Below are 72,089 nucleotides of genomic sequence, written 5' to 3' on the forward strand. Positions count from 1 at the left end.
TTTGACCCAATCGAAGGAATATAAGCTTTGCTCTTCAAAGTATAATAGATAAAAATAAAATGGCCTTGCATGCATTATAGTGGAGAGTTGAAAAAAGTATATATATTCTAGTTGGGTTGAATACCGTACCGAATATTTGTGGTGGAATTATTCAATACATTAATATATCATCACATTGATTTTATAATAAGAATATAATTCATCAAATGTAGAATTTTTTAAAAATCTAATTCCAAAAATTGTCATCATCATTTATGGAGTTATAAAAATAGTATAGGGTGGGAGGTGCATTAATCAATTCCACCAATAATTAGACTAGCTTAAGATGTAATTTTAGGAAACCTACAATACTAGTTGCGGTTTTCAATGTTGGTAAAATTAGCATTAATCAATTCCTTCCATTAAAAGGGTTGAGATAATTCAAGGGAACCTATGCTTCTAGTCATTGTAGATAGGGTTCCCAATCTTGGATCGTTAAAAATAAGAGGAAATAGATATTTTATTTGTTTTTATTCTTCAAAAAATTATTACATACTTATATAAAACAATATCATATTTCTTTTGCTTTCGAAAAAAAAAAATCATCTTTCTCAATTTTCCTTCTTTTTATTTCACGTTTCATTTGTTATCCACATCTCTTTTCCTCTACAAATATAATCGTTTTTTAAAACTTTTCCTTTTCATTTGGGCCGATCCGATCCCTCATATGACAATAGTTATGGGCAAATTATGCTGTGCATCCGTATGCACCATGCATGGTGCATACGGATGCAAAAACGAAGTCGTTTTATTAAAAACGCGCGTCTCCACTTAAAAAAAAAAAGAAAAAATTCAGGTTCGATTCCCAGCAATAACATATGAACTAAAATTCCAGAATCGATGAACTAAAATTCCAGAATCGATGAACTATAATTCAAGAATCGATGAACTATAATTCCAGAATCTATGAACTAAAATTCCAGAATCTAATCTATGAACTAAAAATTCCAGAATGAACGAACTAAAATTCCATAATCTATGAACTAAAATTTCAGAATCGATGAACTACAATTCCAGAATCGATGAACTACAATTCCAGAATCGATGAACTAAAATTATACAATAGTAAAAAATAAGAAAAATTACACTTTTAATCACTAAGTTATAGGGTAATTGAAGAATTCATAATTATTAATCGTGCTTACTTTTCATCCCTAAAATATACTCCGTAATTGATGTTGCAAATTTCGTCCCAAACATTAGGAACGAAGTGTAGTTTAGAAAGGAAGAGTGACCACAACCTGTTATTAAAATGATGAAATTTGCAACATCAATTATAGCTTAGGGACGAAAAGTGAACACGAACAACAATTATGAACGAATTCTACAATTATCCCATAACTTAGGGACGAAAAGTGTAACTTTCGCAAGTTCATTTAATATATACATAATAGATTATTTAAAAAATAAAAATTAAGAAGGGGGCTAAAAGTGTAATTTTCCCATATTATAATAATATATACGTATATATCTACTAAGTACTAACTATGGAACTTAGGTACTATAATTCTCAAAATTGATTCACCAACAAAATAGTCAAACTTTGTTGTAATACACCGTTAGGATAGTCTATTCTTAATTCTCAATCAGACATCACAATATGGGAGCCAATTATGCATTGCTTTTATCTTTGTAATATTACTTTTATAGTATTACGTGATAACATAGCACATGAGATAACAATATTTTTTTTTACCTAAGAGAAAAATAAATAAGGTGGGATTGCTTTTATAGTATTATATGAAAACATAGCACATGGTTGTTAACTTTTTTCTTTTATCTAAGAGAATAATAACTAGTCTTTGGTCCACATTAATTTTATTTTAATTTTTCTAACCAAAAAAAGGCAACTTTTTTTTTTTTTTGAGTATATTGACTCTATTACATTGTAGTATATATTCATCGCCTCCACTGAGGCTTGATATCATGACTTCTCATAGAAAAGAGACACTACATATCATCTGAGCACAAGGTGCTTGGCAATCAATTTTTATTATCGATTTGAAAATATAAGGAACGAGAGAGGGCATAACCAAACCCTTAGCTTGAAAAATTGGGAACAAATTTGTCAATACATATCAATCAAAATGAAAAGGAATAGAGACCTTACGGTTGAAACTTTTGTCCCTTATCCGACTACATGTTAGCACTATTATCCTTAAGAGGTCATACAATCCTAAGTCCCATGATGACTAGGACTGTATGTGAAACTAATATCGTTTTAAGAATGCCGTCTAACTCTTGTGAGTTTATAGAATGATTATGAATCATATGCTATAAAGCTCTCTCGAAAGTCGACCACATCTTACTCAATGTGATATATGTGTTAAACACCTCCCAAAAGTACTACGTAATATATAACTTCACTCTTAGTCTTATTATTTGACCCAATCGAAGGAATATAAGCTTTGCTCTTCAAAGTATAATAGATAAAAATAAAATGGCCTTGCATGCATTATAGTGGAGAGTTGAAAAAAGTATATATATTCTAGTTGGGTTGAATACCGTACCGAATATTTGTGTTGGAATTATTCAATACATTAATATATCATCACATTGATTTTGTAATAAGAATATAATTCATCAAATGTAGAATTTTTTTAAAAATCTAATTCCAAAAATTGTCATCATCATTTATGGAGTTATAAATAGTATAGGGTGGGAGGTGCATTAATCAATTCCACCAATAATTAGACTAGCTTAAGAAGTAATTTTAGGAAACCTACAATACTAGTTGCGTTTTTCAATGTTGGTAAAATCAGCATTAATCAATTCCTTCCATTAAAAGGGTTGAGGTAATTCAAGGGAACCTATGCTTCTAGTCATTATAGATAGGGTTCCCAATCTTGGATCGTTAAAAATAAGAGGAAATAGATATCTTATTTGTTTTTATTCTTCAAAAAATTATTACATACTTATATAAAACAATATCATATTTCTTTTGCTTTCAAAAAAAAAAAAAATCATCTTTCTCAATTTTCCTTCTTTTTATTTCACGTTTCATTTATTATCCACATCTCTTTTCCTCTACTCATAATCTTTTTTAAAAACTTTTCCTTTTCATTTGGGCCGATCCGATCCCTCATATGACAATAGTTATGGGCAAATTATGTTGTGCATCCGTATGCACCATGCATGGTGCATACGGATGCAAAAACGACGTCGTTTTATTAAAAACACGCGTCTCCCCTTTAAAAAACAAAATTCAGGTTCGATTCCCAGCAATAACATATGAACTAAAATTCCAGAATCGATGAACTATAATTCCAGAATCGATGAACTAAAATTCCAGAATCTAATCTATGAACTAAAAATTCCAGAATGAATGAACTAAAATTCCAGAATCTATGAACTAAAATTTCAGAATCGATGAACTACAATTCCAAAATCGATGAACTATAATTCCAGAATCAATGAACTAAAATTTCATAATCTATGAACTAAAATTCCAGAATCAATGAACAACATAATGTTGTTGCTGGAAAGCGAACCTGATTTTTTTTTTAAGGGGAGACGCGCGTTTTTAATAAAACGACGTCGTGTTTGCATCTGTATGTACCATGCATGGTGCATACGGATGCACAACATAACTATCCATAGTTATGCTGTGGAAACGTGTTCACCATGCGCAAGGTGAACACTTGGGTAGATCCATAATTTCTATACTGTAGATTCATAATTTTATTTTATTTTTTTGAAAACGTAGATTCATAATTTTGTTTTTCATTTGTTGTTAACGGGATAGATCCATAATTTCTAAGCTGTAGATTCATAATTTCTATATTGTAGATTAATAACATCTATACTGTAGATTCATAATTTCTATACTGTAGATTCATAATTTATATACTGTAGATTCATAATTTCTATACTGTAGATTCATAATTTCTGTACTGTAGATTCATAATTTTTATATTGTAGATTCATAATTTCTGTACTGTAGATTCATAATTTTTATATTGTAGATTCATAATTTCTGTACTGTAGATTCTAATATTTGTAACAACAAATGAAAAACAAAATTAAGAATTTACGTTTTAAAAAAAAAATATGAGTCTACAGTATAGAAATTATGGATCTACCCATGTGTTCACCATGCATATAATGAACACGTTTTCACAACATAATTTGCCCCTCATATGATCTTCTACTTCATCAACTTTTTTTTTTTTAAATGCTCTCTTTTCATTTGCTTGGATCCCTCATCTTCTACTTTTTTTTTTTTGAATGCTACTAGCTCTATTAAAATGTAGTATCTGTTCATATACTTTCTTAACCTACTGAAACACAAAGAGCTAATAACACCTCCACTGAGGCTCGAACTCACAATCTTCCAAAGGGAAGTCCAACCCGGGTACCTCATTTCTACTTAATAATGATATTATTAAAAAATCAATATATTTTACAAAAGAGTTAATTTCACCAAAGGTCCATTATTTTTTGTGACAATTTCAAATTTAGTCCTAGATTATTATTTTTGTCATTTAACATCCTATACTATTATTTTTTTTTGGACATTTTTAGTCATTCTCATGATTTTTTGTATTTTTAGTAAGGGCATTTTTATCTTTTTATATTTTTATGTTATTTTTCTAGTTTCAACTGATTTAATTGGTTTAGAACTTTAGGTGATCTCTGATTTTTAGTAACCATATTTTTCAATTGATTTTTAGTAAAGTCTCAAATACAAATTTTTAATTTTTTTAACTAAATCGAAAAAATATTTTCTAACTTTTATCTAACCACTAAGAATATATATATATATATATATATATATATATATATATATATATATATATATTAGAGATCAAATGCTCAAAAGGTCTCCATGTAAAATATGTGGATTAATCATAGTCATTAATCTTGCCAAAATTAACCGCCCAAAATGAACATAAATTTAAAAAAAAAAAAAAAAAAAAAAAAAAAAAAAACAATGTGTCATTATGGTAATTTTGCGTATTGTTGAAAGCTTAAGGTGTGTCATTTTAACACATAAGGTGCGTCATTAGTTCTACACTTGAAAACTTCAGGTGCGTCTTTTCAAAGTTTAAGGTGTGTTATTTAAACACTTAAGGTGCGTCATTTTAACACTTAAGGTACGTCATCAGTTATACACTTTAAGGTGCATAAGTTCTACACTTAAGGTGCGTCATTTTAATACTTAAGATGCGTCATTGTAACACTTAAGGTGCGTCATTTTAACACTTAGTTTTTGTATTTCTATGAAGAGCGTTTTTTTTTTTTTTTAAATTTCATTGATTTGAGCCGTTCATCTAGATTTGATCATCAACTCAGATCTCACCATATATATATATATATATATATATATATATATATATATATATATATCAAATTAGATGCGGCGATCTTCTTTCATGCAGACGTGCGATCAGTTTGAATCATTGGATGAACTCAGATCTACGATTTGAAATCAATAAAAAAGAGAAAATATGGTGATATTTTTATAATTTTTTGCACCATGTATATTTATGTGGTGCACAAAGTGTTGGTCTATGGTGCACTAAGCGTTAGTTTGTGGTACATTAAGCGATAGTTTGTGGTGCACCACCAAGTGGCTGAAAACATTGACGGAGCCAGGAAGTCGGGGTTGGAGGGGGGGGGGGGGGGGGGGGGGGTAAATTTATAGAGAAAATTTATCATCTTAGTCGATATTAGTACCAACCACACAATATTATTATATATATATACCATATATGATTGTGCCAATTATTATTGATAATTATTTTTAATTATACTATGTGCAATAATATATGAAATATATAATTATATGAGTGCGATCGTTAAGATTATCAAACATTTCTTTTGAATTTTTTACATAACACTTAAATTATACAATAGTAAAAAATAAGAAAAATTACACTTTTAATCACTAAGTTATAGGGTAATTGAAGAATTCATAATTATTAGTCGTGCTTACTTTTCATCACTAAAATATACTCCGTAATTGATGTTGCAAATTTCGTCCCAAACATTAGGAACGAAGTATAGTTTAGAATGGAAGAGTGACCACAACCTGTTATTAAAAGGATGAAATTTGCAACGTCAATTATAGCTTAGGGACGAAAAGTGAACACGGCCAACAATTATGAACGAATTCTATAATTATCCCATAACTTAGGGACGAAAAGTGTAACTTTCGAGTTCATTTAATATATACATAATAGATTATTTTAAAAAAAAAAAATTAAGAAGGGGGCTAAAAGTGTAATTTATTCATATTATAATAATAGAGTAAAAGACATTTTTGGTCCTAGACTTATAGTGGCTTGGACAATTTTAGTCCTTTATAAAAAAAATTTGTCATTTTAAGGACAGAGTTATTGTGGCGAGGACATTTTTAGTCCTCCGTCTATATTTCTGTTAGATAATCGTATGAGAGAGGGGCAATTACGTCAATTTAGGCTATCTCCTTCTATCTATTATATCTATGTGTGTTTGGCGGCTTCGATTCTCCTTCTATCTATTTGATTAGTAACCTGTTTGGCGGCTTCGATTCTCCGGCAATTTCTTCGTACAACTGCAACTTGGACTCTCCGACTCCTTCGAATTATGACCGAGAAGAAAACAAAACACACATAGATATAATAGATAGAAGGAGATAGCCTAAATTGACGTAATTACCCCTCTCTCTGACGGTTATCTAACAGAAATATAGACGGGGGACCAAAAATGTCCTCGCCACAATAACTCTATCCATAAAATGTCAAATTTTTTTTTATAAAGGATTAAAATTGTCCAAGCCACTATAAATTTAGGACTAAAAATATCTTTTACTCTATAATAATATATACCTATATATCTACTAACTATGGAACTTAGGTACTATAATTCTCAAAATTGATTCACCAACAAAATAGTCAAACTTTGTTGTAATACACCGTTAGGATAGTCTATTCTTAATTCTCAATCAGACATCACAATATGGGAGCCAATTATGCATTGCTTTTATCTTTGTAATATTACTTTTATAGTATTACGTGATAACATAGCACATGAGGTAACAATATTTTTTTTTACCTAAGAGAAAAATAAATAAGGTGGGATTGCTTTTATAGTATTATATGAAAACATAGCACATGGTTGTTAACTTTTTTCTTTTATCTAAGAGAATAATAACTAGTCTTTGGTCCACATTAATTTTATTTTAATTTTTCTAACCAAAAAAAGGCAACTTTTTTTTTTTTGAGTATACTGACTCTATTACATTGTAGTATATGTTCATCGCCTCCACTGAGGCTTGATATCATGACTTCTTATAGAAAAGAGACAGTACATATCATCTGAGCACAAGGTGCTTGGCAATCAATTTTTATTATCGATTTGAAAATATAAGGAACGAGAGAGGGCATAACCAAACCCTTAGCTTGAAAAATTGGGAACAAATTTGTCAATACATATCAATCAAAATGAAAAGGAGTAGAGACCTTACGGTTGAAACTTTTGTCCCTTATCCGACTACATGTTAGCGCTATTATCCTTAAGAGGTCATACAATCCTAAGTCCCATGATGACTAGGACTGTATGTGAAACTAATATCGTTTTAAGAATGCCGTCTAACTCTTGTGAGTTTATAGAATGATTATGAGTCATATGCTATAAAGCTCTCTCGAAAGTCGACCACATCTTACTCAATGTGATATATGTGTTAATCACCTCCCAAAAGTACTACGTAATATATAACTTCACTCTTAGTCTTATTATTTGACCCAATCGAAGGAATATAAGCTTTGCTCTTCAAAGTATAATAGATAAAAATAAAATGGCCTTGCATGCATTATAGTGGAGAGTTGAAAAAGTATATATATTCTAGTTGGGTTGAATACCGTACCGAATATTTGTGTTGGAATTATTCAATACATTAATATATCATCACATTGATTTTGTAATAAGAATATAATTCATCAAATGTAGAATTTTTTAAAAATCTAATTCCAAAAATTGTCATCATCATTTATGGAGTTATAAATAGTATAGGGTGGGAGGTGCATTAATCAATTCCACCAATAATTAGACTAGCTTAAGAAGTAATTTTAGGAAACCTACAATACTAGTTGCGTTTTTCAATGTTGGTAAAATCAGCATTAATCAATTCCTTCCATTAAAAGGGTTGAGGTAATTCAAGGGAACCTATGCTTCTAGTCATTGTAGATAGGGTTCCCAATCTTGGATCGTTAAAAATAAGAGGAAATAGATATTTTATTTGTTTTTATTCTTCAAAAAATTATTACATACTTATATAAAACAATATCATATTTATTTTGCTTTCAAAAAAAAAAATCATCTTTCTCAATTTTCCTTCTTTTTATTTCACGTTTCATTTATTATCCATATCTCTTTTCCTATACTCATATAATCTTTTTTTAAAACTTTTCCTTTTCATTTGGGCCGATCCGATCCCTCATAAGACAATAGTTATGGGCAAATTATGCTGTGCATGCATCCGTATGCATGGTGCATACGGATGCAAAAACGACGTCATTTTATTAAAAATGCGCGTCTCCTCTTTAAAAAAAAATCCAGGTTAGAACTTTAGGTGATCTCTGATTTTTAGTAACCATGTTTTTCAATCAATTTTTAGTAAAGTCTCAAATCAATCAAATCGGTTGAAAGCGAAAAAATAACAAAAGAAAAATATGAAGAGATAAAAATGCCCTTACTAAAAATAGGAAATGTCATGAGAAGGACTAAACGTGTTCAAAAAATAATAATCTAGAATGTTAAATGACAAAAACGATAGTGTGAGACTAAATTTAGAATTCCACCAAAGACAAGAGACCTCGAGTAGAATTAACCCTTTTACAAAAATAATCTAGTAATAAATTTATGTTCATGTTTTAAAAATAAACAAACATAAAAAAATATATAAATTTTTAATTTTTTTAACTAAAACGAAAAAATATTTTCTAACTTTTATCTAACCACTAAGATATATATATATATATATATATATATATATATATATATATATATATATTAGAGATCAAATGCGAAAAAGGTCTCCAGGTAAAATATGTGGATTAATCATAGTCATTCATCTTGCCAAAATTAACCGCCCAGAATGAACATAAATTATATAAAAAAAAAAACAAAAAAAAAGTGCCATTATGGTAATTTTACGTATTGTTGAAAGCTTAAGGTGTGTCATTTTTACACATAAGGTGCGTCATTAGTTCTACACTTGAAAACTTCAGTTGCGTATTTTCAAAGTTTAAGGTGTGTCATTTTAACACTTAAGGTGCGTCATTTTAACACTTAAAATACGTCATCAGTTATACACTTTAAGGTGCATAAGTTCTACACTTACAGGGCGTTTGGTTGGAGGGGGGGAATTATGTGGGAAAGGAATTGTAATTCCATGGGAGTTGAATTACTGGGAATAAAGTGGGAATTTAAATTCCAGTGTTTGGTTGACAGGAATAGAATTACTGGGAATTTCAATTCCAATGTTTGATATACATGGGAATTGAAAGGGAATAAGTAGTATAAAGTCAAAAATGTCCATTATTGTTGTTAGACATTAATTTTAAGTTAAAAAAGGAAGGGGTAATGTTGACTCATCACTATCTTTTTTTCCCAGGAATTAAAATACCAGGGGGGGACATGGGATTTTAATTCCATGAAAATGGGGGAATTGCAATTCCCTCCAACCAAACTACGGAATTTAATGGTCTTTGGAATTAGGTGGGAATTAAGTGGGAAGGGAATTTAAAATCCCTCCAACCAAACACCCTGTTAAGGTGCGTCATTTTAATACTTAAGATACGTCATTGTAACACTTAAGGTGCGTCATTTTAACACTTAGGTTTTGTATTTCTATGAAGCGCGTTTCTTTTTTTATTTTTTATTTTTTTTTAATTTTCATTGATTTGAGCCGTTCATCTAGATTTGATCAACAACTCAGATCTCACTATATATATATATATATATATATATATATATATATATATATATATATATATATATATATATATATATATATATAGAGAGAGAGAGAGGCGGGTTCAGGTGCGGCAGTGTCTTACGGTGCGGTTATTTCTTACGGGTGCGGCAACACCAATAGTTCACCAAATATGCACCATCAACGTTAGGAAATACACCACACAAAACAGAGTAAACAGAGCCCTGCATCACCAAACACACACAATTAGGTGTGAGTAAAAACATCATACACTGTTCGGAAATACACCATTGGGGGTGGTGAGTTATATGGTGTGTTTTTTTGAGTCTGTGGTGTATTTTGTGATGTTTTATTACATTTCATTGGGGTGTATTTTTATTACACTGTTGGTGCATATTGTTAACACTGTTGGTGTATTCTGGAATTTGACCGCACCGCCGCACCGTAAGACCCCGCCGCATATGAGCGCTCTTCTATATATATATATATATATATATATATATATATATATATATATATATATATATATATATATATATATATATATATATATATATATATATATATATATATATATATATATAGGGATGCACTCAAGTGCGAATAAGTGCTCAGGAGGGAAATGCGAACGAATCAGCGCGCGACACGTGTCCAGATCTAATAACTTAAAAAAAAACGCGGTGACATTTTCGTAAATAATTGAACATCGAAGTGCAAGTAAAATCACTTACAAGTGCATCTACTTTCACCTATAAGTGCATGTAATTTTGCCTTGTTAGCATTCACTTTTCGCAAACATTCATGCACCTGGGTGTGCTTATAACTATATGTGCAACTATTTATAACTATAGGTGCAACTACTTATAACTATAGGTGCGCCTACTTTCACCTATAAGTGCATGTAATTTTGTCTTGTTAGCATTCACTTTCCGCAAACATTTATGCACCTGGGTGTGCTTATAACTATCTGTGCAACTATTTATAACTATAGGTGCAACTACTTATAACTATAGGTGCACCTACTTTCACTTATAAGTGCATGTAATTTTGCTTTGTTAACATTCATTGATCTGAGTTCAGCGGGTAGTAATACCCCTGAAAACCACTCGCAAACATTCATACACCTAGGTGCAACTACTTATAACTATTTGTGCAACTACTTAGAACTATAGGTGCAACTACTTAGAACTATAGGTGCAACTAAGTATTGATGCTCAGTGTAAATTTTTACTTGCACTTGTAATACATTTTACTTGCACTTCGATGTTCAATTATTTACGAAAATGCCACCGCATTTTTTTAAAAAATTAGTGTTTCTCATCCATTAGATCTGTACACGTGGACGAACAGAATTCATTCCTATTTCGCGCCTGGGCGAAGCATTCGCACCTGAATGCGATTATATATATATATATATATATATATATATATATATATATATATATATATATATATATATATATATATATATCGAATTAGATGCGACGATCTTCTTCCATGCAGACGTGCGATAGTTTTGAATCATTGGATGAACTCAAATCTACAATTGGAAATCAATAAAATAGAGAAAATATGATGATATTTTTGTTATTTTGTGCACCATGTATATTTATGTGGTGCACAAAGTGTTGGTCTATGGTGCACTAAGCGTTAGTTTGTGATACATTAAGCGATAGTTTGTGGTGCGCACCACCAAGTGGCTGAAAACAGTGGCGGAGACAGAAAGTCGGGGTTGGGGGGGAGGGGGCAAAGTTATAGAGGAAATTTATTATCTTAGTCGATATTAGTACCAACCACACAATATTATTATATATATACCATATATGATTGTGCCAATTATTATTGATAATTATTTTTAATTATACTATGTGCAATAATATATGAAATATATAATTATATGAGTACGATCGTTAAGATTGTCAAACATTACTTTTGAATTTTTTACATAACACAAAAATTATACAATAATAAAAAATAGGAAAAATTACACTTTTAATCACTAAGTTATAGGGTAATTGAAGAAATTCATAATTATTAGTTGTGCTTACTTTTCATCCCTAAATATACTCCGTACTCCGTAATTAATGTTGCAAATTTTGTCCCTTTACTAACAAAACATTAGGAATGAAGTATAGCTTAGAATTGAAGAGTGACCACAACCTGTTATTAAAAGGATGAAATTTGCAACGTCAATTATAGCTTAGGGATGAAAAGTGATCACAGCCAACAATTATGAACAAATTTTACAATTATCCCATAACTTAGGGACGAAAAGTGTAACTTTCGAGTTCATTTAATATATACATAATAGATTATTTATATAAAAAAATTAGGAGGGGAGCCAAAAGTGTAATTTATCCATATTATAATAATATATACCTATATATCTACTAAAAATGAGTGTGGGGTAGGGGGGCAGGGCCCCGTACCCCAAGGGGTGGCTCCGCCCCTGGCTGAAAATTAATGATAAGGTTTTTTAATTTTGTACATCATGTATATTTATGTGGTGCATTAAGTGCTAGTATGTGGTGTGCTAAGTCATTATTTGTGGTGCACCACCAAGTGGCTGAGAAAAGAAAAAAATGCCATAGGTCCAATAAACCCGTTGAGTAGTACCGTTAGACCAATGAAACTATTGAACTCATCAATATATCCCGTGACCAACGGGTATCCAAATGCACCAACATATCGTTGAAATTATTAAAATGCCATAATATTTTCTCATTTTTATTGATTTCTCGTCTTTGATCTGAACTTTTCCAACGATCGCGACACACACACACACATATAGGTTCATATGAAAACTTATATTAACATATGAACTTGAGAACTAATCTAGGCCCTTTATCTAGATTAGTGGATGGTGCATGTCATCTATAACACAAGGCACACATGTAGTGCAATGCAAACATAATACACACATATTTTGCACTGCGTCTTGGGTTAACTTTTTTCGCGCACCATGTTTTGGGCCGTTGGATGATGCAACGTCATGGGTATGCATAAGTTCTCAAGTTCACACAATAAGGTAGGTTCTCACCTGAAAACACATACACACACAAAATATATATATATATATATATATATATATATATATATATATATATATATATATATATATATATATTCTGCATCTTATAACCATGCTAAAAAATTTTAATGATATATATTCTGCATCTTATAACCATGCTAAAAAAATTTAATGCCAAACATATCCACTTTTTTTTTTTTTTTTTTTTTTTTGAGAAAATGCCAAACATATCCACTTAAGCACAAGTAAATAGCTTTACCAATAACCTACTGCACACAACTTCTATAGAAGTTGTTTTGGTAACAATTAGCTTATCAGTCAATTTGGATTTGTTTAACTACTATTAGCTGTTTGATTTGGTTAAACAGTCAATATGAGTATTTAGTTATTAACTTTTTGTAACAACTTATTGCTCAAAAATATTAAAATTTAAAAACCTACCCAAAGTAGCTTTTTTGATAAGCTTTTTGAGAAAATAAATTATACTCTTAAATGTCATTTTGCATGTAATTAGCTACCTGCTAACAACTAATTTATCAAAAATCTTTCTACAACCAAGTAATACTATCAACTAGTCAAACTCGATAACCCAATCCGCAAACCGCTATTGCCTGCTGTCAAACACTCCCCATAGACTATTTACCAATAACAAAAAAATACAAAATTGAAACAAAACAATCTAAAAAAAAACTCAAATTCAAAAACTAATTGTAATCAGCTTTTAATGGTTTATGGTTGCAATCAAGTAAGATACTGCAAAATTTGGACCAGGAAAGGCATAAATCTGCATATTTTACAGTTTTAGTTCGATAAATCAAACTCAACTTCTACAAGTGTATAAAATGCAAGACTTGCGAACAAATATCACAAAACCAGACAAATAAATCTGCATATTTTACAGCATCTGAAGTGAAATGATGAGATAGATCACAACTAGTAAAAAGCCAGCTAAAGCAACAAGCGAAAGTAGATGAATAGCCCGAAGTGATACTTTGAATCATCTGGTCAATTTCAAAGATGACTATGGTAAACTATACTGGTCATTCGTTTATAAAACTAGTAAATCCCGACAAAAAGCTCAAAATGAAAGTAAATGCACATGTCGAATTCAGTGGTAGCGCACCTTTACTAAGTTTATATATGAGTACATTGGTAAGCAGTGTTGTACATCAATCCCTGATGCCAAGCTCAACCTCGAGATCGTCATCTTCTTCGAAAAGCTTTAGCAGACGGGCATGCTGCTCCTCTCTCCTCTTCCTCTGCCATATCTTGAAGAGAGCAAAAGCAAACCCAACGAGAGCCAACATCCCGAGACACAAACCAAGAACGACTATTCTGGTAGAGCTACTGGATGAATGACTCGCAGCTTTCGTTCCAGAATTTGAAGATGATGAGTCATCTGCCAATCCTATAGAGACCAGACAGACAAACACAAAAATAGTCAATACACTATCCCGAAACAGAAACTAAAGAAGATTCACTTACAATGATGTGTAACATAATGTTATATAGGAAAGCAATAGTTTACAAGAACTCTAAAATCTTGATTTTCACGAAAGCCATTAACCAACCTAAGATTTTCAACTCTTCATGGAAGCACTAGGCGGGTTCTTGAGGCAAGATTTTAAATAGGTCTTTAAGTATAATTCTTTCTCATTGAATTTGTGAGAAATATAATGTAACTTAGCATAACTAGACATGCACTGTAAACCAAGACAAATGGTTATCTGACCACTTTTGGGCTAATAATTTACCCCCTCTTATCATAGAGCCTACAGCCACTGCCACCACTCCAAGAACTAATATACAAATATTAATTGAGAAAAAATGCAATAAGTTTGCCCATCCAACCTTCCCCCAATCACTCCCACCCCCCACCAATACCATCAGAAGGAGTTCAACTGCCCACATGGGCAACTCAACTGGTCGTATAAGTGAAATTTGTCACAAGAGACCAAGAATCGAGTGTCACCAGCGGCAGTGTGAGAGCAACCTCTCAAAATGAGATGGGCTCCTTGTGCGTAGTGAGTAAAAGTCTAGCTTTTGTTGGTCAGTTAAGTCACCGTGATTTACCCCTCCACAAACTGTGGTGGCGCCTGGGTGGGCAATTACACCTTTTTGTCACAAGGAGTTCAACTCCAAGTAGTCACGTAACTGAAATAAAAAATAGAACCCAAAATCCTCTCATTTCCCTTCATTTTGGGTTGAAATCTTCACAGTAGTAAATCCAAGAAAGATTCAAATGCTATAGCCACAAGCCCACAATAGTCCTGAAATTAACCTAACTTCAACCTAAGATTTTCAACTCTTCATGGAAGCACTAGGCGGGTTCTTGGGGCAAGATTTTCAACAGGTCTCTAAGTATAATTCTTTCTCATTAAACTTATGAGAAAAATAATGTAACTTAGCATAACTAGACATGCACTGTAAACCAAGACAAATGGTTATCTGACCACTTTTGGGCTAATAATTTACCTCCTCTTATCATAGAGCCTACAGTCACTGCCACCACTCCATGAACTAATATACAAATATTAATTGAGAAAAAATGCAATAAGTTCGACCCATCCAACCTTCCCCCAAAATCTTCTCATTTTCCTTCATTTTGAGGGTTGAAATCGAGAATGAAATCTTCATAGTAACAAATCCAAGAAAGGTTGAAACTCTATAGCCACAATAGTCCTAAAATTAACCTAACTTCAACCATAACTCAATCTAGATGGATACAGAATCAACTAGAATTTCAAATCCGCAAACCCATGAAAAGCAAATCAAACTTGAACTACCAAATCTGAAATTTAAAGCTCAAGCAAAAAAGAAAGCATTACATAACAAGAAAATGCAGCTTGGGTATCAACAGAAACAGTAAATTCGAACTGGGTATTCAAGAATTGGGAAGAAGAGGCCAAACCCGGAATCAGTCGAAGAAACACCGACAAAATAACGAGTACCCATGGTTGCATAGAGCTCAGAGAAGAGGTTCTGGCCATCTTTTTGTTACTCTAATTTCTTGAAAATAACAGAGAGAAAACTTGTGATATAAGCAGAGAAATAGTAGTTGTGATGTCGAACTTGAGGAGTGGCAGCAGCAGATTCGGCACCTGGTAGTTTGATTTCACGTGGAATTCAAGCTGAAAAGCCTTGAAATTATGAAAATTTTTTCTATTTCTCCCCTAAAAATGAAAATAGATTTGAGTTAAAGTGTGATGAGCCAGTTGATTTTAGTGCGGACCACTAAAAATCTAAAATATAATGCGCTAATTTTACTTGTACCCCTGAGGTTTCAGTCATTTACACTTGGATCTCCTATTGTCACATTAATTACACCAAAGCCCCTATAGTTTAGTTAGGATGATGTGAAATGATGTAATTTGATTTATGAATTATATGATTATTTGCATCTTTTAATTTTTATTATTTTTTATTTTGGATGCTACTAGCTCTATTACATTGTAATATGTGTTCATATACACTCGAACTCACAATCTTCCAAATGAAAGTCCAACCCGGATACCATTAGACCACATAGTCCTGGTTTTGCATCTTTTAAATAGTTCTTCTTCTATCTTATTATTATTATTATTATTATTATTATTATTAGGGAAAATGGCACTTTTTTCCCCTGAGTTATATACTTATAGCACTTTTCCCCCCTCAACTATTCAAGTGGCTGTTTTTCCCCCTAAAATGTTAAATGGACATATTTACCCTTAAAATAAATATTTTATTTATTTTTCTTCTCCAACAAATTATGACCATAATTTGGTTCAAACCAAATAAACACTATAGCAACCAAACCGAAATATTCCAATTACAATTTAGAATCGAAACTCGATATTTGGAGTTTATTAAAATCCCGGAATGGACGGTTCATGTTCCGAACTGAAAAAATAAAATACATTTATTGTTGAATTTAGACTATTTTTAAAATAAAAATAAAATTTTAAAATAAAAACGGTTCAAAATCGCGAATCGGGTCCGGAACCGCCAGTTCATGGTTCAGGATCCAATTTTTTTGATTCATAATTTTAATAAATTGAAATCCAAATATTGGGTTCTAGATCTGAATCATAACCGAAAACTTTTAATTCGATTGCTATAGTGTCCGATTCAATTCGAACCGAATCGTAGTCATCCCTACGTATACGCAATAATTTGTTGGAGAAGTAAAATAAATAAAATGTTTATTTTAAGGGTATAAATGTCAATTTAATATATTAGGGGAGGAAACAACCACTTTTAGAATAATTGAAGGGGCTAATGTGCTTACCTAAATAATTGAGGGAAAAAAGTGCTATAAGTATATAACTCAGGGGAAAAAGTGTCATTTTCCCTTATTATTATTATTATTATTGAATTGTGTAATTACTATTACGTTGTTAATAATATTAATTAAATTGTAATTAATTTTATTTTTTCATAAATAAAATACCACGATGCACGATAGAGTATTCTCTGTGATCCATTGTGCAAATAATGCATGTCAAATCATATTATTCACTTCTATTATTGCTGGAGTGTGGATAACCCAACTAAATATGACAATTCACATTATTTGTTTTGTGGATACTTATTCTTATTTATTTATGTGGGTCAAATTTAGATGTAAAATTATGGTGTGGGTTGTAGATCGTAAATTATGCTGTGGAAACGTGTTCATTATGCGCATGGTGAACACATGGTAGATCCATAATTTCTATGCTGTATATTCATAATTTTATTGTATAAAAATTATAAATCTACAGTACGATATAAAAATTTATGAATCAACAATATAGAAATTATGAATCTACAACTTAAAAATTGTGCATCTATCCCGTGCATGGTGAACACGGTTTTCCAGCATAATTATTGGGTTGTAGATACTTCTTGTTATGTCATATATCTAGTCGCACCATGTTATATGGCATGGCAGAAATTAATGCTAATGGTAAGAAAAAAAGAAGAGAAAAATTCCCATACATAGTTCTGAATCATCATCAAATCAAAATCACAGGTTTTATTAGCAAATACAGTCACAACAACTCACACCCCTTTTCTTTAATCCGCCTTCCTAACATGAAAACATATCATTACAGAAACACCGTTGCAAAAAAGAAACAATCTTGATTATTCCAGGGCAAGCTACAAATGTCATTTCCTAGGAAGAATTGAAGCTTTATGATTTCTTTTTTGTTGTGTTTTGGTTGCAAACTAAAGTTAAAACTTTGATGCGCAGTGGGAGGATCGGAGAAGAGTTAAGGTGAGTATAATGGGACAGAAAAGGTGGAGACTAGTGAAGCTGCATTATCGATCATATCGTCCCCATGAGAAGGAGAAAAGGGCTTGATGAGCCGCCGGCGTTCTTTCTTAGCTTCCTTTATGGAAGAAGGGGTGTTTTGATGTGGTGGTGAGTTAATGGTTTTGGATCCCAGGAGAGAGAGGCGTCTGTTGAAATTGGCAGAAGCAGAAGAATTGGAATCTCCATTTATGCTTCTGTCTAACACTGATAGGCGTCTGTTGCTGGTGCTTGGCCTTGGTACGTAGAAATTTTCTTGCCCAACCACTGTCTGAGCCTGACCCTGAACCTGGAGTTTCTTCTGCTCCTGCAACACCATAATTGCTTTTGTTAAGATTAAAAACTTATGATACCACTTGTTAGATCAAGCCCTTATGGCAAAAAGGTATTGCTGATCGCCAAGGGGTAATTTTATTTCTTTATAATTGCATAGCAGCCAGCCAGCGTTACATTTCGAATGGTCGAGGTTGGAATTAGCTATTCTAGCCTCTGCCCAACAATTCCTAGTCACCAGGTGTTGGACTCGTCCTTTCAAGCCTCCGCGGCTCCACCCAACAATCCCTTACCACTGGGTGGTGGACTTGGCCCTTTAGGCCCCCGCTCAACAATCCCCAGCCACTAAGTGCTGGACTTGGTCCTTCAAGTCTCCGCCCAACAATCCTCAGCCACCGAGTTGAACTTTACCCTTCAAGCCTCCGCCCAACAATCCCTAGCCACAGGGTTTTGGACTTGGCCATTCAGGCCTCCGCTCAACAATCCCCAACCACTGGGTGCTAGATTTGTCCTTCAAGCCTCCGCCCAACAATCCCCAGTCACCTGGTTTTAGACTTGGCCCTTCAGGCCTCCGCCCAACAATCTCCAGTCACCAAGTGCAAGACTTGGCCCTTCAAGCCTCCACCCATCAATGCCCAACTACCGGTGTTAGACTTGGCCCTTCAGGCCTCCGCTCAACAATCCCCAGCCACCGGGTGCTGGACTTGGCCCTTCAAGCTCTGCCAAGAGCTTTAGTTCTTACTTGTAACATTTTTTATCCTCTTTTCTATTGTGTTTCCATGTATGTATTATTAAGGAAGATGATGATATGCATTTTGTTTTGACTAACCCTTTGTCTTTGTATCTCTTCTTCTTTTTCCTTCCTCAGCAGGTTGTACTCCTCCAACATTGCCAGCAGAGGCACCTATAACATGTGATGTAAGCAATGCTTGATTGTTCAGTAGTTATAGTTGATTTTGGATTTCATATAATGTGATCTTTACATCTCACCGCCTCAATTTGACTTGCTGGGAAGTCATTAAGGATCCTTACCTCATCATATAGAAAAACTTTGTTGCGTTCTTCTTCCCAGCTTTTAGTCTTGGTTATCAGTGAATCCACCAAAGCTGCACATAGAAAACCAGTATTAAGAATGCACATGATGGCTTGGTGGTTAGATGCTAATATGGTCATTTATTTAAGGTGTTATTTGATTCTATTAATGATTAACGTTTTTGTTACCTGGTATTTTGTTAACCATTAATCTAGCACGCTCCGCTCTTCTAAGATTCTTGTGAGCACCTCTGCTAACTGAATACCGGTTCTCATCCTGAAATCACACAATCAATCTTAAAAACATGGGATTTACGAGAACAATAGTTCTGGGAATGATTTTATATTGATCAATCCGATTTACAAAGTAGTGTGACTAGAATACAGAGTCCTAATAAGAGTCAGGAAGAATATACTAAAAGATATTATGTAGTATGCACCCTGCTATACTCTTCCAGCCACCGCTCTTCATCGCGAGCTAATATCCATTTCTCCACTTTCTCCATTATCGAGTTCCTGCTAGATGCCTCTTCCTGTGCTTGTGATATCTGTTCATCCATACTCTTGAGGAGATTGGCGTGGTCGATCTCCCCTTTTGTATATGTTTCAGTCAGTTTCATTGTTAAGATAAAAAGTGTAAATTGTATAAATCAAAAGAGTTATTTAGGTCCAACCAGAATTCAAAAGCTTCGTTATATTCTCCATCTCTGGCCTCGAAGGGATTTCCATATGGGATCGCTTGCATATCTCCTCGAGCTCAGTTTGTTTCTTGAGGAATAGCTCTTTCATCTTGCTCGCTTTTAGCTGGTCTAATCTCTTCACTTCTGTCTCGGCCTGGAAGGGTACTAAAATGATATTATCATTTAGGTCTTGTGTTTTTGGTCCAAATATTACCAGATAACAGTACACTAACCTGCTGGATTGTGTTTGGAGTTAGGCTCCCGGGGCTCGATATCTCACCCGATGAAACAGTTATTAAACTGGTCACATAGGAGAATGGTAGCCGCTCTTTTTGAGGCGTGTCCATGAGATTCCACAAGTTCGTCAATGCATTACCAAGTTCGTGAAGCTACAGACAATCCCGGTGTAAAAATTAAGCGATTCACAACACTTTCGCCTAGAATTGCAACTTGACAACATTTGAAACTCGAAAGATTGAAAGGAGTAACAGGTTTGGTTTGGTTTGGTTTGGTTTAGTTTAGTTGCAGTCTTGAATTGGTTTTCCTTAAAATAGTTGTTTTTAAACTGTTTTTACGGTACCTTCTCAAGCCGGGTTCTCTTCTCTGCTTCGAGGGACACCACGGTGCTGTCTAGTTTTGTCAGTATGGCATTGCTGATGTTCTTTGACAGCCCAGATAACTGGTTCAGGCTCGGGTGAACTTTTGTGATGATCGAGGACGAATCTATCCCTAGTATCGCTGACAGGTTCTGGATGGTGCATATATACTTATCCACCTTTTGGAGTCTCTCAATCTTCGATGCCAATGAAACAGTGCAAAATTTTAACTATGTGACATATATTTGATGCAGATTCAAATATAAGCAGCATATATAATATACCTTCTCGTTCTGGAGTCGTTGAAGCTCGTTCTGGTACTCTTCTAATTTCTTTAGTGAAAGATCATTCTCATTCACTTTAACATTAGATGATGAATCGTTGAATTCGGGTTGGCCTGCAATCTCTGCAGAGATCTTGTGAATCTGTCCTTGCACGGTTCTGAATTGCCTCACTCTCTCGTCTTTTCTCAGCCTCATCTCTCGTAGTGCAGGCGTGATTGAATCTAGCTGCTCCTTCAGTGTCCCGCTCATTTTCTCGGGCTGCTTTGCACACAATGAAGTCATTTCTTATTGACTATTGACGTTACTTGTATGTTAGCGTAAGTACAGAACTGAAGGATGCGTTCTGTCTCAACTAAAAGTTTAAACTGATAGTCAAAAGTTAGTTGTATGTTGGCATAAGTACAGAACTGAAGATGCGTTCTGTCTCAACTAAAAGTTTAAACTGATAGTCAGAAGTTAGTTGTATGTTGGTATAAGTACAGAACTGAATGATGCGTTCTGTCTCAACTAAAAGTTTAAACTGATAGTCAGAAGTTACTTGTATGTTGACATAAGTATTAAGTACAGAATTGAATTATGCGTTCTGTCTCAACTAAAAGTTTAAGCTGATAGCGAGAAGTTACCCTTCCAGGAAGCGAGCGTTCTCCAAGAAGGAGAAGGAGATGGGTAAACTCGGCCTCAGAGTCTGCGAGTTCCTGATGCAGGCGAGCTCGGGAAGTGTTGGCATTGTCGACTTTCCTTCTGTAAACCTCGAGGCACTCGTGCTCGATGTCCAGCAGCACCTTCTCCCTATCGAACTGATCCTCCCCGACTTCATCCCATATCATCTGCCATACATATAAACCGGAATGCACATTAGTCCTTTGCTCAATGACAGTATACGTTTCACGGGGGAACACTTGCCTGCAGCTCTTGCAGCAGATATCCACACGAGGTTTCTAGCAGGGCTGAACTCTGCACACCCCCGAGTGGCGTTTGGAACGACCCCATTTGGGCAGAAGAGAATTGAAGCTGCAGAATCCCGGGTTGTGGCGAGTGGTTGAAAGTTTGGTTGTGATGGTTTTTTTGTGGAAGAGATGAAAATGGGAGGAATGATGAGGTTAGTCCTTTGGGTATGAATAGTTGCTTCAAAGATAAGACTAAAATGGTTTGGTAATTGAGAAGCTTTGGGTTCAAGAGTTCTCTCCACTGCTTTTTTTTTTTTTTTTCTTTTTCCTTTTTTGGTTTTGTTTTGTTGAATTTGTAAGAAGAATTTGGAAGAAGAATGGAAGATGGATGGATGTCTTTATCTGTAAGATGTTGCTTCTTATTCTGATGTGTGTATTTAGATAGCATTTGCCACCATGAACCTTTATTCTACCTTCATTCCTAAGCAATCCCTTCCTAAAAATTAAAAAATTCACCTTTTTTTTTCTTTAAATTTTCTGCAGAATGTTGGATCAATGTCTATTTATTTATGGTTTAAGTTTCTGTTGCTAATTTTATAGTTTCATGTTGGAAAAATGTGTTCCATGTGAACTTTAAGTTTAAACAAACAATAAGATTGCATATCTATTATTTTTGGGATGTTTGGTAAATAGTTATTAGTTGATTTAGTTAGTGGGTTTAACTAGTTGATTGATAGCATTAGCTGATTGTAGAAATATGTTTGATAAATTGGTTATTAGTTGATAGTTTTTTTTTTTTTTTTTTTTTGAAACGAAAGAGAATTCATTAAATCAGAGATGAAATACAATCAGGGATAGGAAGTCCACACCCCAAGGACAGAAGAAGAACCGGCAGCCTGTGCAAGCACGTGCGTCACTCGATTCGCTAGCCTTTTGACATGGCTAACTATAACATTCCCAATGCCTCTAGCAATGTCACGACATTGCTCAATAAATAAACCAACATAAGAGAAATCTTTACTACGAGAATTAAAATTATTGCATAAATTTAAACGATCTGACTCTACTAGGCTGTTTCTCGGTGATGTTTGATCCAAGATAGTGCCTCTCGGACACATGCAAAATGACATTCTCAAAAAGCTGATAAAAAAAAAAAACTATTTTGAATAGCTTTTTGAATTTTAGTGTTTTGGAGCAATAAGTAGTTACAACACCTAATTAATCAAACAAAATCATACAAGTAATGGTGGTTAAATAAGCCAAAATTAGCTGATAAGCTAATTATGTTACCAAACATGGCGAAAACTCAACCCATAACTTCGATATTAACAATGATATTTACCAATCGTTATGCTATTGACCCGTGTCCAGCATGCAACAGTGCCGTTAGTGGCACTGTTATCTTCCACTTTTTTAAAAAAAAAAAAAAAAAAATTCAGACCGCTTCGTTATAGGAGTATATGTTCGTAATTTTATTTCTATATGTTCATAATTGTAAGTTCATAATGTCAGAGCTCTATGTTCATAATTCCATAACTGTACATTCATACTTCCGTAACTGTACATTCATAATTTAATAACTGTAACTTCATAATTTTCGAAGCTCTATGTTCACAATTTTAGAGCTCTATGTTCATAATTTCATCACTATATGTTCATATTGTAAGTCCATAATGTCAAAGCTCTGTGTTCATAATAGCATAACTGTACATTCATAATTGCATAACTGTACACTCATAATTGCATAACTGTACATTCATAATTCAATAACTGTAAAATCATAATTTTCGAAGCTCCATGTTCACAATTTTAGAGCTCTATGTTCATAAGTTTATCACTATATGTTCATAATTGTAAGTTCGTAATGTCAGGGCTCTGTGTTCATAATTTTATAACTTACATTCATAATTCCATAACTGTACATTCATAATCTCATAACTGTACATTCATAATGGCACAAACGAATAACGCCGTTAACGGCGAGATAAAATAAAATAAAATAAACTGAAATGACGCGTTTTTCTTGAAAACGACGTCGCTTTGGACTCGTGTCTATAATGCATTGTGGACACGGGTCCAGGGCATAATTTGCCGATATTTACCCTTTTTTCTTCATAGTATTTGTATTAATCTAGCTTAAACTGATATACATAATGTATTAAAAAAAAATCCCCTTTTGATACCATGAATTGGTTAAGGACACTAACTTGTTATTAATGATGTCTATCTCCATTAAACTGCTTTTAATGTACCCATTTAACCACTTCCTATTGTAGTTTTAAATTTAAAAATTGAATTCATCAATCAAATGTAGAGCTAACCACTGCGAGATGCTTCAATTCTGAAAAGATCGATTAACGATCAAATATGTCATCATCCATAGTGATGCCATAAAACCAAAAACTAAGATTAACAATAAAAAAACAAAAAATTAAAACGGGACACGATATAACAAGTTGGGAAAAGAGTCAAATAGACCTTTGAACTATAAGCAAAAGAGCAATTAGGCCCTTCAACTTGTTATTTTGAGTCAAATAAGTTCAATAACAGGCTTTTCACCCGGAATAACCGGTAAAAAAATTCCGGTGACATTTCCGGCATGGTCTTCACTGTTAATCTAGAGTGTTTGAATCCATTAATCTTGGCCGGTATTGTCGAAACTGTTCATTCAATATTTCCTTTCTATAAAGTGCTAGAGGCTGATGTATATAGGAACAGAACACAAATCTAACAAAGTGATTAGAAAGGAAAATAATAATAGGATCTCTGAACACTGAATCGGGGAGTGAGTTTAGCCTACCAGTGAATTGTAAATTACATTCTCAAATGCGATTCAGTAGTATGAGATGATTAAACACAGTTTACATAGGTCCTCTCTAAACCAAAATCAGTTCACAGACTAATTTATATGTATGGTTGGCGTGCGTTGCCCGGCATTGCACTACCTGTAGCATAACCACTGTAAGTAGATGCAGGTGCAGGTGCAGCAGCAGGAGCAGCAGTATACGAAGTTGGGGGGGCGGCCGCCATTTCATCTGGTGGAAAATAATACGATCCCTGATCATAAGCTGGTTGCGGTGGTGGGTATGGAGCTGAGGTTGGAGCTTGATAATCATATGCGGCGGGGGGAGGATACCTCTCCGAGACTCCTCCATAGGCTGCTCTCCCAGTGAGACCTGAAGGAGCCTGCCGACTAGGATTGGGGGCAGATCCCCTAGAACCATGTGCTCCGTTTGCGTATGGCTTCTTGGAATGCCGCGGCGGTCTCTCTGATTCAGCAGATCTCTTCTTATCATTATTAGCCTTTGCGTTTTCCAGTTGAGCAACCCTTCTTTGAAGTGGATTGAGTGGGTAATCTACTTCGAGATTGTATTCTTGAACACAGTTAATTATAGCCTTCAGTGCAGTGAGTTCTTGAGCATTTCCATTATTCTGCAAGATAAAGCAGTTTTAAGCATATGAGCAAAAAACACGTGACCCACCCTCCTTTCTATTTATGTTAGCTTTCTTTTGCTTTTCGTCTCCCCTATAGTGCGTGTTTGGCTTAACTTATTTTGGAGCTTATCTGCTCTGAAAAGCATAAGCTGGATAGGAAGGAAATGCATCATTTTCAAGAAGCTCGAAATTGATGCTTTCCAGAAAAAAAAAAAAAAAAAAAAAAAAAAAAAAAAAAAACTCTTTTTAATGAAGCCATTAGCTATCCACTCATCCAAATACTCAAAATTTCAATATAGGAAAGAAACTTACACAAGTATCACTATATAAGGAGGTATCTATGCTCAAACTTTGCATTAGTATTACAAGTGCAGAATAATTCAAACCACACAAATAGAGCTCCTCAACTCATTCAGAACTAGTTAGCTAATGCATTATTGCACATTATTCAATCCCATGAGCAGGCCTTAAAACACTACCTACAATTATGCCGATCATAAAAGCCTCCAATCAGATTTGGGTTTTTTTTTTCCTTATTTTTATAATGCCTTGAGGAAGTCCTATGATTTCTCCTATAATATTTTAAAATAATCCCAATAATTTTATCAAAGGCAGCAAGAGAGTGCCACAAAAGATAGGCTCAAGGTCCTCTACTAATAGTCGAATACATTGAGGCTAGATACTTCACACCAAAAAGCAAAAAAGGTTAGAATGACAATTGCTCAAGTATTTCTCATAAATCAACTTAAAAGGAATTCTATTCTAATTACCAACTAAGATATCCTTGCCTTTATCTTCCTATACACAATTAAGTTAATTTTTAGTAGTGTCTGTGTAAAATAATAATCAAATTCATATCTCTACTAATTTGATGGTCAGGCCTAGTGTAGTGGCACTGCTCAATGCACTGAAGCCATGAAAACCTCTCAAAAATAGAGATAAGATAGCATATACATCTTTCCTCAAACCTGGCATCTATGGGAACCTCACATTGTCTACTCTTTTCTTTAAGATAGTTTGTTAATAGTCATCCACTTCCGAAAGAACTACTTATTGTTCATTTTACAAAGAATAAGATTGAAATTAATCATGTTCATGCAGATGAATGCCATAGAGGGCCCAATGTGAGAACAGCATTACCTCTGAGTTACTACCCTTCCCTTGTAAACCCCTTCTCAGGTCCTTCAAATGTGCCTTTAAAAGGGGAGCAATAGGAAAGCTTTCAGTAAGCTGAAAAGCATGTATAAAATGGGCAGCATCAATTTGTTTCCCACTACTGATCAACGCTTCGATTACACCTGTAACAAAAGAGATAATAAAAAGTAACAAATGAAATATGAGAAAAATGGTATGTTAGTTTGAGCGATGCAAATAATATAGCACAAGACATTCAGACAATCATTGCCTAGAGATGGAGATACTAAATGGTCTCAGATTACTAGGGTGAAATGGGCAGTTGAAAGTAGACAGTTAATTCTCTTGACCCCATCAGGTTAGGTAAAAGAACACCAACCTGAAATCCTGTGTGTTAAGCCAAGAGAACGGCAGAGCTCAGGCCCCTGCCTTATGTGAGCACCTGCAAGAACAAGCTTGCAGAGTTCTTCTTCATCAAACTCTGAAGCAATCCTAAAAGTTGCAAGAAGCTGCAAAAATGCCTCGGTTTCCAATGAATTCTCACTGGCAGAACCAGTGCCAGCATTAGCCACCTTAGGCTTCCATTCATCAGCAATGGCTTTGGCTTGCTGCTTAATTTCAGGGGACAGGATGGAATCAGAACCTGGATCAGCCTTTGCCAACAAGGTGGCCATGGCTTTTATGCACACAAGGCAGGAGCGACGCATGCCCTGGATCATATCGATATTTTTCTCATCATTTTCATTAGGCTCATCAGGAGGGTAGAAGCCCTCTAGTGAAGCCAGCACCAAACGGCCTGGTTCAGTTGCACATTGAAGTGCAAGGGCAACGTCCTTACAAATTGATGTTACATTCTTTTGGTTCCCCGTAATAAAATTCAGAAGCCCTTTTGCATCCATCTGTTCACAGATTTGCATCAATTCTGATCGTGGCTTAGCACCAGCATTTTGAACGGTTTCATGAGGGGATTTCACCTCTGAGCCAGTATGGAATGCATTTGTATCACCAAGAGAGCTGCTTACCTGGCTATCATCACTGTCCCCAACATCCACAGGCTCATATGGTGTCAGTTTATGGTTTTCCCGTGCTTCAGAAATAGCAGAGGCAGCAGCATCTTTGAGTTTTTGTATACGGTCCAACAGATCTTGCTCCATAGTAGCAACTTTTGCCTCCCTTGACTTGACCAGCATAAGAACATGAGATTCTTGTTCACCGAATGCCTTCTCTCTAATGTCTAGCTCGAAATATTTGTCTACCACCATTGCCTCAAGTTGCTTGAAGTGTTCCTCAATTTCCTTGAACTGAGCTTTGTCTACACTGGCATCCTCATGAGCCTCAAGCTCAGAGAATGCGTTGCTCAACTGTTCAATCAACGAAGGTATGGCATTGATTAAAGTAACTACATCTGTCTCAGCCATGCCCACTCCAATAGCTGCACGAGATGCATGCAGAGTTTGTAATTATGAAAAGGAGAATATATCTTCAGTACTTTATTTAAAAAAAAAAAAAAAAAAAAAAAAAAAAAAAAAAAAGGTAGAAAGAAGAAATAGTTGCAGAACTACTATACACACATAAGCTAGTCCATTCAAAAATTAAATCCACCAAAGAGACTTACTCCAACAGGCAACAGCCATACATAGTAGAATTAATAACAAAAATTGAAACACCATAAACATAAATTGCTGTTCTATGCACTACAGAAATCCCTGATACTGAGATGGGGTTAATCATATCACTATCAATAGTTCAGTACAGCTTACGCTATTTCATTTAATTTCTCATATTGTGATTTATTCTTTGCATTCCCCATAACTTTACTGATGCATCTGGATTCATATGAATGCATATATGTGTTAGGTCATTTGTTCACCATAAGTAACTTTGTATAATTATTGAATTATATTTTCCTCCCTATGAATTCTGTTTTTCCCCTCCAGATGTCTTGTGATGCTTACTGATGTGTACCCAAGTATTGTTGTCAGAACTTTACAGATTTCAGAATGCATTTCTGTATTTCATTGAACTTTTTTTTTTTTTTTAATTTACAGTTTAGACCTTACATTCTCACATAAGTTTACTGATGTAACTGAACTTTTCCAAGACCTAAATAAGCTAGGGTTTTTATTCATTCTATGTACAGTTGAATTATTAATAGTTTTTTCATCCTGTGATTTCTGTTCATCCCCTATCCTCTGTTCTTCTATTATTTCCCATACAATCATGTTCAACATCACTTACCCTCTAAGCCGTCAAACTAGCAATAAACTCATATATCAGTAGCTTCCATAGCCAGCATTCCCTTGACAACTATATAGCCAACTTCCAATGGAAGATATAACAAGAGAATAAATACATATCAAACTTCTCCAACCTCAAACCCAAATCAGCACATATGAAATATTATGTTTGGACATAAATAAATAAAACTTCATCAAAAAGTTTATAGTTTGACCTATATAGAAACAAACAGAGGTTTAGTCACTAAGAAAGCTTGCTAGCTACTCAAGACCAGCTCTGCTCATTGTTGATTGAGCTGAATTGAGCTGCTAGAAGATTGGCTGGTCAGGCTTGAGCCAATTTCCTTATGTTTTGCATCATTGTCGGCACCATCAGTATTATTATTACATTTTTATTTTCCTTTTCTTTTCTTTATGTCATTACACAGGCAAAGATGCATCCATACACTAAAATATTCAGATTCATACGTCTAAACTCTTGAAAGTAATCTTAGTCCACTTGAGGTCGATTACTCTGTATCCAAAAGAAATGAAATAAAAAATCTATTTTTTATATAAACTATAAAAATTTGAAATAAAGAAGTCTTCAAGCTGGAGAACCATGATTAAATATCAAGCTGAGATTGATCTCAAACCTTCCAGCCAAGCTGAATGATTACACTGCTAGAAACAACCTCTCACAACTAAATTACAAATCTAAGCTTCAATTGAACCAAGTGGCAAGAATTTTTCGCAACAAGAGCCATTTTTAGTAACATTGCAAAGTAAATGCCAAAAATAAATTGACATGATTCAACAAAGCAATGTCTACCACATTGTTACAATCACTGAGATGCAAGAAATGAATGTTGCTCTTGTTTTCATATAGTTCACAGATACCGCTTTAACATCGAAATTAAGGTAAATTGCATGTGGTTTAGTTATCATTTAACATCAAAAGCTCAAGTTCCGAGCAACTTGATTATCGCACATGGTAAACACCTAAGATTACGCAATTCCTAAGGACACTTAATTTCAGATAGCTCAGGGAATGTTTCCGGCTCAAAGCAACCAATTAGGTGTCAACGCGCAGTAATACCGTCTTTCATATGCCTCCAAATCAGAAAAACATTGAATTCAAATCAATTCTGTGAAATATAAAATCAGGAAAAAAAAAAACCCTGGCTTTTTCGATTGCGAAATCGGAGGTAAGGTTGCATAAAATTTCTTCTCTGTACCCTAATTAACCCGATCGCTGTCGCATAAAAATGTAGGAGAAACCAAACCGAAGGAAGCAAAACGCTGCGCGGCGTACCTTACACAAAAGTTCCAAGTGCTCGGTGGTACACGAGTCCGGCGTGGATGAGAGCTCGATAACTGTGAGTTTCGTATCTGCAGTTGTGATGAAAGAGCTTATCAAACTTGGGAAAAAATCACTTTCGTTTACCAATTACCACATTTGCTCATTTAGGTTATGTCTGGGGACTTTTGTCCATGATATCCATTATGCTGTTTGGTTGTTTATTTTTGGAGTTTTTTTTAGGTCACACGACTATGATGTCACTAACAACTTTGATCTATGATTTTTTAAACTTGTAGAATTGATCCATGATTATTGTAAATTTGGTCCTTTCGGTGCATTTTTCGTTTAATTTTTGTCAAAAATTTTACTCCTCATTTTAACATGGGTAATATTGTCTTTTCCATCTCACAAACTAATGACATAAATAAATAAATAATCACAACGAGTGGTACAGTGATTAAATTAAAAGCAATCCAATTCCACTTTCAATTTCACCGTCCTCGCTAAACGTCAATTTTTTTTAGCTAAGCCTGTAATTTCTCAATAATTTTTAGCCTAAAATTTCACAATACTGCAATTAAGCTCAAAGTCAGCAAGTGAAATTTTAACTTAATTGCATTATTGTGAAATTTTAGGTTAAAAATTATTGAGAAATTGCGTGCATAGTTAAAAAAAAAAAAAAAAAAATTGACGTTTAGCGAAGAGGGTAAAACTGAAAATGGAATTAAAATTCGGTGACTTTTAATTTAAATCACCGTACCACTTGTTGTGTTTAATTAATTAATTAATTAATTATTTATGTCATTAGTTTATGATATGAAAAAGACAATATTACCCATGTTAAAATGTGGAGTAAAATTTTCTGGTAAAAATTGAACGAAAAATGCACTGAAATGACCAAATTTGCTAAGAAAGTCATAGTCGTGAAGAAATTTTACAAGTTTTAAAAATCGTGGATCAAAGTTGGTAATGACACCATAGTTGTGACTAAAAATGCAAAAACTCTTTATTTTTGTTATTTTTTTTTTGAATGTTACTGGCCCTATTACATTGTAGTCCTACTGAAACACAAAGAACCAATAACGCCTCCACTGAGGCTCAAACTCATAACCTTCCAAATGGAAGTCCAACCCGGGTACCATTAGACCACATAGTCTTGGTTATTTAATTCAAGTCTTTTAATTAATTATAAATTTTATTATTTTTTCTATCTCTTACTTTTAAATAATAAAATAAAATAAAATTCCATACTATCCCGTATTCTCCTTAAACCCCCCTAAACTTCTAAATTCTCAAGACAACTATTTCCTCATAAACCATACTAATTGACACTAAAGTGCATGCGGCCTAGACCCACTGTCATTTCTTGATTTTCTTCTTCGCTGTTTCGACAACTCGTCATTCCGTCCGATCATCCCTGTTGCGGCATCTCCCTCTGTCGCGACAAGTCACCATTCCGGACGTCTCTGTTGCAGCATCTCCCTTTGTCGCGACCAGTCGCCATTCCGGTGGTCTCTGTTGCGGGCTCTCCCTCTGTGTCGCAACAACTCGTCATTTCGGTCGTCTCTCTGTTGCGACCTCTCTCACACAGTCTCCATCTCCACCTCCGTACAATCCAGCATCACACAGGTATTTTATTATTATTATTATTTTTAATACACAGGTATTTTATTTTAATTGATACAAATCTATTTGGGTAGCTCTGATACTAGAATATGTGAGTAGCTCAAATACAAATCTAAAAATTGATAGCTCTTAATAGATATCAGAGCTATCAATTTTTAGATTTGTATCAGAGCTATCAATTTTTAGATTTGTATCAAAGCTACCAATGTATCAGAGCCACTGAGCTTTGCAAGAAACAGAGAGAAAATGCGACACACCAATGCATTTGACGTTTAGCGAGGAGGGTGAAACTGAAAGTGGAATTAAAATTGGTTGACTTGTTAAAATTTTCAATTAAAATATTTTTCACCCTTTTGATAAGAGATTGCCCTTCAAGTTCTAACGAAAAGAATTCACGTTGATACTCGCATATGCCATGGAAAGTTTAGTCATCGGAAGAAGTTCTTGGATCATATGGAAAGTTGCATAAATCAATGCCTAGCTAGGAAGGTTTCTATATGAAATTTCAACTTAAGTGTATGTTTTCCTGAAATTGAAAGATTGACACCAAAGTTGAACAGTTGGTTAGATATGGCCATGAAGAGGAATGTTTCCAAGTTAAGGCTTAGGATTGGTAGATTAATTGACCTTATTCCCCCATCTGAAGTTGTGTATTCTATTCCCAAGGAAGTGTTAGTTGGGAATACACTTCTAGTTATGGATTTGCATCAATGCAACTTGGAAGAAGATCGGATTGGGAGAGTAAATCTCCCCCGTATTGGGAAGTTGTCTCTTAGTAAATGCCAATTCGTGGGGATGGTTTGGTACAGTAGATTATGAGGACTTGTCCCATTGTATAGTACATATCAGTTAGAAGCTGCATTGGTATGGGACATTTGCTCTCTATTTCATACAAACATCTGCTAAAGAATTTTAAAGTCTACCAGTGCAACGAGCTAAAGAAAATTGAAATCAATGCCGAATCTTCACAAGTTTTCATGTAGCAGTTCAACAACATGTTCTATTTACATGTCGACTTTGTTTAATGTGAAAAAAAACTGAAATTGGATCGTGGTATGGTGAAGCAAGTGGAATGTACGTTGTCTAAATTCCGTTGCATTGATGTGTTGAAGTTAAGCCAGGGGCGATCAAGAGATGTCAAGATTTCGAGTGCAACTATTAAGAATGGAGGGGAATTTACTGAATTTTCTATTTAGCTGATACATTGATAGCTCTAATACTAGAATATGTGGGTAGCTCTGATACAAATCTAAAAATTAATAGCTCTTAATATATATTAGAGCTATCAATTTTTAGATTTGTATCAGAACTACTGAGTTTTGCACGAAACAGAGAGAAAATGCCCCACACCAATGCATCTTATAATTGTGCTCTACAATAGGGCAAACACTCTCACACTTCTACCCACAAATTGACATTTATTAAGAGAAAGTTTCTCAATATGGGAAAGATTTACACTACCAAGCTGATCTTCCTTCAAGTTACACTGATGTAAATCCAAAAGCACGAGTGTATTGGCAACTAAGACTTCTTTGGGAATAAAATACAAAACCTTAGAAGTGAGGATAAATTAGAAAGATCTACCAATCCAAAGTCTTAGCTTGGAAACATTCTTCTTTGTAGCAAGATCTAACCAACTGTCCAGATTTGGTGTCAATCTCTCAATATTAGGAAAATAAATACTTAGGCTGAAATTTTGTATAGAAGCTTTCCTAACCAGACATTGACCTAAATTTCAATACGATCCAAGAAGTTTCCCCAATCACACATACAGAACTTAAAATGAAGTTCAGCACTGTGGTAAGAGAGCCCAATTTCATACCAATGCTTGGATAGGGTAGAAGTACGGACAATATCTTTGAATGGAGGAAATGAAAAAACATCATGAGGTCGCATTATAACTTCTGAATCCTCAAGCATCTGAACAATGCGTGTTTCTCCTAATGAAATGAGAATGTTTCTCACATCTAACATATTTACCATATTCTAGAGAAAAGAAAAATATGATGTTACCGAATCTTGTACCATATATCACCTCCTTTTATGCAAGATAATTCCAGCATGATGTTTGAATATTCTGGATCTACACTTCAAAAATATTTTCAAAGGCAGAGCCCTTTTTTATTTCCATCGTTTCAAGAGAGACCAACTTCATAAGGTGATTGTTGTCTTTTATAATTGAGTGATAACCAAGTTCCTTATAGGACTACATTAGTTAAACAAAATTAGCAATTGGACGCAACATTGCACTCTGCAGCATTATAAACCTTTTCTTTGAAAACTTGAGAGATATTTGCAGGTAAAAAATAAAAAGAAAGATCTGATACCTATACCTGAAGAAGAAAAATGATGGACTATTTCCTAATGTTGCCTGACCCGCTTATTCATATATTCTTTCCTTTCTTCTGTTCAAAGATATTGTCATACTTATATTCTATCCAAGCATTTGTGTGAAATTTGGCTTTCTTATCCTAGCTGAATTTTCTTCTTGGATCATATTGATATTTGCATAGGTCAATGCCCAGTTAGAAGGCTTCTATACAAAATTTCAGCCTAAGTATATGTTTCCCTAATATTGAGAGATTGACACCAAATCTGCATAGTTGGTTAGATCTTGTTATGAAGATGATTGTTTTCAACCTAAGGCTTCAAATTGGTAGATCTTTTCAATTTATCCCCTTCTGAGGTTTTGTATTTTATTCCTAAAGAAGTTTTTAGTTATCAATACACTTGTGGTTCTGGATTTACACAAGTGTAACTTGAAGAAAGATCAGTTTGGTAGTGTAAATCTCCTCCGTCTTGGAAAGGTTTCTCTTAATAAATGCCAATTTGTGGGTGGAAGTTTGATATAGAAGATTGTGAGTGTTGGCCCTATTGTAGAGCACATATCAATTATAAGATGCATTGGTGTGGGGCATTTTCTCCCGGTTTCGTGCAAACCTCAGTTAAAAATTTTTAAAGTTGCTTCCTTTTGTGGAAGGTCTAGGGTTCCAGCCTCGAATGAAAATAAAAGCTCAAATTATACAAACCCATTTTTAAAATATTAAAAATAAAATAATTCATATTACCTAAATATTTGAAATTTTTTATATTACATAAATTATTGGTTAATAAGTTGTTTCAATATGTTAATTCAAAATAATTATTTTAAAACAATTTCAACTATATCAAAAATAAAATTTAAAGTTTTATATATATATATATATATATATATATATATATATATATATATATATATATATATATATATATATATATATATATATATATATATATATAAGGCTCATATGCGGCAGGGTCCTTAGGTGCGGCGGTGCGGTCATATCAGCATCGTCCATTTTGCTTAATCTGACGGCAGCGGCTAATTTCTGAAGATTTGAAGATTTAAGCGCGTCTTGGTAAGTGGGGGGGGGGGTATTATGGTAATTATAGTGGTCATTTATATCGGTCGTTTAACAAAATACACCAACAGTGTTAACAAAAGACACTAATAGTGTTAGGAAAAGCACAACAATGAAATGCACAAATACACCAAAATAACACACAACACACTCAAAAAATACACCATATAACTCACCACCCCAATGGTGTATTTTTGAACACTGTGTGGTGCTTTTATTCATACTTAATGGTGTGTTCGGGTGATGCGTACCGAATTTGTGCATGTTTTTTTGGTGTGCATTTTCTAACATGGATGGTGTATATTTGTATAACTATTAGTGCGGTCGCACTTACCGCATGGGAAGGCACCAACACGAATCTACAAATACACCCGAGTAAGATTAATAATGCACCAATAACGAACATAAAACACACAACACTATGATTTGCCCTCTTCTAGTGCCCAGTGACGACTTTAGCCTTGCACCTTGCAGTTCGCGTAGAGTGAGAACGTGCGCGAAAATATTGAAAAAGCCCTAACGAATATGATTCATTGAATTTATCTAATCTAATGGCCTACAATTGACTGCACCGCCACACCTAACAGCACCGCCGCACTTGAACCTTCATCTATATATATATATATATATATATATATATATATATATATATATATATATATATATATATATATATATATATATATATATATATATATATATATATATATATATATATATATATATATATATATATATATTTATATATATATATATATTTATATATATATATATTTATATATATATATATATATATATATATATTTTTATATTTATATTTATATTTATATTTATATTTATACTTATATATTCAAATGAGAAGGATCGCGTAGGTAAAAAATATGGTAAAAATGTGGTTTTTTCAAATGAGGTCCCACGCGTAATTCTTTCCAAACTTGAAAAAATATTTTTTGCAATAATAAAAGCTCCAAAAACAAAAAAAACAAAAAAACAAAAAAAACAAAAAAAACAAAACAAAAAAACAAAAAAAGGAAAACAACTTTCTCATTTGTGAAAAAGCCTCCCCTTGACTTTATTCTTTCAAAACCTCTGAAAAAACCACAAATGTGGTTGCTCTAATGTTAACTCATTTGTTGAAGAGATAAGCTTTTAAGAATGAGTGGTTTTATTTCCCTGTATCCACTTGTGTAGTTGTGTGTCATTCTAATGGGTTCCTAGTAATTAACAATCCTTTTTCTTAGGCAGTTATGCCCCTTTTTGGTGTACATGTTTTTAACTATACTCCTCTATGAAATCTGCATGCATGCACACAGAGCACTTTTCACATGTTTATTCAGAGTTTTCATGCATATATGATTATGATTAATTGCACAAAATTATAAGCTGTTCTCTATGAATGATGAACATTGGAATAGTCGAGGGACCCAACTGGTATTAACTCAAATGAGTAATAATTACCAAAAGAAGCCAATATATAGTGAATACTTATTGTTCATTAGAATCCTACATCTATCCTGAGTATATTCAAGAAAAGTACACATTCTCGCAACACAATAATACACTTACTGTTAACAGCTTACAGTTCCGACATTGAGGGGAAAAAACTGCCAACTGACGGTGAAAATGCTGTTTATCCATTCCTCCGGTGCAGTAAAAGGTCTCTATAATCCATGAGCAGAATCAGCAGAAACATTTTGCACAGATCTACGAATAGAAACCCTAGGTTGGCACTCATCGCATCACTGATTCTTTAACAAATAATCGTCCATCCGCTCTGCAGGAATCAAAATGGAAATGAATTTAAGGTTCCATGACAAACCAGAGACACAAAGAAGCTAGATATTGGAAATGGTAAAAGCAAGCATTCAACTTCAACTTACGAATACTTCAGATGAATATTCATGAACCTAGCGTTTTCTTTGCTTTGGGACAATTCTAGAGAGCCTTCGATAACTTGATCTTGCTCAACGTCGATTGGATCGTAGAAGTAGATCAATGTCTGCAAAAGTCAGCAAGAAGCATGTGGGGCACATTTTTTCCACATTTGAACAGCTAGAATCAGATGTTTTCCCACTTTGTGCTTGCAGAAGAGGGTTAAAAGAAAATTTACAAAAATCTTACATTTTTTATTTCAAATCAACTGCAAATGTAAAAATCTACATGAAATGCAAGTCATGCACAAGTCGCATTCAGAAAAATGGTACAACAGAAAGATCGTAAGCATGATTCATGTTCCCAGCTTCCCGTAAATTCTGGGACGTAAACAACAATAGCCCTTAAAGCTCATGATTATGAATTAGAGTTTTTCCCGAAATGGTACCTCGACTATCGCTCATTCTCAATTTTGCATTTCGACTTTTAATTGCACTCAATGTGGTCCCTTGACTTTTAAAAACTCCCCCAAATTGGTCCTCCGTTAGAAATTCCGTCTATTGAGGGTTAAAATGAAGGGCATTTTCGTCCATTTACCTATTATATGCCTAATATACTCTAAAAAATAGTCGAGGGACCATTTTGGGAATAGTCGAGGGATCATTTTGGGAAAAACTCATTTATTTATTTCATTTTTGTTTATTTCCATTTTTTAAGACTATCAAATTAGAATTTCTATACATTTTTTTCTTACAAATATAAATAGTTAAAACACAATCAAACCTCAAAATTTTAAACTTTTTCTACAATTTTTTTCCTTATGTCTAAAATATAATACTCGTATACTTTTTATGTTCACACACACACTAAAACTTCAATAGACAATCAATCACTATGTATCATATTAAATATTATTAACTATGTGTGCTTCATTAGGTTGAGAAAATATGTTTAAACAGATACTACAATGTAATAGAGTCAGTAGCATTCAAAAAAAAAAATTATTTTTACCACTGAAAATAACATTACTATTTTTATTAGTTTAGACACCCAAAATGTACGCTTCACTTCTCGGTCACTATGCCTTTGAAAATAAAATTATTATTTTTACAATCAATCGCTATGCTTCTAGCACTTCTTGAAACTGAGAAGTACGTGTCACTTCTCGGTCAAAGACAAAATCTTAGAAAATATATGAATATTAATAAACTTAAATTTGAAAGTTAAAATTGTTTACCAAAGTACGTAAAAAAAATAATAATGTTATTTTAACTATAAAAATAATATTTAATGTAATACATAGTGATTGATTGTCTATTGAACTTTTAGTATGATTTTATATATATATATATATATGAACATAAAAAGATAAAAATAAAAAGTATATGAGTATTTATGAAAGTTACGAAACTTATTGTAAAACTTGATAGGGATAGACAGAAGGAAAAAAATTGTAGAGAAGGTTTAAACTTTTGAGATGTGATTGTGGATTTTAACTATTTATATTTGTAAGAAAAAGATGTATAAAAATTCTAATTTGATAGGCTTAAAAAAATGGAAATAAACAAAAATGAAATAAATAAATGAGTTTTTCCCAAAATGATCCCTCGACTATTTTTCAGAGTATATTAGGCATTAATTTGTAAATGGACGAAAATGCCATTCATTTTAACACTCAATAGACAGAATTTCTAACGGAGGACCAATTTGGGGGAGTTTTTAAAAGTCAAGGGACCACATTGGGTGCAATTAAAAGTTGAAATGCAAAATTGAGAATGAGCGATAGTCGAGGGACCATTTTGGGAGAAAACTCTTATGATTAACATGCAAAGACTTGAATCACGTCTGTACAATTGTTTACATTCACAGTATAAGAAGTTAACATGAGTAATTAGTAAATGAAGCACCTGTTGCCAATGTGTTGGGGGATCCTCAGGTGCAGTAGACAGCACAAGGGCATCATTGGGATTCGCACGCTTCTTTCTCTGTTTGTCATCAGTGTTGTGACTATTAGAATGCTCAACAAATGATGAAGGCGCTTCGATGTTAGATGGAAATATTGCAGGGCCACTGAACTCCACATCAAACCAGAAAGCAAACCCATGAAATGGTGCTGGATGAAACAGAATTAAGAATAATAAGTATGGAAAAAACTAATGAAGACTGGAAGATGGTGTTCAATAAATTGGTATGACTTATGAGTTATGGAGGAAAAACTCAGAAAGACATCGGAATAATACCTCGCATCATTGACTTAAAGCTGAAACTTGTGTTGACACATTCTAGCTCATGAATTGTCACTGTATAACAGTCTACATGCTTTACCTGGCATTAAGTTGAAAATAAAACTATGGTTAATATTACAGTAGTGCAATTAGAAGCAAAAGTCAGTAGGTGAACACCTGCAAACTGGTTCATAAAGTTTATGAAGGAATTAAAGCCAAATAAATTTATAATAATGGTTCTGGCAGTCTTAGCATAATATGTCAGCTCCAAATAACATCATTGCAGCAAGAGATGCTTTCTCTTACGTTAGAATTTGGATAGCCCAGTAGTTTAGCAATTCTATGCCAAATATGGAGCAGAGTAGACAGTTAATAAATAGTTAACAATGACTGTAACATTTCTCCTCCACTCACTGTAAATAGGGTTGAAATATGAGAACATCAAATCATCAACAGACAAAATGATCTAGAATAAATTCTTACACCATTCTGAAAATACTATAAAAATGATGTATAACATTATCCCTTTATAAAATTATAACATAATAATATGTTATGGACTTGAGATTATACACTTCCCTTTGAGCTAGGGCATGCAGTAGAGGTGCTTGATGGGCAGGTTGTGCCTAAAATCCTAAATATATTCTATATTAAATGGGCTATCCATTAATCACCCATTTAATTAATGAGTGAAATGGGTTAGGATATATATTAGTCTAAAAAAATTCATGAACCCATTACCTTAAAACCCACTCTTTCCATGATCCTCAATAATCATTATTGAGTAGTGAGTACTACATTATTTTATTTTATGAACCATACAGCCTTTACAGGCTAAAATTACTGCACCACTACTTCCATAATAGTCTACCCGCTCCCCACCAACTCAGGCCACATCACACTGGTGCAAATTTGAACTGTCATAAGCAATCTTGATTTCACATCTATCTACATGAAGGTCATAAGTCCCATAGTTATTATCAGTCCATATCACCAGTTCAATATCCTTAAGAAACTAATAAATCTGCTAAATACTATCCTCAGATATTGCTTATTTCTCTGATGAAATGAGTTGATCTGTGTTTAGTCCTTTCATGGAAAACTGGATTGAAAATAAGTAACCCATTTGATTATTGCACATCAGCTAGGTGTAAAAATTCACAAAACTGCAGCTGTCTGAAGAAATGCCTCAGATATATAAGCTAACATGTCCATGCGTCATGGATCTACAGTCCGCTTCAACACGAGACTACCAGTACCAAACATGCCTTTTAACTCTTCCAATAGGTAAGGTTCCCAGTCTTCCCACCAATCTTGACACAATACACAGAGGCACATTTTATTTCTTCATTCATAACAATAATGAAAAGTTAAGAGGTATAAAAACTTTACATTGAAAACATGCATCAACAATATTGTTCAGTATTCATACAGATTCTAGAGAGCTGAAAATTTAGATGGTATAATTATGATAATAAGATTTGCTTTAGTTAAATTGTTTTTTATTCCATAAAAAGGTGAATGCTTTTACAGAAAATAATAAGGCTGATAAAGATTTAAAAGAATAAAGTGTGAACCTAATTACATAAATAGTGCGTGAATAAAACCCAAGATAAATAGATGTCAACAAAGATTCAGTGGAGAATGCCTCCGCAAATTTACAGGTTATAGTGCTACAAATCCACATAATTCTTCAGACTAACTTTAATAGGCAAATGTTTTCCTAAAATTGCCAAAACATTAGGAATTATGCAAACTTTCAAACACAATGAACACAAAAAGAATTGAGCGGAGCATACTCACCACATGTGGCCATGTCAAGACATTTTCACCATTTATTGTCTCCACAGATGGCTCTTCAAATGCACACTGTTTTGCTAATGGCATTATAGCAGACACTGCAAAAAAATCATAATGAAAACTACATATAAACAGAAAAAGAGATGCCAAAATGTCTATACCAAACAAACAGAGACAGTTTTCCTCAAAAAAGAACAAACTGCATATGAATTAATTAAAGAGTCATGGCATCCAGAAGGAGATGTGTAAGTGTATAACATTCAGAAGGAGGAGCTCTGTTAAGTTTGGGACAGAGCTCAATCAATTAAAGAGTCATGGCATCCAGAAAATGCATGCTCAAAAGAACAAACTGCATATGAATCTTACTGCATATACTCACTGTCTATCCCATAGACATTGCGCCAAAAGTCTATGCTTGCATTGTATCTATCAGGATGTGTAACAGGTGCCATATACAACTGCAGAGAGATAGGTATGTAATAAGAATCAAATATTTCGTGAAAAAGTGAATTAGAGCACTTATTATCATATACTTACAGTCGTTACAGATCCCAAGTCCTATGGTCATAACTAATTAAATGCAATCATGGCCAATAGCAAAAGTTTTCGCCATGTTCTCAAACCACCCCTCCTGGCAATATGCACTTTAAAATGTCCTATCTAAATGATGACCGACCATCAAAAGATACACTTCTGGCCTATAAAAATACACTAATGTTCTTCATAGAACTGAGAGCAACTACAATATTATGATTACGGTTGTGGTATGTAATGCACAATTTCACAAATACTCCAATAACCACAAAGTGGAATATGCTCATACAAAGCCAAGGAATATCTCTAAAATTAAAAAGTAAGCATTCTATAATTGTATAATATACAGATGAATAGATGGGAAAAATAAAGAACAAAAAATGAGAAATCAGTATGAATACCGTTGCATTTGATGGAAGAATAAGACCACCTGGTTTCAGCCAGCGATCTCTAGCAGTGATGACACTCCCCAGCATGCTCTAAAAGAGAAGACAAGCAAAAACCCCATTTGATATGAGAGATACATATAGAGTATTGAAACCGCAAAAGAAGAACATAGCAAAATATAGAACTAACAGTGAATTATGAATATATATATAACATCTGCATGTTTGTAAAAGCACCTCGTAGAGAAGCATGTAACCCATCCACTCTGAAACTATAACATCAACCTCTTCATCTATTTCAACATCCTGCAATAACCTTAGCGCAGCTAAAATTATACAATCAAATGTGGCTAAAATTACAGAATGAAAATGATCAAATACAAAGTCCGCAACCATCTATCAAAAGGAACAAATTGGCTAGTAAAGTAAGGAATATGCCAGTAATGGCCCTCCCTTGACACTAAAAAATTTTAAGACTCAGGGTATTTAACTAGCAAATGGGTCTTGATCCCTTCAAAACTTCAGTGTTTCCGCAAATACCAGAACAGAAAATGGAACATTCAAGTACATTATGTCTAATATTATTATTTTTTAAGTCAACGCATGACAACACTGATGACCAAATAGGCAAATACTACAAGGAATTGCATAAAGACTCCTTCACAAAATAGAAAGATATTTTATTATCCAAGTGTCAGAATTCAGAAAGCAGTTTCTTTGCAATGCATGAATAACTTAAAATTTCTAGATGCCTGCTAATGTAGCTAGATAGTAAATAAACTCATATCCTAAAAGTAAAAAATAACATAAACAAAATAGCTGCAAAACTCTTTCCAAAGGATAGCAGCAATTAACACATTGAGTAATCCATACCTCAACCCTCCCATGCAGCACAATAATTGTGTCAGATAAGTTATTAGCTTTCACAACCTCATTTGCCTGATGAGTCATTCAAAAGAAGATTAAAATGGGGTGAGATTTCTGTTACATTTACAGGATAATGTTTTTTTTTTTTTTAATTTTGTTGATGCTATTAAATGTAAAGGAATAGAAAACTGGGTGAAAAAATAAATAAATAAAATATAAAAGGAGAAGGCCCTATTCGTAAGAATTTTACTATATTCATTATTCATTCTGCATTTTTTATGACTTTAGGAATTTTTATAGTCTATTTTTATAGTCTATAGAATCTATTCTATGTATAAAAGAAATGTAAAGGAATAGAAAACTGGGTGAAAAAATAAATAAATAAAATATAAAAGGAGGAGGTTAAAGGGAATTTGAAAAGTACACAGTAGAGAAGAATTCTTTACTAAATAAAAAATGGGGCATGCTTTAATTCAATCAGGACCTATTCCAGATAGAACTAAATCAATCAAATTAGATATAGGCTTATTAGTTATTACATAACAGAATATGAGCACAGACATTCATACATTTATCCAAATGCTTGATAGTTCAGAATGAACTGAATAGGTAAATATGGAGTAAAATATGCAGAACATGTATGTATAATTTTCATTTTACTAACTAAATTTAGGTAAAAAAATAAATTCTTCATAAATGCAAATGAAAATTAGAAATATATATATATATATATATATATATATATATATATATATATATAATTATTATATATATATATATATAGCACCATAATGTTACTAAGGTCCATACTTGGGTGTTACTTTAAGATTGGTTAGCAATTAAGTCCTAATTAATCAATTTTCCAGGGTATAGAATTGGTACTCTAGTATAGAATTATGGCATTTCATGTTCACCTACTGTATTTGTTATGCATGTCTTAGAAGTTAGAAGCCAAGTTATTAGTAACTTCTGCAATTATTATAGTAATTCAAGGATCTAGAAAGGATGGACATTCAAGGCCATGTATGTTCTTGTCATATTAGTGCCAAACATAGACACCCAGGAGGCAAGGTGATGGGGTTATGTGTCAAGGCATGACAAATTTCATGTCCCATTGTTCGCTTTAGTTTTATGTGGAAAATGTGTACTCTTAACCAGGAAAGATTTGGAGAAATATTTTAAGTGTTAATTAAATTTGAGGTCAAATTCAAGTAGATAAAGCCATAAAATCTATCCCATGATTTAATTTACTTCATAAGACTAAAATATTTTGTAAAATTCTCTTCATTGAGTACTCTGTTGTGGTGAACATTCTTCACCCTATATATGAGAATTATAATCATGTCCCCATGTCTTGTGTCCTCTATCTTACTTATCTTTTTGTGTCTGTGTTCATGACCAAAAACAAGCAAACAATACCCTTGTCTATATTATTTGTTCATATTCAAGTATAACTTTTCAAAATCCTTTATTCTATAAGCACAACTTCTATCTTTATAATTTATAAATGCATTTTTTCAAATTAAACCAGTATTGTGTTCTTTTGACAATGCAGAGAGGCTACCATATTTTGTAGTGCATTTCTTGACTTTCTCAACCAATCTTATTAAACATACAGGAAACAATAGGCTTATAAAAAAAAAAAAAAAAAAAAAAAAAAAAAAAAAAAAAAAAAAACCATTTTAAACAAAAGATGTACAGGAAAGGATAGTACAAGGAAACTGATTCATCTTTTATGTTTGCACAGTGGACAGCCAACTGGACAGGGAAAATCCAAACATACTTTGGATACTAGAAAGAAAATTTACCTGTACTGCTATATCACTGGCATCTACTGCATATACCTGGGAAAAACAATAGTAGATTCATGCATTTGAGTGATTAAGGGAAACAAATGACTCTAAAAATAGTTGAATAAAAAGATGAATTTTCTATTCCGCAAGAAGACAAGGATCTGTAAACAAATTACAAATGTCTAGCATGGAAAATGCATAATCTAACAAGGACAACCCATAGTGTTTAAATTAGTCAGTCAACCATAACAGGTCACAATTATTATGAAGAACAAGGGTAATTTGGAAAATCACCGATTTTAGTAAGGGATGCTGCTATGTGACTTTAAATAAAGCTTCACTTTAATATAGTAATAGATGCACCAAAGTTCAATGTTCACAAATCTCACTTCAGAGTTCAGATAATATTTTATGGTTGAAACTTGAAAGTGGTCATTTCAACATCCAATATCAACAAATCAGGGGCTGATGCACAAAGTTCCCTTTATCTCATCATATAAAAGTTGGGGAGGACAAAGAATTTGAAGTGGTGCACTATCTCCCAAGATTCCCACCACCAGAGAAGGAAGAAAAGAGAAGGATTGTTGATTGGGAGGATTTCAACAAAAAGAAGCCAAATATGACGAGTATTAACAAACATGAAACTCAGAAGAGTTGGTACATTCAGTATATAGACAAAGAGGCGGGTAGGATTCTACTGCAGTCAGAAGTGTTTAGTGATGCACAATATATATATATATATATATATATATATATATATATATATATATATATATATATATATATATATATAAAGAGGCCACTAATGAATCAGAAAAGTTGTTTAGAATTTACAATTTTTCTACAATTAATACAAGTATAAACAATTTAAGAAGCTCCCAAGTCCTACAAGCAAGGAATTTTTTAGGTGTAATCCCAATCATGGGAATGCATGCATGTACCCGGAGCACTTCCTCCTAGATTTCCTTAGGTGCAAATATAAACGCATTTCTTTAACGCAGAAAAGCAACGACAAGCTGCTTATCTAGTTGATAGGCTGAACAGTCATCTAAATTGCAAAGTATGAATCATTTGATCAGCTTATAAAAGTAACTATACAAAGTCTTACCCGCCTTGCACCAGCCTGAGCGCAAAATATAGAGAGAATACCTGTGCCACAACCAACATCAACTACAACCTGAAAATTTTATTCAAAACTAGATAGCATAAGCAAAAGCAGAAATTCTACTGGGAAAAGATATACAACAAACACTTCTAACCCAGCAATTGAAATAGAATGCACGGAGAGATTAAATGTTTACAGAAACAGTTGTAGACATACTAAACCAAAATGATAATTAGTGGTCATCATATATCCCACCAAACTGTATAATTAAAACAGGCAAGAGTACAAAAACTTTGAAATGTAAAAATAAACCACTTATGCTTAATCTTACTTTTCCAGCGATGTAATTTTGATGCTGAAATATTGCATTCCTATAACCCTCTGTACGTGCGCGGTCCTGTGTAATTCAAGGTAAGTACAAACACAGTCTCACAAACATATTATACATGTATACATACTCGTGGTGGTGACTTCTTGGTCTTATTTTCTGGAGGATCATTTCATTGTAAAGTTTTGCAACTTTTTTGTGGAAGAATTATTTTGGTTTGAAGTGGGAGGATGAATTTGAAAATAAGCAATCTCCATTAATGCAAAAGAAAAATAGTTCAAAACAAACACACTCAATCGACCATGAAAGTATGAAGCCAATATCAAAGCTACGACAAGAATTTGAAAAATCAATTCCAATTAAAGGCGAGCGTATAACAGCATTACATATATATAGAGAGAGATAGAGAGCAGAGATAACCTCACCTTAATCATCTCTTCATGAATGCCAACGTGAGCATAGGAGTGAAAGTAGGCCTTGTCGAAGTCCGTACAAGGAGGGGTAGGCTTCTCTCCCTCATCCTGCTGCTGCCAATGAGAAACCCTAGCCCCACTCTCGACGCTACCGTTACCATTTCCATGTGCGCGTGATCTGCCGCGGCTCAACCTTCGCCCACGGCGGCCGGTCACATGGTGGCCGCCATCGCCGTCGTAGTGGTAGCCGTTACTAGAGCCGGAACTCGTCGATCGGAACATTTGCTTTCCTCCTCAACCGCCTACTATTCTTAGTCTACTACACAGAGGTCGACCGCTAAACTACCAAAACCGAAGCAAGGAAGCGAATTTGTACTGTCGTTAGCTCAGCCGCACTTAGGTTCGAACTTGATTCAACACCGGTGCCAAACTCTAATTTTATTAAAAGTTTATGTAGAAAATGAAATTTAAAGATTCCCACAATTTTTTTTTTATTTATGTAAATTATAAAAATTATAAAGTGTGATCAAAATGTTGGGTTTGTAATGTGAACATTGTTCACACAATGTCTTCATTATGCTTTGTATAATCCGCACAAGTTTTTGGGTTGTACTTGGTGGAGGAAACACGATTGGCATCGTAAATTTTTTGACATTGTAATTTGTAAAGCAGTAGATAATTTAGATGTATAATTTTTTATTGTGCTAAACACACCTTATGTGAAGGGTATTATTTGAAATATAAACTTATGTAAAATATATTTGTTGGTTGCATGTCCAGATGGTTGGCAGCGGCGAATGTTCTGATGGCTAGCCGATGCTTAGCTATTTGCTGGGTTGTGTTGAAGCACCGTAATGCGTTGATTTGGACTAATGAGATGTGGCGTCCAGATACGGTAAAACTGGAAATATTCAGAGTGCTTGAAGTTTGGGAGGAAATCACGGCATATCAGGTGTCAGGCCATCTCGTAATTCCTCCTGTGGCGAATGATTTACACACACTGCCAAATGCGAAGTTCCTATATGTAGATGCGGCAGTTTTTGCGGAGGAGGGTAAGGCTTTCTTTGGAGTTTATATGACTACTGGAGCAGGTAATTATGTGGCAGCAAAAAAATGATAATATAAGATGTTTAAATGATGTCTTACTTGCTGAAGCTATGGCGGTGAAAGAAGCACTATCTTGGGTTAAAAAAAAAGATGAGAGAATAACGTGGTTATTTTTTCATATTGTCATATGGTAACCAGCTAGTTTGATAGTGTGGTACGTGAATACGTGACCATTCATATGCAGGATGTATTTTGGAGGAGTGCCGGATTCTAAAACGACACTTTGAATCAGTGTCTATTCGCTTTATTCCGAGATCAGCGAACAAGTATGCTCATACTCTTGCTAAAGCTACCCGTTCACAGTCTGGTCCTTTGTGTTGGCTATCTATGATTCCTAATTGTATTGAACATTTATTTTAATAAAAGCTACAACTTTACCTTTCAAAAGAAAAAAAAAAGTTACAATTGAAATGTAGTTTAACCATCGTATCATAACTGTAACTTATTTATCATAACTAACTCTGTTATCTTAATACGCTATAAATGCACGAGGCTTAAATGTGTGAATAATTGAACATTAACATAAAATTATCTTCTTGTCTTATTATTTTCTAGTTGTCTGCACTGTCAGTCAAAAGTAGTTATTTGTAAATTAATAAATACAACTGTACCACTCTTGTTATTAACTTAAAAAGTAACATTGCTACTTGTATAGATGCTTAGTTTAGAAACCGTTATAAAAGCGTTTATTACTATTATGATATACATTTTCTTTCAACTAATTTCACCCTTATAATCGTCTGTCTCCGTGAAGCAAGAGAATCACGGAAACGGCGTCTAATCGTTTCCCCCTGCAGCCATCTTTGAAGCAAGAGAATCACAGAAACGGCGTCTAATCATCTCCCCCTGCTGCCATCTTTTACTTGTTTTACTGGTTTAATTTTGTTTGTAGTTTCTGTGTTATTCCTCTCGTTGTTTTGACGAGTTTCTTCCATCACCCATCCCGGAATTGCTGGAAGTCAAGCACACTTAACCACAGAGTTCTATGATACCTGGTTGTCATATCATACTTAAAACCAATTGGTGATAAGTAGGTGGACATTAACCATTTAACCACATCTCTCCATAGTAAGCCACAACGCCACGTCTCGAATCGAGCAGGGACTGAACTCGGCCAACGCCCAACAGATATAGATACTCAGGTGGTGTGCAATATTATTCGACCAGTATTAGTCTTGGGTACGTTTGACCAAATCATTAAAGAAGCTTTAAGTTCCTCGAAAGAATTCAGCTTCAAATTTGCGAAACACTTTGCGAATCAAGTTTTCTGTAATATTGCTAGGAAAGTTGTTTATATGTCTGAATGTAAGGAATGTTTGACGTCATCATTATTGTAAACGTTTCAGCCTATGGTTAATGAATTAGCTTCTTTATTTTCAAAAAATAAAAAATAAAAAAATCACCCTTATAATACTCAAGTCTTAATGCATTTTGTGATAGACACATGGATTATATGGGTAGAGAATTAATTTCACTTTTGGTCCCACGACTTTTGAGTTCTTATCACTTTTGGTGCACAACTTTAAATTTTTTCAATTTTGGTGCCTAACTTTGTTATTTTTATCAGTTTAGGTCCTTCTAGCCAAATTGATGGTAAAATATTTTCAGATTTTATATTTTAGGGGCAAAATCGTCATCCCATGGAAAGATCTTCAATATTTAAACAAAAGAAAAATCATATTAAGAGGAAAAGAAGAGTTTGCCAATGGTCGAAACTATAAATCCCATAGATCTATCTGGTTTCTGCCCATCTTCCCCATTATTCTCATCATCAAACACCTATAGATATGATTTACGGTGATTTTGTTTAGATATTGAAGATGTTTCCTTGGGATGACGATTTTACCCCTAACAATATAAAATCCAACAACATTTCGCTGTCAATTTGGCCGAAAGGACCAAAATTGATAAAAATAACAAAGTTAGGCACCAAAATTAAAAAATTTTAAAGTTGTGCACCGAAAGTGATAGAACATCAAAAGTCGTGGGACCAAAAGTGAAATTAATTCTATGGGTAGATTATAATAGTTTTTTTTTTTTTTTTTAAGTGTAAAAGTTAAACACCTGAGCAAGGGAAGAGAGTTTTTTTTTTTTTTTTTTTTTTTTTTTTGCTTTCTCGGAAGAGATTGTTCTCTCTATAGAAAAAAAAAAGTAATATATATATATATATAGAGGGTTGCATTTAAATACAAACCCTCCTTAAACTTCAAACTTGAGCTTGTGCACACATTAACATACTTATATGCACACATGGCGCCCTGCCAACAATTTCTGAGATTAGCTCGTGCACACATTAACATACTTACATGCACACAGCACGTAGGAGGAAAAATCACAACCATCCATCAAAGCTCATGCACAAATTAACATACTTACATGCACACAACACGTAGGAGAAAAAATCACAACCATCCATCAAAGCTCGTGCACGCATTAACATACTTACAAGCACACTGAGCACACTGCCAACAATATATGATATTAGCTCGTGCACACATTAACATACTTACATGCACACAGTTTGTAGTTTAAGGGGAGTTTGTATTTTAAAGGGGGTTTGTATTTAAAAATAATTATATATATATATATATATATATATATATATATATATATATATATATATATATATATATATATATATATATATGTGTGTGTGTGTGTGTGTGTGTGTGTGTGTGTGTGTGTGTGTGTGTATGTTGGGGGGGGGGGGGGGGTGTTTATGGGCCCTTGCCCCTGGGCCGGCTCTGTATTGGCTAATCCTATATGAACTATCTTAATATGAGTACTTAAGAATCAATTTTGGCATTCCAATCTTTAAGATTATATATATATATATATATATATATATATATATATATATATATATATATATATATACACACACAGAGCAATTGAGGATGTTTGTTAATTTTGTTTTTAATTTTATTTTTCATATCTCAATTTTAATTTATTTTAAAAACTTTTAATTATATAAATGAGTAAATAATTCAATTTTGATCTTGTGAGTATTAGGGTATTGTTAATGGCAATTCACAACTTTTAAAATTGTTAATTTAGTACCTTAAGTCCTTAACTATTCAATCTTTAACAATTTTGATCAGTCCGGACAAATTGTCGGCCAAATCTCACCGGAAAATTTTAATTAGCCAATTAATCTTATATCTAAGGGGCAATTTTGTCTTTTTGTATATATTCGCCATCTCCGACCAACAAGACACCATTGCTCTGCCATCTCCAACTAACAAGGCACCACGACAGCGACCAGAACTTCATACCCGTCGCCACCCACTTCTTTGACCAACACGCCGCAGCCACCGTAGTTTATTTCTTCATCGGAAAGAGGACAGTCGGAGAATAAGGAGATGATGTATGTGGTCAATGGGAGAGAATCTCCTCCTCGACGATAACGGACTTCAAAGTCTCGGATTTAAGCGTCGTCGCCGATCAAATCCGCTATGACGGACCCCACACGCTTTGCGGAACGCCGACCTACATCGCCCCGGAGATTTTGTCAAAGAAAGGCTACGACGGAGCCAAAGTCGATGTATGGTCGCGTGGAGTCGTTCTCTACTTGCTCCCCACTAGATTCCTACCATTCAACAATCTGATTATGATGGTCATGTACAATAAGATTTACAATGGCAAGTTCTGGTGTCCCAAATGGATGTTGACGGACCTCACACGCCTTTTATCTCGTATTCTCGACACCAATTTGGAGCGAGTACTTTCTTCTTAGTTTATGCAACTGATATTCGATACCGTTTTCGGGAGCAACCGACGTAGCAAGTTATGAGGTTTTGTTCATGGGAAATGCCGACGAGCTGGACTAGTTAAAGCAGCTTCTTATTCTCCGGCTATCTTCTTTCCTGCGAATTTGCAGCTTCTCTGGCGAAGAAATGGGGGAGAAATAAAAAGTGATGCAAAAAGACAAAAATACCCTTACTATTTGAACTATTAAAATTTTCCAGTGAGTTTTAGCCGGAGTGATCAAAGTTGATAAAAATTGAATAATTAAAGTACTAAATTAACCGTTTTGAAAATCGTGAATTACAATTAACAAGACTCAAATAGTTACAAGACCAAAATTGCAATTTACTCTATATTAATTGTTGTTATATTTGGCATTTAAAATCTTGTATGTTATGAAATCTTATTTGTTTCATAAACTATTTCAATTTATGAATTTATATTTTGATTAGTTAATGAAATTATATTTTATAATTCAATTTTTTTATTTCACTATTTCAATTTATTTTTATTTAAAACTAAAATTATAATTATAAAGTTGAAATGATTAAATATAGAAAAATAAATAAAATAATAAATGACGTGTAAGAATGAGAAGGAGTATGGCCTATAAAATGAGAAGAAAATGGAAAAAATGTGAGAAAGAAAAAATAAGGGGGTGTTTGGTTGGATGGAAAACATTTTCCATGGAAAATGTTTTCCTAAAAGTGAAGGAAAATGATGTTTTATGTTGTTTGGTTGGATGGAAAACATTTTCTATTGGAAAAAGTTTTTCTTGAGTATAAGGAAAACAAATTCCTAGCTTTTGTTAGGTATTTTGTTTTTCATGGAAAAGGTTTTCCATGGAAAACTAATATGTCAATTTTACCCTCACCATTCTTTATTAATTACTCTTATTATTATTATATTATTATTGTTGTGTAGGGTTATATTTGTCATTATACACATTATTCCTTACCATTTCAAACTCAACCAAACAATGGAATTCATATTCCCAGTAATTTCTTTTCCACCAACCAAAAAATGGAATCTATTTTCTTGGAATTTATTTTCCATGGAATTTCAATTCCATTTCCCTTCAAATATTTTCCAGCGAACCAAACGAGCCCTAAGAAAAGAGATTATAAGGTGATGTGAAAAAATTGGACCCACAACATTGAAACATAAGTGGAGAATCATTGTCTCCCCTTAGTAGTAGTGTGAGTATTAAGGATTAAAATAAAATATCATTTTCCCAATATTTGTTTTCCAATTTTGTACTTCGCTGCCATCGCTGCCGCCCCACCCTCCGGCCTCCGGGGCATCTCAGGTACTGCTTCGGCCTTCAGAGTTAACAATCTCCCTCTCACTCTTGTTCCGCTGCTTTGGCAGAAGGTCGGTTGGAATTCACTTCAGCTCTTCTTTGAGGCATATCATCAAACACCTGGTGCTGTATTAGAAGACTACTAGTTAGCCACCATGGATGGTTCGTCATTCCCAGCCTCTTGTTTATTTCTTCATGACAACTTGCTTTGCATAATCTACCATAATAATGTCCGCACTGCAGGAATTTTGCAATGCAAAAGAGTAATCATAGTTGGTATTCATTACATTTATTGAAGTCGTGCCTGTATAAAGCTTTCATTTTTTATAACTTTTTAATTTCTTCATGGCCCATAATGAATGTGCATTACCCAGAAACTCTCTGTTTGAGAAAAGGGAGAAGAGATCCTTTATCAGCAAATTGAATTATATGTTTTGGCTTAGTAGTATATTATGTAGTGAATGTGTAGCATTGTGGATTATCATGGTTTGACATATCCTATTTGTTATGCCTTTTGATCATATAGTTGATGCCGAGCCAACTATGGAGGAAACTATTTTGGTGGGTGATGACCTAATGATGGGCCCTCCATCGCCAATCGTTCCTCCAGAGATTGCATCCCATGTCCTTGAAGGTGTTGAAATGTGTGATGGAATCTTAAGGAATCTTTTCCTATGTAAGCAACTCCTATTATGAAGCTTAATTCAACAGCTTATTTCACATCTAATTTGGCTCATTAACGCGTCTCTGTTATAGGCTTACAAATCAATGAAATCGAACCATTCTGTCAAGACGAGATTATCTTGTATCAACAATGTGCAGAGAAAAGGGTGAGGAAGATAATGCATGTATTTATTTTAGTTTGTCCAATTGTTTGATTGATATTAAATTCTTACATTTTTTTAATGATGATCATTAGATCTTGAATAACTAATGTGCTTTTTAGTGGTTTGATGTGAAATTTCTGTGATGTAGGATAAGGAGCTCAGACGACGGATTCAAGATAGTGAGCATAAATTAGGGTTGTCAATGCCTTTAGATCTTGCAAAAGAACGAGCTGCCCAGCTAGAATCAGAAGTCACATCACTGGATAGGTACTTTAAACTGGAAAGTGGAATGGGTTATGAATCTTATTATTTATCATTTTGTGTATACTACCTCTAGTTCTTAAGCTATAATATTGAACTTTAACCAAGTAAAAAACCGAAGCAAAAAGAAAAAAGAAAAAAGAAGAGACATGTATATGTCACTTGAGGAACTCATTTTGTGCACAGAATTATAATATGGCCATAAATTGACAATTAATAGAGCATTAGATAAGCTCAGTACATGTACATTACTGAATTTGGTTTTGACAGAAATTTTCCTGATGTTATAAATGAATGGAAATTTTATTTTCTTTGTATTTACACCAAAACTTCCTTACCTGTAGTGTTCTGTTTTTTCTTTAACATCTTGGAAACAAGATTAGTAGTAATTTCTTCAGGGAAAAAATGACTAATATACTTTTGAATGGTTTAAATCTCGGCAAGTGTCTGTTCTCTTGGTCTTTTAAAGTATTATATTTTACTATTTTAGATCATGCTTCTTGGTGGTATTAAGAGATTTGACCTGAAAGATATGCATACATTGCTCAATATGCTCATCCTATCCTCTTTTTTTGGAAGGTCCCAACCCCCGAGGATGAAAAATATACTTGGGGGAGAGAACTTGATATAGAGTATGGAAAAAAGTCCCTATATGAATATAAACTGCTAGGGTTCTTGATGCACAGAATGGAATTCTATATATTTATGCTTGTAGTGGTTTTATCATAGAATTGTGTACCTTCTGGGCTGGACTCTTGTTATTTGATACTGAGTCATCGTTCTTATCTTGGCCATACAAATAAATCTTTTGTTTTCCTATTGTAGACGTTTAATATTGGCAAGTGGAGTTGAAGGCATGGAAGGATTTCGACAGAGGTGGAGTCTCCACGGTCGCCTTACAGATACCAAGTACACTAACTGATTGTTACATCAACATTGTATATGCATTGATGGATTGATTACCACATTCACTTACCCTAATAGATTGTGGTCTACGCTTTCTCTAGATTCTGTTTACTGTGTTTATTTAGATTTGTCCTTGTACAGGAAAAGGCTAGAGTCTCTGAAGCAGGGAATGGAGAGTAGAAAGGAGGATGAGCCAACCGGAAATTCCCCCACCAGAAAGAAATGGTTCTTCTGGTGAAAGTGGATTTTTTCTCAGCTGTATGAACTATTGCCACCGCCTTCTGATTGGCTGTAACGCCCATGGATAAACACAGATTACTTGTTGAAAATGGTAATCTCCAATTTGGTGCCTTGTTTGGTGAAATTGATGTCTTGTCATTATAAAGGATTGAATTATGAGATTTTATATATTTGAGCTTACATTATGCATCAATACATCCAATACAATTGCATTAAGTTTACTTTTTATGAACCGGGCATAGTATTTGGCTGCAAAACTAATATTTCTCTGCATATGTTGTGTCATCTGTACAAATTGGCAATACAGATAATCTCTATGAATCCAAATGCTATCAAACTGCTTTTGAGTTCTCAGCTCTGACTTCCATTGCAACTGATTATTGTGCAGTCAAAATATGGTCCTTTTGGACTTATAGTTGACCGGCTCAACCCGAGAAGGCCAATATAGGTTGTTTTCACTGCGAGTCGAACTTAAAATCTTGTAGTTACCAAGTTAATAACTTGACCAACTTGGCTATGTTCCCTCCCAGAAAATATGGTCATTTTGCTCCCTATGAAAGGGGATGGGGAATTAAGCATATCTCATAATTCATAAAGCCCATATGCTTACATGTAAGAATATGAAATCCTTAGGGAACCGAAACATGCGGAAATTATTTATTTGGAAGAATCATACATGGATATACAATTACAAATATACAATATACGAAAAAAAAATGAGATTATGTTTACTTCAAATTTTTAATTTTTTATTATTATTTTTTTCAAATTAGAGAAATGTACAATAAAATATATTTTATTTTCTCTGTTATCTTTTCTTTAATTTTTCATTTCTCTGAATCCTGATTAGTAAATGCACTTTTAGATTTTGAGAAAATCATTTTATCCCTATTTTACACAAGTTATCAATAAGTTAATAACTTATATCGGTACTAGTTTATGTGTTTCTTGTAGTTGTGTTGTGTTAGGACTCGTCTGTACATTGCCCGTTTTGCACCCGTTTTGTACGAAATTATCTTAGTCCGGGTTTGATATATACTTGACTAAATGGGGATAACATATTAAGTCCGGGTCAACACACACTACCTTAGTCTCACCATTCAAATATTAGAGCCTAGGGTTTTGCATGAAATTACCACCATGGTGAATTATTAAATTCGCAAATTCATCCATCCTAGCAAAAAACATATTCAATGCACATTTTATTAAACATAAAAGCAAAGACCACACTTTATCACTTTATACACAACAAATTGATAAAAACTAGCCTAGCAAAAGTGCATGACCACACTTTATACACACATATTCAACAAAAAGTAGCATAGCAGGACCCCACTATATCAAAATCATAAACATATAATATTCACATCAAGACCACACTACATCAACATCATAAACATATTATTCGCAACAGGACCACACTACATCAACATCATATATCCTACCACGCCTTCACTATATCCAATTAACACAATTCTACCAAACACCGTAGTATAAAGACATTAAGTGTAATAAAATCTCACCAAATACCAAAAAACCCATACTTTGGTCTACATACCTTAGCCGTCTTCTTCCTCAACTTCTGGTTTTGTTGTGTCATCTTCCAGTCGGTTGTGCAATTGATTTCTTCTTATTTGAATTTCAAAGGATTAGAGATTTCCAATTTTTCATTTCTCCATTTCTCCAGTTTTTCTTCTCCATTCTTCCAGTTTTCCATTTCTCCATTCCTCTAGTTTTTCATTTCTCTAATTTTTTATTTTATAAAATACAATCATTCCATATAATAATAATAATAATAATAATAATAATAATAATAATAATAATAATAATAACAACAATAAGAAGAAGAAGAGGCGCCAGAATTATTAATAATAAAAATAATAAACTTAATAAATAATAATAATAATAATAATAATAATAATAAGAGGCGCCATAATTATTAATAATAAAAAATAATAAACTTAAGAAATAATAATAATAATAAAATAAGAAGAAGAAGAGGCGCCAGAATTATTAATAATAAAAATAATGAACTTAAGAAATAATAATAATAATAATAATAATAATAATAATAATAATAATAATAAGAAGAAGAAGAAGAAGAAGAAGAAGAAGAAGAAGAAGAAGAAGAAGAAGAAGAAGAAGAAGAAGAAGAAGAAGAAGAAGAAGAAGAAGAGGCGCCATAATAATAATAATAATAATAATAATAATAATAATAATAATAATAATAATAATAATAATCTATATATATATATATATATATATATATATATATATATATATATAAAAGTAAAATCCTCCTAACAAATTTTTCCCCCAAAACTTTTGTAGTAAAGTTTATTTGGTAAGTAAATGCCAAATGGAAATTAAATAAAATCTATTAATTGTTATATTACATAATTGGTAATATTATGTATGGTATTATATTCTATAATATAATTGAAAATATTATTGTTCAAATATAATAAAAATCTTATGAAATAATGTAAGCATAATAAAATAAAAATAATTATAATAATAATAATATTATTATTATAAAAACCATATAAATTTCCCCCCAAAACTTAGCCGCATTTATATAATATCCTAATTTTTTTAATTTAATTAATTATCAAAATATTGAAATTATATATTATATATTATTCATTTATGTGTAGACATACTTATTACTGTATATAAAGTAAATTAGGTAAATATATTCTTCAAATATAAATTAAGTATCTATATATAATTTTTTGGTAAGCAAATGTACCCGGGTTGGACTTCCACTTGGAAGATTGTGAGTTCGAGCCTCAGTGGAGGCGTTATTAGCTCTTTGTGTTTCAGTAGATTGAGAAAGTATATGAACAGATACTATAATGTAATAGAGCTAGTAGCATTCAAAAAAAAAAAAAAGGTAAATATATTCTTCAAATATAAATTAAGTATCTATATATAATTTTTTGGTAAGCAAATGTAAAATGGTAACTCTAATTTTAATTGGTAATTGGTAATATAATAAAAACCATAAATGTTACCCTTAATTATATCTAAACACCTATATATACATCACATTCTCTTCAATACAAACAGTACCAAGTTACAAAGAACCTAAGGGAATATTCTCTGCAACTGCATAGCAATGATGTAGAGAACAGGGACCTTCAAGAAGAGGAGGAACAAGACCCATATTCTCTGCGTGAAGAGCTGTTGCACTACACCTACACATTTTGGTAAATCTCTGTATCCTTTTTCAACTCTTTTTTTTTTTTTTTTTAATAAAGAATAGAAAATCATATATACCATTGGTGAAATTTAAAATCTATCTACATATATTATATAAACTATGATTATATTGATCATATATATCATCTTCTTCATCATCAATCTGGACGAGTTTGCTCAACCCATTTAAAGGTATTTCTCTAATATCTTATCTCAATCCATTAAAAGTTGTTTATTATTGGACTCGGATTAAATAATGCACTATTCATAGTGATAGAAAAAAAACTGACCAATTATTAGTGGACTCTGAGCAACTAGATCTGTAGGTCATTTGCATGAGAGGGGACATCATTGAATGAGTTTGGACTATTAATATTTTTTTTCCTGATGTGACGGTCCTTCCAGCACCAATAGGAGTAACACAAGGATTTGGAGCCATGGCAATGTGTTGAGGATCATGAGTAGTGCTCCTTGACAAAAGCCTAAAGCAACAGCATATGAATATGATAGAGATTTAATTATTTTAATTTTTATTTGATAAAGATTATTCTCTAACTAAACAATTAGTAATATTTACGATTTATTGAACCAACCTTCATATTTTTGGTCAAATGAGTACACATGATGGAATATATGTTCATTGCATGAAATCTTAATATTCATTGAGTTTCAAAATCGTATATTGCATAAGAATTATTTTACCATATTATGAATTGTAACAAATTTAATAAATCTAAATATTAACAAGTATGTATGGTAATTTTATGTATGTTAATATTATTTCATATGGACGTAATATCATAATATGATTTATAACCAATTTAAGAAATCTATATTGATAACCAGTTCAAGTATGTATGGTAATTGTATGCATGTATTAAAAATAATAATTACGTATGATATTATGTATAGTAATATAAGGTATGATATTTATTATGTAATGCGTAGTATTAATTAGGTTGTACATTTATTCTTTTCATATTCTCATATGGACGTAAATCCATAATATGGTATATAACCAATAACCAATGTGGTGTATATATATATATATATATATATATATATATATATATATATATATATATATATATATATATATATATATATATAAAATTTTTCACTCCTTATTATAAAATAATAATTCAATAAAAGTTTTATATAAGTAAATAATCTGTAATATTTATCTTAAGTATAATTTGTCAAATTAATCAATTTTAATTTGATAATGATTATTTTCTAACCAAACAATTGGTAATATTTACGATTTATTGAACCAATTCAGATATGTTTTTTTCCATCCAGACTAATTTTAATGGTCAAATTAATAATAAATTTTATTAGTTATTAATTAGCATAATATTAATTTATTATGCATAATTATTGTATACGAATAAATTACCGTTCAAATGAGTACACAAGATAATATACATGTTCATTGCACGGAATCTTAATATTAATTGAGTTGTCAAATCGTATATTGCATAAGAATTATTCTTACCTTACTATATACAATTACAAATTTATTCCTAAATTCTGAAAATTAAATAAGTTAGAAATCTAATTTTAAGTATGTATATCCTGTTTTTTCATTTTTAATTTATACAACTAATTTATTAATTTATATACACAATTTTTTGCTGCTTTTAATAAAATAATTCACTACATTTTTTTTCAGTAAGTAATTCCTCTAAGCAAATAATCCGCAATATTCCCTGATATACTTTACACAATTTAATCATTTTTTATTTTTATAATTTCTAATTTATTAAATAATATATATATATATATATATATATATATATATATATATATATATATATATATATAAAATTTAATATAGATATAATTAGATAAAGCTTATTTTGTGACCAAACAATTGGTAATATTTATGATTTATTGAACCAATTCGTAAATGAGTCAATCTATACTATAATTAAAAACAAAATCCTATTTACTTGATTTCCCACCCAAACAATAGTAAATAGTAAAGGTAAATTAAAAAAAAAAAGAATGGAAAAAAGAACATAAATATTTCACAATAATATTCTACATCATCTGTTAAAAATGGAATGGAAATTAGGTAAACTGAAAAAATAACTGAATATTAATAATTGACTGAAAATTAAAAATGAAAAAAGGAACATAAATTAGGTTAATTGAAAAAGGAAATAAATATTTATAATTGACTAAAAAAATGATCCATAATTGACTAAAATGGAAAAGGAAAATGGTCAAATTATTACATTTTAATTTTTTTACAATAATATTACACAATATAATACATCAAATCATAATTATGTCATAAATCTTTCACAATTTTAAAAATGGAATAGAAATATTATTTCAATAATAATATTTTACATCATCAAGTAAACGTAAATTAAAAATGAAAAGGAAATATTTAAATAACAATATTCTACATCATCAATAATAAAGGCATATTCTAATCAATAATAAAGTTAAATTAAAAATGCAATGAAAATTAAAAATGAAACGAAAATATTTTAATAATAATATTCTACATCATCAATTAAAAATGGAACGAAAATTGAGTAAAATATCACTACATCTGATATTCTAATTGGCTAATTGACCAATTGACTGAAAATAAAAAAGAATAATTTGCTGAAAATGAATATGATATTACTAATTAACTGAAAATATAAAATGAAATGAAATATTAATAGTTGACTGCAAATAAAAAATAATCTATAATTAACTAATATAAAAAAAAAATAAATGGTTAGGTCATTGCATTTTAATTAAAAATTGATGGAAACTAAAATTTGACGGAAATATTTCAACAATAATATTCTACATCATAGATAATAAAGGCATATTTTAAACAATAATAAAAAATTAAAAATGCAACGGAAATATTTCAATAATAATATTATACATAATCAATTAAAACTCGAACGAAAATTAGGTAAAAATATCATTGCATATGATATTCTAATTGACTAATTGATTAAAAATAAAAAAGAATAATTGGCTGAAAATGAATATGATATTACAAACTGACTTAAAATATAAAAAATCCCTAATTGACTAATATTCTACCATTATATATTTTCACTCGAGTCACCCATCATGATGGACTGAAGGTGTTAGCTATAGACGATGATGGACAAGATTGTGTTGCTACTACCAATGTCGAAAGATATTTCAATAATGTGTACATACAATCGTTGACATTTTTTTAAATGACAAATTTGCTATATATCTAGACAAAAAAAAATATATCTTCCATACAAATGAATTAAGATAGTAATTCATTCCTATAACTGAGTTGCTTGAGAATAAGCACATTTGACTAATTTATAAAAAAAAAAATACTAAAAAATGATAAATAAAATCTCCAAAATTACAGCACCGCATGCGTACATCTACACATTAGCTATTAATTTGAGCAATCATTTGCTCAAATTTAAGCAATGATAACATCAAAACACATAAATAATCCAAACCATATGTTCAATTGCACTATATAATATTTGATGTTATAATTTAAATAATTATATATTGATCCAAATATTCTTAATATATTACAACAAATCCATTCTGTGCATCGAACGGGTGAAAATACTATTATTCTAATAATTTTTCTTTCCTTCTTTCGTGTAATTACTATGCTAATGTATTTAAATATTGAAAGAGAATTCTATAAAAAGGATCCTTAACTCACTAAAATTCTATATTATTCTTAAAAACAAAACCCCCATTTCTTACTTACCCGCCCAAACAATAAAAAAAAATTACCAATTAATAATACTAATAATAATTAGTAAAAAAGTTAGTAGTAAAATAGAAAAAAAGATCCTTAATTCACAAAAAATAGAAAAGAAAACGGGATTCACTAATTAATTAAAACTAACAATAATCAGTAAAAAAAGATCCTTAATTCACTAAAAATGAAAATATAAACCGAATTTACTGATTATGACTAATAATAATTGGTAAAATAGGAAAATAAAAAATGAGTCTTAATTCAATAAAAATGAAAAAAGAAACGTAAGGGTGTGAAAAAAAAAGGTCATAATAAGGATAACAGTAAAAAAAAAAAAAATTCTACCAAAAATTAGAATAATAAAAAAAGTTTCGTAATTCACGAGAAATAGAAAAGGAAATGGAATTCACTGATTAATTAATAGTAATAATAATCAGTCAGAAAATTAGCAGTAAAATATGAAGAAAAAAAAAAGATCATTACTTCACTAAAAATGGAAAAATAAACGAAATTTACTGATTAATACTAATAATAATCAGTAAAATTGAAAATAAAAAAGGATTCTTAATTCAATGAAAATGAAAGATTTTTTTTTTTTTAAAAAGGGGTCATAATAAAAATAACAGTAAAAACAATCCTACAAAAAAATTGAAAAAAAAAAGATTCATAATTTACGAAAAATATAAAATGAAATGGAATTCACTGAATAATTAATACTAATAATAATCAGTAAAATTAAAAGTTAGCATTAATTTTCAAAAAAAAAAAAAATTAGCATTAAAATAGAAAAATATAAAAGGATCCTTAATTCACTAAAAATAGAAAAAGAAACGAAAGTCACTAATTAATACTAATAATACTCAGTTAAATAGGAAAATATAAAAAAATTCTCAATCTATACCATTATTAAAAAGAAAATCCTTCTTCCTTACTTCCACACCCAAACAATAGAAAAAGAAAAAAAAATCTATAATATAATTAAAAACAAAATTCTATTTACTTGATTTATCGCCCAAACAATAGTAAATAGTAAAGGTAAATTAAAAAAAAGGATGAAAAAAAAAGAACAAAAATATTTCACAATAATATTCTATATTATCAATTAAAAATGGAATGGAAATTAGGTAAATAAATAAGTATCTATTCAAACATATTTTCTCAACCAACACCTTCACTAAGGCTCGATCTTATGACTTCCCACATAAGAGAGGTCACTACATGCCATCTAAGCACAAGGTGCTTGGCAACAAACATTAGGTTAATTGAAAAAGGAAATAAATATTAACAATTGTTTGAAAATAAGAAAATATTCATAATTGACTAAAACAGAAAAAAAAAATGGTCAGATCATTGCATTTTAATTTTTCACAATAATATTACACATTATAATACATCAAATCACAAGTATGTCATAAATTTTACACAATTTTAAACAATAGAATGGAAATATTTCAATAATAATATTCTACACTATCAAGTAAAGGTAAATTAAAAATGAAAAGGAAATACTTCAATAATAATATTCTACATCATCAATACTAAAGACATATTTTAAACAATAGTAAAGGTAAATTAAAAATGTAGCGAAAATTAAAAATGAAATGGAAATATTTCAATAATAATATTCTAAATCATCAATTAAAAATGAAACGAAAATTTGGTAAAAATATCATTGCATTTGATATTTTAGTTCGCTAATTGATTAATTGACTAAAAATAAAAGAGAAGTAATTGGATGAAAATAAATATGATATTACTAATGGATTGAAAATTTAAAAGGAAATGAATATTAATAATTGACTGCAAATAAAAAATTATTCATAATTGACTAATATGAAAAAAATAAATGGTTAGATCATTGCATTTTAATTAAAATGGAAGGGAAACTAAAATTGAACGCCAATATTTCAATAATAATATTCTACATCATAAATAGTAAGTGCATATTTTAAACAATAGTAAAGGTAAATTATAAATGGAACAGAAATATTTCAATAATAATATTATACATCCTCAATTAAAAATGGAACACAAATTAGGTAAAAATATCACTCCATGTAATATTCTAATTGACTAAAAATACAAAAGAATAATTGACTGAAAATGAATATGATATTACTAATTTGTTTAAAATATAAAAGGATCGCTAATTGACTAATATTATACCATTATATATTTTCACCGAGTCACCATCCTGATCAATTGAAGGTGTTAGCACTAGACGATGATGGACAAGATTGTGTTGCTACTACCAATGTCGTCTACAAAGAGGTTTCAACAATGTGTAAATAAAATCGTTGATATTATATTTTTTAAATGACAAAATTGTTATATGTATAGACAAAAAAAATATCCTCCATACAAATGAATTAAGATAACAATTCATTCATATAACTGAGTTGCTAGAGAACGAACACATTTGTATAATTTATAAAAAAAATACTAAACAATGATAAATAAAAAAATCTCCAAAGTTATAACACTACATGCATACATCTACACATTAGCTATTAATTTGAGCAATTATTTGCTTAAATTCATACAATGATAATATAAAAACACATAAATGATCCAACCCGTATATTCAATTGAACTATATAATATTTGATGTTCTAATTTAAATAATTATATATCGATCGAAATATTCTTAATATATTACAACAAATTTATTCCGTGCATCGCACGGGCGCAAATACTAGTAAAACAAGAAGAAGAAGAGGCAGAAGTATTAAACTTAAATCAGTGGGAGAAGAAGAAGAGGCGGATGTATTAAACTTAATAAGTTAGTCGGAGGCGCCAGAAGTATAAAATGAACAAATTGTGCTAGCAGGAGTTGATCCCTGGACTTCAACAACAGCTACACTGTTCATCCACATCTTTCCATTTCTTCAATTGGAGAAGTTGGTTTTTTCATTCTCCAAAATCCTTAAGAAGATTGGAGAATAGAAATGGAAAAAGTATTTGGAATAAGAAATTTAGTAAACAACTTATCCATTTTTTATTTTTTCCACTCTCATTTTCTCCATTTTTCTGGAAAATCCTCCATTTTTCCAAGTTAGTAAACGACCCCTTTAGGGTTTCGTTTGGAGGGATTTAGGGATGTCAATTTTTTTAAATTATTTTTTGTTGTTTTAAGGAAAAAGTTTAAATTGTTGCCATGTCATACTAGTAATTTTAAGTATTAAAAACACGTAAATAAGAGAAAGAAGAACCACATCAACTAATAACTGGTGTCATGTCATCATGATAATTGAAAAATTTGCGAAAAATACTAGACTGATACTGCTAATTCTACGTAAGCAATATAAATAACACAAGACCAAATAAAGCAAGTAAAGTCTTTATTGATCAAGGTAGAGGCCCTAAGTACAATCTACTTGGTTGCTCTGAGTACCGACTGAGTGCGGTTGGGATTCTCTAACAACAACCTATCGATCGTCCAAAAGTCCCCTACACTGTAGCTACTGTGGGTATTTATAGCCGCCATGCCGGGGACAAGATTCCAGCCGTTCGGCATGTCCTCCACGTAGCCACCACGTGTCATCCTCCCGGGTGCCCTGCCTGTTGATGTAGAGAACCGCCACGTGTTTTTCGTCAGCTCTCTCGCCAAAGGGCTACCGCTCGGCAGTCGACACCGTCGCTCGGGCAATTCCCGGTCGGACCCCGACCGGGCTCTTCTCAAGGGGCCCGACCTGTTACCTGCAAAGACAAAGAGAAAAGGACCAAGGCTTCTCGGTCGTGGTGAAGCTATGTCGGTCAGGATATTCCCTACCAAGAGCCCCCCAGCCCGGGCCTTTTTGATCGTCCGGGAAAAAATGGGCCGGGATGAAGAAACCCAACCACCGGCCGCTAACCCGACCGGCCAGCTGTCATTCCCTTCTCCGCCACGTGTCAACGACTGCCGGCCTCTGCGACTGCAACCGTTGCCTCGGAATCAGCGCTGGTCGTGTCGCGCAAGTGGATGACTTTCCCGCCTAAACGCTTTCCTATAAATAAGCCCTTGAGGCCCTCATTTGAACTTTCCTCACTCTTTCGCTTCAATCGGTACCCTCAGAGAGTCCCGAGCAGCAGATCAGCAAGGCAATCGAGCAAGGACCTTCGAGCTTTCATCCGCTAAGTTCCTCCATTTGGTAAGTTCTCAACCCTTCTCTTTTCTTTATGCTTCCATTTTAGGTAGAACTGCTAGGTCAACTAACTGTCCCGGACACTTTAAGTCCTTCACTAACCCCGACCGACCTTTAGGTAGATCGAAATGACGGACTCTGACAGTCAGAACGCCTCGATCGCGGATTACGACGAGGAGGTCGAGCACCTCAGCGACGAGGAGGTGGACATCATGTCCTACTCCCCCGAAGTTATCTACAGACCGGCGCCAGCCCCCGAGCGGGCCGCCGAACGAGACACGTCGTCCAGCTCATCCGGGTCATCGAGCTCTAGCTCAAGCGGATCGGGGAGCTCCGGCGAAGAAGAAGAAGAAGAAACCACGTCGGGGAGACAAGGATCTCCGACCGACGGCGCTAGGGAAACGCCAACCCGGGTGGTTGGGGACCACCCGGAAGCCGTTGCTCGAGGAAGCGACCGGGAAAACACCCCCGAGCAGACCGAGGAAGACACGGCCGGGCCGGCCGCACCAGCCGCAGCGGAGTTCGAATTCTTGAACAGCGAGAATGTCGAACAACAAATGAGCCGACTGACTACAGGCGAGGCGGCTAGGATTGCTGAAAGGCTCGTAGGTCGGGTGGAATTCGACACGAGCCGGAAATTAGGGAATGTCATCGACCGGCATCGGGGCAAATGGATCGGGATGCACTACGACTCCCTGATGGCCCCGATCGCCATTCCCTTCACCCCCCTCCTGAACGCCTTCTTGGCCTACTACCGGGTCGTCCCGGCCCAGATCTGCCCCAATGCGCACCGGATCCTTGCCTACTTTCCGCAGATATGCGCTCGGCACGAAGCCGCCTGTACGATGGAGCTGTTCAACTTCATCTACCAAGTCAAAATTCTCCCGGGCAGCTACGGAGGGGGGTTCTTGATGATACAGTCCCGAGCCGACATGTGCGCAATCAAAGGCTTGCCCGGGAACAACAGGGGGTGGAAGAACAGGATTTTCTCCCTCAAATACGACCCCTGGATCCTCCCGGTCGACCGCGCTTGGAGCACCCATTTTCGGAAACAAGTGGTGCCGGTCGCGACGCAAGCGCTCAGGGAGACGGTCAGTCGGATCTCGAGCGAGCTGCACGAGTACACAATCTTCCGGACGGCTGAAAGTCTCGAGGCGGCCAAACTCCCGCCCCCCACATACGAGCTACAGGAGAAATATCTGCCCGTGCCGATGGGCGTGTCGGTCACCAAACCATCGAGGCGAACGAAGAAAGGTTTTAACCCGAGCTAACCCTCCCGACTGACCTTTATGCCTCGATCGCACTAACTTGATCTCTTTGTTTGCAGCTATGGCAGATTTCGGTGATGAAGAGGCCCCCCTTCCCCTGCCTGCCAAGATCTCCCTCGACGGCAAGAAGAAGACCAGGGCGAAGCCAGCCGGGGAAAAGGAGATCCCCTCGGCCCGACCATTAAGTACCTCGACCGTGACGACGGGCGAGGGCTTTATCGTCGAGCCCTCCGACGTCCTGATCACCCGGGTGGAAGTCGCCCGGGGAAAAGAGAAGGTGCCCGAGCAGGGCGTAAAGGAGGTGGGCGGCATGAAACGCCGCCGTGAACAACACAGCCCGAGCCCTCCGGTCGGGCGAGACAGGGAGGCTTCGTCCATACTGGCCCGGATTGGCAATGCGGGGCGGGCCAAAGAAGATCTGGGGAAGATGACCCCCACGCAGATAGCCGAGAGGATCGGCTATGATCTGGCCGAGGTAAGCCTTCTTTAGCTATCCATCTTTCATCTTTTGTGCAAGTGCCTTCGACCGGGCTAACCCGACTGTTTTTGCCTTTGCAGATCTCCCGAGCGGCCCAACTACTACAAGGCCGGGCCATGCTGGCCGAGGAGGCCGACCACCACAAGAAGACGGCCGCCCGTCGCCTTCTGGAGGTTAAAGAGCTCCAAGCAGAGCTCGAGAAGGCCCAGAAGGCCTTGAAGAAGAGCGAGGAAGACCGGGCCCTTGCAGAGAAGGTCGCCCAGCGGGCGATCGGCGAGAACAAGGAACTGAAGACCCGCCTGGAGAGCCCGGAGGAGCTGGCGCATTCGGCTTTCAAGGACGACCAGATCGGATCGGCCTTCCTCACAGCTGCTCTGAGGACCAAGGTCGGGGAGGACCTGATTCTTTCCTTTGGTCGGTGGGCCTTCAAGGCCGGCCAAAGGAAGATGTTAGAAAAGGCCCAGAAACGGTTGGGGGAAGCCCTCGAAGGCGACGACCTCCAACTCGTACTGTCTGCCCTTCCTCTCGACCTAGCTGACCCTAGCCCCTCTCCCTTTGCTTCGAAAGAAAAAGCGGCTGAGCCCGGTGGAACATCTGCGGCCACCCCGAGCGGGAAGGAAACGGCTGCTGGAGCTCAGGAAACGAAGAAGTAGAGTAGGCTTCTTTTCTTCTTCTTCTTTTTTTGTAAAGGACCACTGATCGGGAGTCCGGTCCCGATTTTGTACCGGGCACCTTCTGATGATAAATAAAATTTCCCTTTTGTTTAACTCATACTGTTCGTTCTTTCTTTTCGCATTTTTATCTTTAATCATGCATACGCAGACCCACATTGCTCGACCTCGTGGCCTCTTGGCCCGGCCTTGTACGGCTCGATCCGTTCGACGTCCGACCTTATGGCTTTATAGCCCGGTCGTGCGTCCGAGATTTTGACATCAAACTGGCCAACCTGATCGGGTTTACCCGGTCTCCAGGCCTTGTCAAAAATTTTCGAAAGCAAGCAAGCCCCTACGGTCGAAATGTAACCGATCGACGGGCCTACCCCCTTCTTACCCGATCTCCGGGCCTTGTCGATTTTTTGAAAGTAGATTCGTCATAATATCGACCTACCCGACCAAGTTCACCCGGTCTCCAGGTCTTGACGAATTTTCCAAAAAGAAGCCCCACGATCAGGATATACCGAGTGATATGGGCCTATCAATACTTCATTTATCCCCAGCCCCCACACTATTGTGCCCACGAGGCACGAGTGGGTGCGATAGTGGATAGAAGTTAGACGGATCGGGAAATTATGCTGAGGGCTCCTGGCTTCCCCGACCAATGGCGTGACTCGAATGTCCGCCGATGTGGAGCGCATCTGACCGGTCGATGGATTCGCCCGGTCGGTGTAGCTTGACGATAAATTGATCTGCACGCACTGAAGGTATAGAAAATAACCGATCGAGCCGCTGTATGCAAACGGTCGAGCAATCACCGATCGTATATACATTAATCCTTCCCGCTCGCAGGCGGTTAAGTAAATATTTACAAACATAGGAATTTAATTACAAACGACGACTGGGACCCACACGCAGGTCAAGCCCCCTCTTCGTCCAAAGATTACAAAAAAGAGGCTTAATGCCTAAACATAACGAGGTGCTCGGAATTCCAAGTTCCCTCGATTACCCGACCAGTTGTTGTCTCCAGTCGGTATGTACCCGGCCGTATGATCGCACTGATGATGTACGGCCCTTCCCAGTTCTGAGCTAGCTTTCCGCCCTCTAGAGGTTGACTGGCCTCTCTTCGTCGTAGAACGTAGTCTCCGACCTGAAAATAACGAGGGTTGACTCGGACGTCTTTCGAACTCTTAACGCGCTTCTGGTACTCGGCCATGCGTCGAGCGGCTAGCTCTCTTTTTTCTTCGACCCCATCGAGATCCACCGCCATAGCATGTTCATTCTCCTCGGCACTGTAGGTTCTCTCCCGATCGGTCGGGATCCAAGCCTCGATCGGGAGTCGGGCTTCAGCTCCGTAAACCAGGGCGAAAGGGGTCTCCAAAGTAGCTTCCCTCGGGGTCGTCCGATAAGTCCATAAGACATATGGCAACTCATCGGCCCAACTACGACCTGCCGAGTGTAACTTCTTTTTCAGACCTTCCAAAATCGTCCGGTTCGCGTTCTCCACTTGACCGTTTCCCTGTGGGTAAGCCACCGACGACCGGACGTGGGTCGTCCCGATCGTGGCCAAGAAGTTCTGGAAATATTGACTTACGAATTGGCGGCCGTTGTCGCTGATGAGATGCACGGGCACACCAAAGCGGGAAACCACATTGCGCCAAAGGAAGCGAGCACATTGCTGAGAGGTAATCGTGGCTAAGGGCTCGGCTTCTATCCACTTGGAGAAGTAATCAATGGCGACGATCACGAACTTTCTCCGACCAGAAAGCTGAGGGAAGGGGCCCAAGATGTCTACTCCCCACCTAGCGAAAGGGATCGCGGTCGTGACCGGCTGATAGAAGGTTGCCGGTCGTCCAGGCATCCGGGCGTACAGTTGGCACGTCTTACATTCCCGAGCTAACTTTTCACAGTCTAGCTGGAGGGACGGCCAATAGTACCCGATCAGCATGATACGACGGGCCAGGGATCGGCCTCCTTGATGTGAAGAGCAAATTCCCGAGTGCAGTTCCTTCATAACTATATCGGCCTCAAAGGCGGTCAAGCAACGCATGAGGGGGCCTCTATACGATCGCTGATACAGACGACCGTCCAAGACTTGGAACCTTGGGGCTCTAAGCTTGGCCTTCCGAGCACGCTGTGGGTCGACTGGGAGGCGACCGTGCTCGAGGTACTCCTTCAGATCGGTGATCCAATTGTCTTCTACCGGTTGGATTGGATTAACCGATAGGCGATGGATACTGTGTCTCGGGATCACCAAGATCCGAGCTATCTTCGAGATGTGTTCCGGGGCGTCTTGAGCCAATTTGGATAAGATATCTGCATCGGCGTTATCCAATCGGGGTATGTGCCGGACGGTATATCCCCGGAACTGAGTGAGCTTCTCCATGGCAAGGTCTCGGTATAACTGCAAACGCTCACCATTGACTTCATAATCTCCGAGAACTTGGCCCACCACGAGCGCGGAATCTGTCTGAGCTCGAATGTATTCAGCCCCCAAGTCCCGAGCGCACTGTAAGCCGTTAACGAACGCTTCGTACTCGGCTTCGTTGTTGGTCGGGTGGAACTGGTACATTAGAGCAAAATAAACTTTGAACCCTTCTGGGCTCGTGACCACCACTCCTCCTCCTGCCCCTTTCTTGCTACTTGACCCATCTGTAGCCAGCGACCACCACTCAGCCTCGGGATCCGCAACCTCAGGAGGCCGGGTATCCCGGGCGGTGCACTTAACCAAGAAGTCCGCAAGAGCTTGACCTTTAATAGCCGGTCTTGGTCGGTATTCAATCGCGTACTGGGTCAGCATTAACGCCCACTTGACTAGGCGACCTGATGATGAAGCAGTTCGGAGGACTGGCCTGATCGGCTGATCGGTCAACACGCGAATTGCTCGACCTTGGAAGTAGGGAGCCAACTTCTTTGCCGCAATGTATAAGGCATAGACGACCTTCTCTAGCCGGGAGTACCGGAGCTCGGGACCATGTAGCGCGTGGCTTACATAGTGCACCGGTCGCTGGACCCCTTCCGGATCGGTTCGGCACAACACTGCGCTTACTGCGCGATCGGACACGGCGAGGTACACGTCTAGCTCTTCCCCGAGCTCAGGCTTTGAGAGCACGATCGGTGACATGAGATACTCTTTCAGCTCATCAAAAGCCGCTCGGCATTCTTCGTCCCAGACGAATCCATTAACTTTCCGCAATACCTTGAAGAAAGGTAAAGCGCGCTCGGCTAGCTTGGAGAGGAACCGGCTGAGGGCTGCCAACCGACCAGTCAATTGCTGGACTTCTCGCACGGTGGAAGGTGGTTGCATGTCCAGAATCGCCTTTACTTTGGCCGGGTTAGGCTCGATTCCTCTCTTGGTCATCATATAGCCGAGGAACTTGCCGGTCTGAACCGCGAACGTGCACTTGGTCGGGTTCAGCCGCAACTGGTACTTCCTCATGATCTGGAAGCACTCCCGGAGGTCCCGAGTGTGGTCGGACCGGTCCCGACTCTTGACCAGCATATCGTCGATGTAAGCTTCCATCGTTCGGCCCAGTAGATCAGCAAAGAGCATGTTGACCATCCTTTGGTAGGTCGCTCCTGCGTTTCGGAGGCCGAACGGCATCACTCGGTAACAATACAGCCCATCCGGTGTTACGAAGGCTGTCTTGCTCTCGTCTTCATGGTGCATCATAATTTGATGATATCCCTTAAAAGCATCCATGAAGCTCATTAGCTCGGCCCCGGCTGTCTCGTCGACCATCTGGTGAATGCTCGGTAAAGGATACGGGTCGAGCGGACAGGC

At 34.6% G+C, this 72,089-nt stretch overlaps 5 protein-coding genes across 5 annotated transcripts; 1 reads left to right on the forward strand and 4 right to left on the reverse strand.

The window, feature by feature from the left end:
• Window positions 1-13,803: 13,803 nt before the first annotated feature.
• Window positions 13,804-16,191, reverse strand: LOC109160323. Its single transcript, XM_019308643.1, has 2 exons — window positions 15,901-16,191; window positions 13,804-14,397 (listed from the first exon to the last, which is right to left on the reverse strand). The coding sequence occupies exons 1-2, from the start codon at window positions 15,977-15,979 to the stop codon at window positions 14,159-14,161; spliced, it is 318 nt and encodes a 105-aa protein (XP_019164188.1). The 5' UTR covers window positions 15,980-16,191; the 3' UTR covers window positions 13,804-14,158.
• A 1,741-nt stretch (window positions 16,192-17,932) lies between these two features.
• On the reverse strand, window positions 17,933-22,397 carry LOC109160322 (65-kDa microtubule-associated protein 8). Its single transcript, XM_019308642.1, has 11 exons — window positions 22,036-22,397; window positions 21,756-21,959; window positions 21,133-21,390; window positions 20,833-21,045; window positions 20,486-20,641; window positions 20,247-20,406; window positions 20,013-20,164; window positions 19,762-19,849; window positions 19,573-19,646; window positions 19,370-19,444; window positions 17,933-18,574 (listed from the first exon to the last, which is right to left on the reverse strand). Exons 1-11 carry the CDS (start codon window positions 22,120-22,122, stop codon window positions 18,227-18,229), a joined length of 1,815 nt encoding a protein of 604 aa, XP_019164187.1. The 5' UTR covers window positions 22,123-22,397; the 3' UTR covers window positions 17,933-18,226.
• Window positions 22,398-24,698: 2,301 nt separating this feature from the next.
• LOC109160296 (FRIGIDA-like protein 3) lies at window positions 24,699-30,286 on the reverse strand. Its single transcript, XM_019308602.1, has 4 exons — window positions 30,120-30,286; window positions 26,968-28,020; window positions 26,595-26,752; window positions 24,699-25,451 (listed from the first exon to the last, which is right to left on the reverse strand). Exons 2-4 carry the CDS (start codon window positions 28,004-28,006, stop codon window positions 24,924-24,926), a joined length of 1,725 nt encoding a protein of 574 aa, XP_019164147.1. The 5' UTR covers window positions 28,007-28,020; window positions 30,120-30,286; the 3' UTR covers window positions 24,699-24,923.
• Window positions 30,287-36,548: 6,262 nt separating this feature from the next.
• Window positions 36,549-46,909, reverse strand: LOC109160327 (probable protein arginine N-methyltransferase 6). Its single transcript, XM_019308650.1, has 13 exons — window positions 46,470-46,909; window positions 46,048-46,113; window positions 45,720-45,788; window positions 44,627-44,662; window positions 42,825-42,890; window positions 42,189-42,257; window positions 41,967-42,044; window positions 41,411-41,489; window positions 41,035-41,129; window positions 39,247-39,331; window positions 38,914-39,119; window positions 37,015-37,133; window positions 36,549-36,908 (listed from the first exon to the last, which is right to left on the reverse strand). Exons 1-13 carry the CDS (start codon window positions 46,737-46,739, stop codon window positions 36,866-36,868), a joined length of 1,281 nt encoding a protein of 426 aa, XP_019164195.1. The 5' UTR covers window positions 46,740-46,909; the 3' UTR covers window positions 36,549-36,865.
• A 5,540-nt stretch (window positions 46,910-52,449) lies between these two features.
• LOC109159752 lies at window positions 52,450-55,076 on the forward strand. The gene is made up of 6 exons (XM_019307868.1): window positions 52,450-52,776; window positions 53,141-53,290; window positions 53,371-53,444; window positions 53,590-53,708; window positions 54,528-54,611; window positions 54,750-55,076. The coding sequence occupies exons 1-6, from the start codon at window positions 52,770-52,772 to the stop codon at window positions 54,844-54,846; spliced, it is 531 nt and encodes a 176-aa protein (XP_019163413.1). The 5' UTR covers window positions 52,450-52,769; the 3' UTR covers window positions 54,847-55,076.
• Window positions 55,077-72,089: the final 17,013 nt, after the last annotated feature.

Source organism: Ipomoea nil, unplaced genomic scaffold (assembly GCF_001879475.1).
Source record: "Ipomoea nil cultivar Tokyo-kokei standard unplaced genomic scaffold, Asagao_1.1 scaffold2845, whole genome shotgun sequence".
Lineage (NCBI taxonomy): Eukaryota > Viridiplantae > Streptophyta > Magnoliopsida > Solanales > Convolvulaceae > Ipomoea > Ipomoea nil.

Excerpts from the sequence above, each read along its gene's own strand:
- LOC109160323 (XM_019308643.1), bottom strand. The coding sequence starts at position 15,979 with ATGGCCAGAACCTCTTCTCTGAGCTCTATGCAACCATGGGTACTCGTT. Across the intron at positions 14,398-15,900 it reads GTTTCTTCGACTGATTCCGG|GATTGGCAGATGACTCATCA; the intron begins GTTTGGCCTCTT and ends TGGTCTCTATAG.
- LOC109160322 (XM_019308642.1), bottom strand. The coding sequence starts at position 22,122 with ATGGGGTCGTTCCAAACGCCACTCGGGGGTGTGCAGAGTTCAGCCCTG. Across the intron at positions 19,647-19,761 it reads AATGGTTAACAAAATACCAG|CTTTGGTGGATTCACTGATA; the intron begins GTAACAAAAACG and ends TTCTATGTGCAG. Across the intron at positions 19,445-19,572 it reads AAGTTTTTCTATATGATGAG|GTGCCTCTGCTGGCAATGTT; the intron begins GTAAGGATCCTT and ends CACATGTTATAG.
- LOC109160296 (XM_019308602.1), bottom strand. The coding sequence starts at position 28,006 with ATGGCTGAGACAGATGTAGTTACTTTAATCAATGCCATACCTTCGTTG. Across the intron at positions 26,753-26,967 it reads CTTAACACACAGGATTTCAG|GTGTAATCGAAGCGTTGATC; the intron begins GTTGGTGTTCTT and ends CTTTTGTTACAG. Across the intron at positions 25,452-26,594 it reads GGAAGGGTAGTAACTCAGAG|AATAATGGAAATGCTCAAGA; the intron begins GTAATGCTGTTC and ends TTTATCTTGCAG.
- LOC109160327 (XM_019308650.1), bottom strand. The coding sequence starts at position 46,739 with ATGTTCCGATCGACGAGTTCCGGCTCTAGTAACGGCTACCACTACGAC. Across the intron at positions 42,258-42,824 it reads TGCTGCATGGGAGGGTTGAG|GATGTTGAAATAGATGAAGA; the intron begins GTATGGATTACT and ends AGGTTATTGCAG. Across the intron at positions 39,332-41,034 it reads TCTTGACATGGCCACATGTG|GTAAAGCATGTAGACTGTTA; the intron begins GTGAGTATGCTC and ends ACTTAATGCCAG.
- LOC109159752 (XM_019307868.1), top strand. Across the intron at positions 53,291-53,370 it reads CTTAAGGAATCTTTTCCTAT|GCTTACAAATCAATGAAATC; the intron begins GTAAGCAACTCC and ends TCTCTGTTATAG. Across the intron at positions 53,445-53,589 it reads AACAATGTGCAGAGAAAAGG|GATAAGGAGCTCAGACGACG; the intron begins GTGAGGAAGATA and ends TCTGTGATGTAG.